Source organism: Cyprinus carpio, chromosome B10, assembly GCF_018340385.1.
Source record: "Cyprinus carpio isolate SPL01 chromosome B10, ASM1834038v1, whole genome shotgun sequence".
NCBI lineage: Eukaryota > Metazoa > Chordata > Actinopteri > Cypriniformes > Cyprinidae > Cyprinus > Cyprinus carpio.
The window spans coordinates 13026336-13087283 of NC_056606.1; the positions used below are offsets into that span (position 1 = coordinate 13026336).

The 60948-nt window shown below is 37.5% G+C and overlaps 10 protein-coding genes across 27 annotated transcripts; 6 read left to right on the forward strand and 4 right to left on the reverse strand.

The window, feature by feature from the left end:
* The first annotated feature begins 2489 nt into the window (after positions 1-2489).
* On the forward strand, positions 2490-27027 carry ehbp1l1b (EH domain binding protein 1-like 1b). Of its 15 annotated transcripts, none has more exons than XM_042732602.1 (29): positions 2490-3030; positions 6909-6966; positions 7279-7374; positions 7534-7587; positions 7799-7980; positions 8684-8823; positions 9267-9341; positions 10312-10578; positions 11839-12000; positions 12241-12396; positions 13256-13579; positions 14031-14090; positions 14216-14387; positions 14905-15588; positions 16006-16377; positions 16605-17030; positions 17560-17940; positions 19972-21228; positions 22055-22295; positions 22410-22582; positions 23092-23140; positions 23239-23796; positions 23883-23952; positions 24064-24113; positions 24831-24951; positions 25050-25149; positions 25228-25301; positions 25724-25838; positions 25921-27027. In XM_042732602.1, exons 1-29 carry the CDS (start codon positions 2927-2929, stop codon positions 26006-26008), a joined length of 6609 nt encoding a protein of 2202 aa, XP_042588536.1. In that variant the 5' UTR covers positions 2490-2926; the 3' UTR covers positions 26009-27027. The 15 variants fall into 15 exon arrangements, with proteins under 15 accessions (XP_042588536.1, XP_042588537.1, XP_042588540.1 ...); XM_042732603.1 differs by having other exon boundaries at positions 24840-24951; XM_042732606.1 differs by lacking the exon at positions 17560-17940 and having other exon boundaries at positions 2491-3030.
* A 422-nt stretch (positions 27028-27449) lies between these two features.
* rab1bb (RAB1B, member RAS oncogene family b) lies at positions 27450-32114 on the forward strand. Its single transcript, XM_019069744.2, has 6 exons — positions 27450-27689; positions 30199-30271; positions 30359-30454; positions 30541-30636; positions 30777-30908; positions 31418-32114. Exons 1-6 carry the CDS (start codon positions 27676-27678, stop codon positions 31610-31612), a joined length of 606 nt encoding a protein of 201 aa, XP_018925289.1. The 5' UTR covers positions 27450-27675; the 3' UTR covers positions 31613-32114.
* Positions 32115-32882: 768 nt separating this feature from the next.
* On the forward strand, positions 32883-42549 carry frmd8 (FERM domain containing 8). The gene is made up of 10 exons (XM_042732620.1): positions 32883-33112; positions 33494-33581; positions 33683-33850; positions 34366-34467; positions 34552-34610; positions 35545-35711; positions 36665-36886; positions 36971-37244; positions 39966-40188; positions 40323-42549. Exons 2-10 carry the CDS (start codon positions 33494-33496, stop codon positions 40433-40435), a joined length of 1416 nt encoding a protein of 471 aa, XP_042588554.1. The 5' UTR covers positions 32883-33112; the 3' UTR covers positions 40436-42549.
* A 155-nt stretch (positions 42550-42704) lies between these two features.
* On the forward strand, positions 42705-48609 carry vps51 (VPS51 subunit of GARP complex). The gene is made up of 11 exons (XM_042732618.1): positions 42705-43028; positions 43229-43358; positions 43488-43634; positions 43822-44041; positions 44545-45436; positions 46256-46471; positions 46550-46633; positions 46735-46869; positions 47014-47135; positions 47564-47651; positions 47865-48609. Exons 1-11 carry the CDS (start codon positions 42852-42854, stop codon positions 48123-48125), a joined length of 2472 nt encoding a protein of 823 aa, XP_042588552.1. The 5' UTR covers positions 42705-42851; the 3' UTR covers positions 48126-48609.
* A 140-nt stretch (positions 48610-48749) lies between these two features.
* On the forward strand, positions 48750-53287 carry tm7sf2 (transmembrane 7 superfamily member 2). Of its 2 annotated transcripts, none has more exons than XM_042732622.1 (11): positions 48750-48887; positions 49138-49203; positions 49388-49584; positions 49666-49720; positions 50506-50700; positions 50822-50925; positions 51248-51367; positions 51469-51637; positions 51712-51792; positions 51976-52098; positions 52929-53287. In XM_042732622.1, exons 2-11 carry the CDS (start codon positions 49143-49145, stop codon positions 53087-53089), a joined length of 1266 nt encoding a protein of 421 aa, XP_042588556.1. In that variant the 5' UTR covers positions 48750-48887; positions 49138-49142; the 3' UTR covers positions 53090-53287. The 2 variants fall into 2 exon arrangements, with proteins under 2 accessions (XP_042588556.1, XP_042588555.1); XM_042732621.1 differs by having other exon boundaries at positions 48816-48908.
* A 74-nt stretch (positions 53288-53361) lies between these two features.
* On the reverse strand, positions 53362-55558 carry znhit2 (zinc finger, HIT-type containing 2). 2 transcript variants are annotated; one of them, XM_042732619.1, is made up of 2 exons: positions 55283-55558; positions 53362-55039 (listed from the first exon to the last, which is right to left on the reverse strand). In XM_042732619.1, the coding sequence occupies exon 2, from the start codon at positions 54989-54991 to the stop codon at positions 53429-53431; it is 1563 nt and encodes a 520-aa protein (XP_042588553.1). In that variant the 5' UTR covers positions 54992-55039; positions 55283-55558; the 3' UTR covers positions 53362-53428. The 2 variants fall into 2 exon arrangements, with proteins under 2 accessions (XP_042588553.1, XP_018966803.2); XM_019111258.2 differs by having other exon boundaries at positions 55183-55557.
* A 476-nt stretch (positions 55559-56034) lies between these two features.
* Positions 56035-57186, reverse strand: mrpl49 (mitochondrial ribosomal protein L49). Its single transcript, XM_019111578.2, has 4 exons — positions 57069-57186; positions 56730-56877; positions 56441-56565; positions 56035-56352 (listed from the first exon to the last, which is right to left on the reverse strand). Exons 1-4 carry the CDS (start codon positions 57168-57170, stop codon positions 56206-56208), a joined length of 522 nt encoding a protein of 173 aa, XP_018967123.1. The 5' UTR covers positions 57171-57186; the 3' UTR covers positions 56035-56205.
* Positions 57187-57345: 159 nt separating this feature from the next.
* faub (FAU ubiquitin like and ribosomal protein S30 fusion b) lies at positions 57346-58637 on the forward strand. Of its 2 annotated transcripts, XM_042732623.1 has the most exons (5): positions 57346-57506; positions 57606-57690; positions 57773-57917; positions 58132-58187; positions 58300-58637. In XM_042732623.1, exons 2-5 carry the CDS (start codon positions 57616-57618, stop codon positions 58423-58425), a joined length of 402 nt encoding a protein of 133 aa, XP_042588557.1. In that variant the 5' UTR covers positions 57346-57506; positions 57606-57615; the 3' UTR covers positions 58426-58637. The 2 variants fall into 2 exon arrangements, with proteins under 2 accessions (XP_042588557.1, XP_042588558.1); XM_042732624.1 differs by having other exon boundaries at positions 57425-57690.
* Positions 58638-58668: 31 nt separating this feature from the next.
* On the reverse strand, positions 58669-59360 carry dmac1 (distal membrane arm assembly component 1). Its single transcript, XM_019111580.2, has 2 exons — positions 58952-59360; positions 58669-58880 (listed from the first exon to the last, which is right to left on the reverse strand). The coding sequence occupies exons 1-2, from the start codon at positions 59163-59165 to the stop codon at positions 58816-58818; spliced, it is 279 nt and encodes a 92-aa protein (XP_018967125.1). The 5' UTR covers positions 59166-59360; the 3' UTR covers positions 58669-58815.
* A 126-nt stretch (positions 59361-59486) lies between these two features.
* On the reverse strand, positions 59487-60698 carry LOC109097631 (ubiquinol-cytochrome-c reductase complex assembly factor 3). The gene is made up of 2 exons (XM_019111257.2): positions 60424-60698; positions 59487-59981 (listed from the first exon to the last, which is right to left on the reverse strand). The coding sequence occupies exons 1-2, from the start codon at positions 60538-60540 to the stop codon at positions 59853-59855; spliced, it is 246 nt and encodes an 81-aa protein (XP_018966802.2). The 5' UTR covers positions 60541-60698; the 3' UTR covers positions 59487-59852.
* Between the last annotated feature and the right edge of the window lie 250 nt (positions 60699-60948).

Genomic DNA, 60948 nt, shown 5'->3' on the forward strand with positions numbered 1-60948 from the left:
CCACAATGTCTAAACTCTGCCATTCGGGGAGGTCAGGATCTCCATGCTCACTGCAGCTGCTGTCAGAGTGTGTCCTCCAAAGAAAAGCAGATGGTTATTAAATGTTTCCGTCTGGTGCTCTTGACTTAATAGTCTTCTGTTTGAGTCTTTGCAGGTAGACACAGGAAACAAAGCTCTGGGCAGCACTGAGCATTTGTCATTATGCCACAAGCACCACTCATGTGTCAAAACCTTGCTCTTGACTCATTGAAACACTCCCGCTGTACTTTGCACATTGCATACTGTTTCTTCAGTGAGACCATTTTTCTTACAGTGTGATAAAGTGGGCATATTTGGTATGATGGAGTGATTAAGTGGTGAAGGATGTGGCGTTCCTCTAGAAAGCTCTCCCATGCCTCTATAAATACAGCACAGATGTACAAGATATTGTTGGATACGTGGTATGTCTATTAAAAGTAAACTCAAACTAAAGGTCATGTATCTTTTCAATAAATGACACAAAAATATGCATTTTCTGCCCTTTGATAAATATTATGGCAGAAATTATCATTTTTATACTCTGTTTTTTAACTAAACATTTTTAAAAGTCATTCCCATCTTTCTAAAGTTAATTTATTAGGGTTTGGAAGACTTTTATTCAAAAGACCCTTTTTTGGATCTGAATTACACTACTTCTCAGATTTTTTTTCTAAAAAAGAAATCTCTTTTGCTCACCAAATCTGCATTCATTTGATTAAAAATACAGTGTAAACAGTAATATTGTCAAATGTTATTACAACTTTAAATAACTTTTGTATTTTACTATATTTAAAAATATTATTTAGTCCTATGATTGCAAAACTGAATTTTCGGCATCATCACTCCACTCTTCAGTGTCACATGATCCTTCAGAAATCATTCTAAAATGCTGATTTGCTGCTCAAGAAACATTTGTTATTACTGATTTTTTCAGCATTCTTTTTTATCAATTCAATGTGTCCTTGCTAAATAAAACTTTTAATTTCTTTCAAATTCCAAGCTTTTTCAAACTTTTGAACAGCAGGCCTATAGTGTATGCTGTTGTAGTTGAACAATATTTCATCATCATGTTTTTCAGTAATAAATGAGGCTCTTGTTTTTTTTATGCCTTGTGTACCCTAAAGTGGTGTGGCACGTCTTCATAAAGATGAGGAATTTCTTGATCCACCTAGTGAGTAAGCATGTATTACGAGTGAGCTCATGTCTTACCCTTATACAAACTCAGCCTGTGATCTCCAGTGAAGGGAGGGGCCTGATTTGGAAACTCATAGTCATAACCACAAATCACTGTTTCCAAGTTAAGTCTGTTTGTAAGTTTTACATGAACTAGCTTATATTTGCACACCTGAAATTAGACTGCAAACTGTATTCAACAAATCTCGAAACAAACAACTGCTAGTTAGTTCCACACGTCAATAAACACCTGTGCCTAGCTTTTCTGAAATGCCCTATAAGGTACAATATATTACATCAAAGAGTTTTTGTATTTCTAAAAAATAATATATATTTAATAGGCCTATATTTGAAGATATGCTATATAATGTTTTTTATAAATACATGATTATAATGGGGTTAGCAGTGAGTGGCAACACCAGACAGGAAGAGGTTAGTGTCCCATAGGAATATGACTAAGAGGGTCACCGATTTGGATTCTAGATCATCAGATGAGCCAAACGTTTGTACTCCCCCATAACCCACACAAGTGGGCACCACACACATCCATCCCTCCAGCTGCTTCTGTCCGTTTACCCCTCGCTCTCAGCCATCTGAAATAGATCCTGTGTAACTTGAAAAATCCCCTTGCCAATGTCCACTAAAAATATCCACTGTGATCAAGGACTGGACGGCCCCGCATTACTGCTCCAGAACATTATGTTGATAAATGCACTGAACACAGGGCCCAAGCTCTGAATGTGCATAATGTTTTAGTTTGAAGCATTTTTCCTATTGCACAAAAGTCTATGGTAGTCCACAGAACCATGTTGAAGGTTACGTTCATCAGATTGTCATTGTAACCTTAATATGAATATAAATATACATATAAGATAAATATGCTCATACCGTGGGATTATTCTAGAGTCACATAGACCAATTTTACTAATAATTTTACTTATTGGGCATTTCACAAATCCACAATTTAGATTTTACGTCCTTTTGCAAACCCAACAAAGGGTGTTTATTTTGTAGTGCCACCTGGTCAACTGTATTGCAAATAATTGCCCATTAATTGAGCTTGTTTTAAGCTGCTTTTCCCAAAATGGAACTTTTTAAACTCTAGCCTATCTGTAATTTTGCAACCAAAATATGATAATTATTTTGATGCATAATTATAAAGTGCATCCTCTTTTGACCCCTAGCTGACTGGATGTAACTCCTGAACTGTCATGTCAACAGTACCTTTAGTACTGTACTGAATACAGTGAGGGAGTTTGCATACTGCTGCATCATAGGCGTGTTTGCATAACCCTTCCCACCTACTCTTGCACTTCTACATCCACTTTCATCAGTTCACTGTCAGACAGCTGCTTTTTAGAAGCATTTCGTATCGCGTGAAGCTCCATAACATAAAAACGATCAAGTCTCTAGATTCTTTACGCACAAATGTTGTTGTTTTGTTTTTTGTTTTTGCACCAAGGCAACTAATTTCAATACACAGAGAGTCTCTCGCGCTGGTGTGTAACGTGATGCAGTAGTTTCCGTAAATGGTCTTTACTCGATGGCGACAGTTCGGTGGCACTGAGCTGCATGAGGTGCAGCTCGTGCTCCTCAGCAGGAACATTTCACTTCACGAGCCACTTGACAGCCATCTATTTGAGGACTTTATACTTTTTGTCCACCGGCGGGACTGTAAAAATACAATTTCCATGCGCCTGATTTCATTCGCGGATACTGCATTTTCTACAGAAGAATGACTTCAGTGTGGAAAAGATTACAAAGAGTTGGCAAAAAGGCCACTAAATTTCAGTTCGTGGCTTCGTATCAAGAACTTGTTCTGGAATGTACAAAGAAATGGTAAGTTATGATTTCTTTTCCGTTATAACGCGTGTGCTTCCTAAATACGCAGTGCTGAAGGGCGGTTCTTCTGACTGAAACAGCACCATGCTCACACACTGTATCTTGTTTTATTGTAGCGCTGTTTTTGTAAATGACTGTGAATAGAACAATTAACACAGCAGTCGATTTTAGGGATGTATTTGAAATATAATGGAGAACGTTGACAGTAACACCCCCCCACTTCCGCCTCCATCACTCGTGCTGTCAACACTGAAGATATTATGAACATCCATCATACTCACCTAAGCAGAATTAAGTGCTGCTGCTATTTACCTGACTCCTATACACTGTTTATTCTGTCGACGGCATATATATATATATATATATATAATATATATATATATATATATATATATATATATATATATATATATATATATATATATTGTTTCCGTGTTTTAAACTGGGTGGTATTGTTTTTCCTTTCTGTTTAGGTGTTGTAATTGTTCGGTTTATGATTTATTCATGTATTATATGTGAGAGCTTCGCTCATTACTTCACCCTTAAATATCCAGGAACATGACATACTTCATAAAATACTTTACTGCTGTTTTTAACACGTTACAAGTCAAATGATGTTTTATGCTATGTATTTCATTTATTTTCATTTTCAATTTCAATTTCATTCTTCCCCCTAAAAGTTCAAACTTTCCATGTAAACACAATGTTAAGATGAGAGGATTCAGTAATTGAATTATTGCTGTCTGACAGAGACTCTCTGTCCTGTGTCTTGATCAAGAGACAGCTGTTGACACTAACAGGGAGTGTTTCTTTCCTCACATTCATTACTGACACGTGCCTTTATCTATCTGTCCTTATCTTTGATCAAAGAAAGCATGATCAGAAGAACTTTAGTCTGAATGATCTGATCTGACAAATCACTTTATCGTTAGTACACACAAGTGCTACAGTGAGTAGAAATCTTGGATACATCGGTCACCAACATTGCAGTAATGTAGTGACAGACTGTATTAGACAATATAAGATACAGAATACCCACTATACACAGTGTACACACAATATATACAATATATTATAGAAATAATATAAATATTTCACAGTGCAGAAGATAAATTTAAACTGGAGGTTTTCATCATTTTGGTGATATTGACTATTGGCACTATTCTCTGAACAAGTCATGGCCTGGTAAATGAAGCAACCCTCCATTATGCAATGGCTTGTAGGAGAAAATGAAATGCTCATAGTAATTTTTGCCTATTAGTGTTAAGCACTATCTGAGATTTATTTCCATCATAGACAGCCTGCATCATTTTACTGTTGATGTAAATTATTTATATTTCAGCAATTCTACATTTTGTATATTATGCATTCTATATTATTTAATACTAATACATATTTAACCTTTCAACATTGTTGTTGGAAAGAAAGGTTAGGTTAATAGTAAACCTGAGCAGTTGTAATTGTTGTTATCACCTAATGAGCTTTTGGCTGATGTGGAAAGTCCTAGATTCTCTTGCAACACTATGAGGAAAGAATGTCCTCTTGTTTCTTTTGCTGACCTAAACATGTGTATTGTAGTATGACTTTTTAAAAGCAATAGAGCAGTTACAGTGTTTCAAAAGGAGAAAGAAACAAAAGAATGTGCATTTCTGTAAACACGTCAGATCTTGTGCGAATCATCTTGTGAGATGATTTACAGTTAAGCTGTGATTTTCATATACTGCTAGTGGGTCAAAGTCTGTTGATGTTACGCCATAGCTGAGAAGGGTGTAAGCTGGAGATATTAGACAGCTGAAAGATGACACAGCGGTTGAGCTTCTGATAGGGTAATATAACTTGAACTGTGTGTGTGAGCATGTGTGTGTTTATCTGTGACATTTGTTTCACGTGTCAAAGTGACATGAAAAAATAAGGACTGCATTTTAGAATGAAAATTAAAGATAAAGGACTCATTTTTCCAGCCAGGCTGGCAGTCTATTTTTACATCCATCCACACTCTACCCACGGCCCTCTCTTCTCCTCCTAATTTATCCTTTTAGACCCTTCTGCCCTGTTGCTATTACTAGCTGTAACCTGAGTAAGAGCTGGGTCTTGCTTCTCTTTGTGCAGGCGTTCATGTTGCTGCTGACACACATATTAAGTTTACCTTTGCAAACATCAGTGTGAACATCACTGAAGGACCCATTCATTAAGAATCATTTTGATGTGTTTAAAGGGATACTATTTATTTACCATAAAAGTATCATAAAAGTGGTTCATGAGACTCATTTGCTCATATTCCAAATGTTCTGAAGCTATGTAGTAGCTCTGTGTGCTGACCAGAGTGAAACATAATTTTGTGTTTCATGTAGAAAATGGTACATCATGAGAGAGTAAATATACCACTGTTTGAGAGTCCGTTATGTGTTAAGTATTATTATTATTATTTCAGTTTATTTTTTGAAAGACATGAATACTTTGGTTAAGGATGCATTAAATTGCTCAAAAGAGGCACTAAAGATGTTTATAATGTTACAAAAGATTTTTCTTTCAAATAAATACTGTTCATTTGAACTCCTGAAATAATTCTCATGGTTTCAACGGAAATATGAAGCTATTTTCAACTGTGAATATAATTTGAACAGAATAAGAGTAATGAAATTTGTGTTTTGAATGATTTATTTAGTTTTGTGTGTTTTTTTGGAGTGTAGTGATGGCTGCTGGGGAAGAAAACAGCTTTTAAAATGTATTAAAATAGAAAACATTTAAACTAAATTGTAATAATATTTAGCAATATTACTGTTTTTACAGTATTTTGATTAAATGCAGCTTTGGTCAGCATAAGAGACTTCTTTCAAAAACATTTTAAAATATATATATACACCCACACTTTAATATAAAATGTAAAAAAAATGTTTTGTTTCCTTCAGTGTTTGTGTAAACTTAATGACAGCTTTTATATCACAAAATAATAAGCTGCCATTATTAAATGTGAACAGCTGTTTGTAAACACAGTGAGCCTTGTGGTCTGGAGATCAGAGACCAACACCCCTTGTGCTGTGAGCCAAACTCAGCGTGGTCATGTGACCCTGCTGAGTTTCCTCCAATTCTTAATGCAGCGAGCAGGACACTGACTGAACAGCTCAGAGGTGTAAAATGGGCTCACTTCAACAATTCACTATTAAATGGCAAGTTTATTTAGGAACCAAATGCATAAATGTAAATTGCAAACCTGGTAAAGGTGATTTCCATTTATTTGTTTGAAGCTGCACATTGATTTGCATTTTTGCTGGGTATATCATCATAGTGTTCTGGATATCAGATATAATGCTTGTCTAGGTCTGTATGGTGCTGTGCCCTCAATAAACAAACAAGAACTCTTTAAAAACTTTGTTTCTGTAATGTTTTTACATAGCACAGGTAGCAATGCAGGGCAGTAAAAGTAATTGATTCCACATGTTCCAGTAGACACCAAATTAAAACTTGGTTATCTTGCAAGACAGAAAGTTTCTCAATCGATTATTTGATCTTGTGTGCTTGTTTGTGAACAAGAGGTTTCTCCAGTTTGTATTTATTTTGTATACAAGGCCTTGCATCATGTTCTCTTGTTTTGTGTGGGGTTTGAAACAGTTGGCAGCATTTATTGATTCCTTTCTGCCTTGGGGTAACACTGGGAGACAAGATCACAAGATCTGTTACACTGCCTGTAGCTTTTTGGAGACACACACACCAGAAATGCCACAGTAGCTCTTTCAAGATCAGTTTGTATAGGCGTTTATTTATATCCAGATATTTTAAGCAAACACAGAAAGAGTCAATGTAGATGTCTTCATCAATAGTAATTAAAGGACCAAGCCTAAGCTCCCACTCAACTCGTTTTTTAAATAATTTTATAGGCAACCAGACAAACTGAGAGTGGTGTGGACACGGAGGAACAGACGCATTTGTTCGAAGGTAATTGTCAAATAAAATATTTTGACTAATATTATTTTAGATTCATTCATGTTTTAATTAATGATTCAAATTTAATCCAGATTTGTTTTTGTTTTTTCAGATAATTTTCAGAAAATTATTTGCAAGTGTTTGAAAGCTAGTGTAATTTAGTTTATGACTATGTCCAGGAAGGTTTCAGTCTGAACAGTGTACTGACATTTTAAATGATCATGTACTGTATAACAATATGTGATTTACAAGTGCTTACAATGATTACAACTGCTGTACAATATGGATTATTATGACTGACATTATCTTTTATTTTCTCATCAGCTTCATTCATGGCAGCCAGGCATCAAAAACCCCTACAGGGGAATGGTGGTGTGGCCTGTACCTGAGAATGTGGACATTACCGTCACACTATACAGGGTAGGACACCTATCACAGATTATTATTAGCTATACAGTATATAGAGTATATTGCATTAATTAAATATATATGCAATACACAGCTTTTTAAGGATACTAACTGATAGATGCTGAACTATAATTTTTGTCAGTACATTTGAATCATGATTTTGTTTGACAGGACCCACATGCGGATGAGTTTGAAGACAAAGAGTGGACATTTTTCATTGAGAATGTGAGTTTATTCAAATCAAGGTGAAATTTCTTTGAATGTTTTTATTAATAATACATATATGGTTTATGTAAAAAAATTCTTTAAATTATTTAAAATTATTTTACTGTAGGAAAATGAAACAAAAAAACACAATGTGTTAAAAGAAAAGAATGAAGTTTGTTTATTCTACTAGTTAAATTAAACTGCATTGACCTTCTCTGATGTTCTACAGGAGACAGCAAAGGGCAGTCGGAAAGTTCTGGCGTCTGTGGACTTGAACATGAAGAAGTTTGCCAGTGCCACACACTCACAGACGGACCTGATGCTCAAAATGAAGCCTCTGTCGGTTAAGGTGGTGGAGGCCACGCTGAAGCTCTCCTTATCCTGTGTGTTCCTCAAGGAGGGGAAAGCTACGTAAGTCATCCACATGGAGCCCTTTTTCAAGAAGTTATAGCACTTTTCATGTGATGTTTGATTATCTAGATTTAATCATTTGTTAATGTGACTACAGCGAGTTTAATTTTGTGACTGCACCTAAACTTGATTTCAGTTACAAATATTTGTAGTGCAATGTGCATTTTGAATCTAAAAAGAGAAGTGGCTGCCTCTCTGGTCAGGGGTTTGCTGTTCAACACTGGGGAGGGTTTCTTCCCTGACATGTGCAGGTCAAGAAGCAGACCAGAATTTTCCAAAACAATACAGCGAACTCTCAAATCACAGCCTGAGCATCTAAAATAATGCCATTTGAGCTTTTGAGCATAATTGTAGAGCATTAGAATAATAGATTTTTGTGTCTAATTTCCATTAGAACATATATCAGTTAACCTGTTCATGAGCCTCTAAAACTAAACATGTATTGATTTAAATAAAGCCAACAGCCCATAATGGTTGATACAATAACACTTATCACCCAGAAATAAACACACAGGCTTAGAATAAAGTAAAATTAGGTGTCTCTTAGGCATGAAAATGGAAAGCATATCACAGTCTGGCAAGCTCTAAATTGGCTGACTGACTGGGAATGAAGACAAATACATTACTCACACAGTAAAGTTTTCAGAGCATTTTCAATGAAGTCGTGTACCTGTACCTCTTGACAAATTATTTTCCTCCATAGGGACGAGGACATGCAAAGTCTTGCCAGTCTGATGAGTGTAAAGCCAACGGATATTGGGAACCTAGATGACTTTAATGAGAGTGATGAAGAAGAGGATAAAAGATCTAGTACCGGTGTTAATCTCAGTACTGCAGTACAAGGTATTTAAAAAAAGACAATCAAAACATGTTGTTCATGAGAAAATCTGGGATTCAATGTCTAATTTATACTTGGAAATAAATTTTTAGGATTCCAAAAATTTATAATTGTTAATGAATTTTTAGTATTTTAGGTTCTGCACTATTTTCCTGCTGATTGTTTGGAATAAAAACTTGAAGCGTTAAACATTGTAAAGCATTATACAAATGCTAAAGAGTACTGTAAATACATATTCACTAGTGGTCTCAGCACACTGTATAGATTACATTATAAAGAATACAGTAAAACACATTACTGTATTCTTTATTTTGCATCCTTATTCCTCTGTCCACTTACACAGGACTTGCATGAATCACTAATAATGCATGGTTCTTTTCTCTAACTATAGTAACCCTTACTTCCTCACATGCTACAACTTCTCCTTCTCTCTTTCTCTCACTGTCAGCACCCCATCTTCCTCTTCGACCAACACACTCCCAAGAAAAGAGATCTGCATCTCTAAAGAGCCCTTCAACAATAGGTAACAGCAACCTTTACCTCAGTTCTTTGCATATTCCTTCTTTTCAGTCTTTTCATTTTAATCACATCACTTATCATTTTCATAGCTTTTTCCTTAGAATTGAACTTCTTATGAATCTACATCCAATTAATTATTTCCTTTACATGACATCTTACTAAAATGTTTCAGGATTATGAATTTTCACTGATGTGGTTTTGTTGCATATGATTATCACCTTCATCCTTTGTCCTGCATCGCTTTGACTTGCATTTCATCATGAATTTCTTTGAACTATTTAATTATAATTTAAAGGGAGGAGCTCACCCCTCCAAAAATCATTATTTCTCATCCTTATGTTATTTTTACAAACCAAATGGAATTTTAAAACGTTTTCATATAACTTTTCCTAACAAAACATAGTGGCCAGTAGGGGTGTGAATAGTTCAGTTCCGACAACAATTCAGTTACGATTCGTTAATTCATGTTAAATCTGAAATTGGGTTTCGATTCAATTTAATTAGATCATTTTATAACAATGCATAATTATTACCAAAAAGTACTGGAAATGTAACTGGAAAGACAATTTGCATTACTTAAATAGTGGCAAAATAATACTTTAGGCTTTACATTCAAATTCTCAAAACTAAAGAAATTAATGAACACTGCCGTGTCGATTTTGTAAAAGAAATTAATAATTTTATTCAGCTAGGGTGCATTCAATTCAATTCTTGAAAAAATTTATCACAAATTCCGCAAAAATATTGGAATTGGAATAACATGAGGGTGAGAAAATAATGATTTTCAAAAGTGAATTTTTTGGGGGGTGAAATAACCCTTTAAATGTCTTTTATGAAGCTGCAACCTCATCTTTCATGATACATTCCTGACCTTTCTCTCTCTTCTGTCTTTCTCTTTTGCTTCATCCCTTTCCCTTTGCTCTTTCTTTCTTTTGCTGTCCTTCTCCCATCATTTTTCTCCATCTTAACCTCAGTCAGTGGTAAGGACAGGCCTGCTGGTGGTGTCCTCTCACGCCCAGTGCCTGGCACTGTTCATAACCCTGACCTGACATCACGTCCACCTTTACCCACCCCACCCAGTCCAACCCCTCGCACTATGCCCTCACCTGCCCGCTCCAGACCACCACGTCCACCACCCATTTCCCAGCCACAGGCTCCACCTGACTCCCACACAGAGCAAAATGCTTCTGGTTTGCTCCCTCCAGCATTGCCCAAAATCTTCCAGCCGTCCCCTGGCTCAGGTATTACAGGTAGACTTAAATTAAACCGCTGGAAGTCAGCAATACCATTTGGTATCTAGTTGGCATTCCTACTTGACTACAGTTATTTGTATAAACTGTTATACTGCTTCTGTGGCAACAGTGTGCACAGCCTTCAAACAGAGGTTTAAGTTCCTCTTTTCGTATAAAATCCCAATCTCAGCTACACTACCATTAAAAAGTTTATGGTCAGAGAGATTGTTTCAAAGAAATTAAATATTTTATTCAGCAAGATGCATTTAATTGATCAAAAGTAATAGTAAAGACTTTTATAAATATTTCTATTTCAAATAAATGCCTTATTTTCTATTCATCAAAGAATTCTGTATCACAGTTTCTTCAAAAATATTAGCAGCACAGCTGTTTTCAGTATTAAAAGAAATGTTTCTTGAGCAGCAAATCAGCAAATTAGAATGCTTCGCCATCACAGAAATAAATGACATTTTATTCAAAATATGCAAATACAAAACAGTTATATTAAATTGTAACAATATTTCTGAATTTTAATTAAATGCAGTATTGGTGAGCATAAACTTGAGACATATTTCAGAAACATTAAAAAAATTCTTCTTGACCCCAAACTTTTGAAAGGTAGTGTTTTTTAATGACTTCAGCATGTTGTTAGTCTTACTTTTCTTTAAAGCCCTACCCAAATGGTAATTGTTTCACTTGAAATGTGATCTCACTTGATGGAAGTGATGTCATTTCCACATTTACCGGTGCTAGTCTGTGATTTTATCTGTATTTTTCTCTTGTTACCCTGTAGCAAGTTCTGGCTAAGTGACCTACTGTTTTTTGACAAACACAAGGGATGTGGTTGTGATTTCATTCCCGTCTGAGTCATCACCTCTGTGTTTACATGGAGGGTTTGGCCAAAATGTTGTTTTGAAAATCTCTTTGATCATATGATGTGCTGTAGGGCTGTTATGTGGGTATGTGGCGTAAAATAAATTATTTCCGAAAATTGAGAACTGAAAATCACTATGGCCACATACACACTGTTGAAAAGTTTCTTAAGAAGACCAAAGAAGAGTGACCGTCATTTTTAGCTGCAGTGTGAATTCATTGCAATCCACATGGATGAGTTTTATCACAGAAGGTCCATGCAAATATTCTTTACAAACCTCACCCAGACAAACAATTACCATTGTTAATGTGCTTATGCATCTGTGTATTTCTCAACAAAGCCTGGACTTCTTGTCTAGTTTCACTGTCTATTTTTCCTACTGTGATTGTGTCCAGCTCCTGTGTCCTTTCAAAGAAGACTGTCAGGCTCCGAGGCCCCTCTGGAGGGTCCCGTGACCCCTGACTATCCTCTGCTCAAACTCCCTCGGGCTTCTCCTTCTTCTCCTTCCGATCCCTTCTTCTCTCACTCTCCCTCTCCTCCCACTGTGCTCCTGAAAGGTACAGACTAATGATTCCTAAACATTTAAAGTCTACATGTAATTCAAAGTATGTTTCTTATAATTCTAATAGGAATGGTATGTTAGCCTGATTTGCATCTTTAAGATTGCTTTGGGAGAAGTGAGATTCATTTCCTCTTAGCCACTGTCTCTCTTGTTCTTACTTTTCCTGCATCTCTGACTAATCTTCTTCTTCCACATGGTCTGCGTCCTTTTTTGTGTCATTGCACTTCTGTCTCAGATTCTTTTGGAGCACCTCGCACCAATGTTTTTAAGCCAAAGATTGTCCCCAGTGCTCGCCCTGTATCCCCCACTCCTGTCCCCCTCCTCGAGCCCAAAACTTCTTCCCTCTCTCTCTCTGACACACTTAAGCGGCCATCTGCTGGCACTGTGCCAGGTATTGAGAAATCCTCCAGATTGCACGTAAACAGTAGAAGCAGCAATACTAAAGTACAGTTAACAAATGCAAGATATTAATCAAATATACTGAACATTTTGTTCAAATTTAAATTTCATATTACTGAAATAAATGTAATATGTTTAATCCTGCTTTCTAAAGACTGTTTAGAAATCATAAAAATAAAAAATGACAGCATTCATTTTTTAACATTAAGAAAAAACTCATCTGCAAAAAATTATTAAAAACTAAAAATAATTAGCTTTAGTGTCGTATAATAGAAAAGCCAATTATTAGATTTTTTAAAACAATCATTTCATTTAGTATTTTTACAGTTTTGTCTGGTTAATATCACATGATATCATAAATTAATATTTTTCTTTAATAGTATAAGGCTGCCTTTATATTTTAGGAAGGGTCCCTCGCAAGGGATCATCATATTTGGTTGTCTTTGAAAATCTTGGAAAGCCCCTGCTCTGATGTTAAAATCAATATTTGCTTAAATTTTTAAAAACTTCACAATAAATATTTTAACACTTGATCAAGTAATGCCTGTTACTTTATCTCAAATTCTAATACTTCCATTGCATGTTTTACTTCTTTTATATACATTAGTTTTGTCAAATGATTAATCGCATCCCAAATAAAAAAATTTGTTTACATAATATATGTGTGTCTACTGTGTATATTTATTTTGTATATATAAATACACATACAGTATATATTTTGAAAATATTTACATGTATTAGCATGTATATATTAATATTCATATAATTTATATTATATGTAAATATATTTCATATGTAAACATATGTTTCTGAAATATATACATGCATGTGTGCATGTCTTTTCCTCACAGTATCTACACAGCTAAATGAACAGACGATGGATGTTTCTACATCTCCCTTCTTCAGTGTCCCTCTAAATGAATCTGTGACCCCTGTTCCTTTGCTGAGCAGACCAGATCTTGAAGCTCTGTGCGAAACATCTTGCACTTCTAGTCAACTCCCCAAGCCACCTCTACCTCCCTCTGTCCCTGTCTCTTACCCCGTTAGCAAACCCCTACCTGCCTCTTTTACCCCAGCAGCTGTCTCTTCCTCTACCCCTGCTCTTGCACTGTCAACCACTGATGCCCACACAGCTGCTCCCTGCTGTTCAACTCAGTCTTCTTCTACTCGCTCAGGTATTAACTGCCTATAGCTTGCATTAAAAGATGCAGTAATAAGAACCAGTGTGATTGGTGATAGGTCTAACAGTTATGATGTATTAGGAGACTTATTTTGCGATTAAATCACATCTATAATTAATAGGTTGTGTCGTAACTAGCGACCACTACAGTTGACTAGATTATGTTAGACTATATACAGTATTAGACTATATTTTGTTATTTGCTTTAATTTACGTCGGTCATGTCGTGCTGGATAGTCCCACCCACAGGGAACTCTCATCGGTCCAAAATCTCTCTCCAGATACTGCTGCTTATTTGCATAAAACTCTATGAAAACCTCGGTCACTCGTGTCATTTCAAATTAAAATTTGTCTTTAAAGATGAATTTAGTAATCAAAACTGAATAAAACCCATTATACATTAATAAAAATGATTTTAAAATGATTGTATATTAACTGTTTTTCAGAGATACCCAGGGAGCTCAACACACTTACAGAGGAGGATCAAACAAACCCGTTTCTACAAGGTGAATAAGTATTCTTCACTTGTGTCATTAATGAAGTAAATGACCTGAAAATAATTGAAAGTAAAATAGATTAAGACTGATTAGCTTTTACTCATTTTAATTCAGTTTGCTGTTATGTTCAACAGATTTACTTGCTGAAGAACTAAAGAACTCAGAGCCCAAAACAGAGCAGCATCGCTCTTCTCGGACTGTCTGCAGCATTAGCATTGCTAATCAACAATCTCCTTCCTCCCTCCATCAACCTGAAACCATCAGCACTGAAAGAAAAGAGCTCCAACCTGCCATGGCTGTAAAAAGGTGAGCACTTAAAAATTATTAGTTGTTCTGGCATCGAGCATAATTTACTAACATCAATTACTAAATCATTAAATTTTAAAAATGTAATATCACCTCTGCGGTCTGATTTGCAGAGGTATATTCAGCATTTAGTACTTTGTGTGTTTCTTTATGAATGTGTTTTAGAATTCATATAGACACAAATCCAAATATAACTCTTTTAATGAGAAAAACTGTTCCTTAATAACAATAGGGAAATGCATGACCTTGTGATAAGCCTATTTTAAACAGACCATGACATTTGCCTGCACCAGCTGTCAGTTTACACTGTGCAAATGTTTAAACTCTTTATTGCTTTCCCTCACCACTTCAATTCTGCATCTATCTGGTTTGTCCTGTTTACTCGCCACTAACATCGCTGTGGCACAAAGTGCTGTCTCTAAGGAAATGCTGCATCTAATCTTGCCAAATACTGCCATGCTTTGGCATATCACCCCATTTTTTGCCACCTTTGACACCAAGTATCTTTGTCCCCCAGTCTTGGGCCTGTTGGCAAGTCATCTGGAGTAGAGCCTGTGGAGGAACTGGACATTGGGAATGTCCCTCCTCCACACCCATTCTCAGCTCCATCAACAACAGCTCCCCCATCAGTAGTTTCCACTCATATGAAGAAAAATCTAGATTTTATTGCAGAGAAACCACCATTGGCTGAGGAAGAGCCAGATTTTAAAGTGGCCGATTTCGATAAAGTGATCATAACCTCTCAAGATGTTACTGTTGGCAAACGCCCTGAGAAAGAACCACTCAAAATTGACATTGAACAACCAATGCAGTCTAGCCTGGTTCAAACCTTTTCAATAACCGATGGCGCCTTACTTAAGCAACCAAAAAACACAAAAATTGAATCAGCAGGGGAAGTTTCTCCAAAAGAGGAACCGAACGTACAGGACACGAAGGGTGCTTTGCTTTGTGCCGACCTCAACAAGTCGGATGAGGACAAGATAATCAAGAAATTTGCCTCAACTGTGGTTAACCCTACAGAACACAGTATCCCCAACATTTTATCCAGCTCATCACCTCTAAAGCAAGAACCTATAGATCTTCCCAGGGAAAAAAGCCAAGTGGGGGTGGAAGAAGTCCTTGAATCTAAATCCAACAGTAGTTTTAGAGAGAAACAGTCCCATAAGGATCATCTCGACAAGAGTTTAACTATCCAGGAAAGGTGAGTGTGCTGCTCGCGTGGTACTATTACACTCCCAAATTGTGGCAAACTGGAACTTTCCTCTTTTGGGTCACTTCCTGTTTCAGTAAACCCTTATCTGTCTTCTAATGGAGTTCATTTGAATACTTAGGCACATAAAACTCACTTTGGCGTTATGAGCAGTTCTAGATAACACATTTTTAGAGATAACACATTTTAAATATACTAACTCACCTCAGTATGAATAGATAGGTTATATCTTCTTCCCCAACCACAAAATTGCACTTCTGTAGAATTACATCATCAACATCATTCTCCAGAAAAACTGTAGATGAGCTTCCTAAAGTTTTTTTTTACTAAATACTAAATTATTTTCATTTCTTTATCTGTAACAATTTTCTTCCTGTCTCATTCTTCTCTTCCCTATCATTCTCTTAGTCAAAATGAAATGGCCTTCACTCCACTTGAAAGGCCTAGTGTTAGCCTCAAAGCGGGTGCCCCTCAAATATCAGATCTCCCCAAAGAGCTTCCTCCCATTCATCCCCAACCCCTGGAGCCCAAAGTCCTTAAATGCATTTCAGAACAAACTCCAGCAGTCAGTCAAACAGCAAAACCAGAGCTGATTCTGAGTGTGGAGATCCATTCACTTGCGCAAGCAGAAGTGCCAATCTGGAGTTCTCTGGAAGAGAAAGTTAAAGATCAGGAGGATGAAGCAAGGGATGAAGAAATAAATAAGCACAAAACACCTGACAAGATGCCAAAAGAAGAAAATAAAGCTGAAATGTCCTCAAAAAAATCTTTAGAAGCAGGGTAAGAGCCAGCTGGTTTCAAATGTTCAGCCATGACCAAGTGCTTGCATGCTTGCACATCTCATACAATTAAGTGTGTTAAAAATGGTCTTTTGGGGATTTTGTACACTCTTATGTGTCAGTAAGAGAGAGAGTTTCAACAAGTCATACTTTGATGATTTGAATAGATGCATGTTTGATCAAAACAAGGTAAGTAAAATGTGAAAAACCTTATTCCTTACCTCACAGCAAAGAAAAAGCTGTTATTCGAGTCAAGGATGCTGAAAATCTCAGTTTAAATGAATCAGATGCCCAACAGCCGATACCCTCCATTGTCCTTAAACCACAACAAGCTGAGACTATCAAGGAGAAGAAAAAAGAAGCTGTTAAAGGCAGTATACCGGTCCGTATGAAGCCTCCACTTCCTGTGATCTCCCCTGCTGTTGCTGTAACGGAAAAGGACAAAAGAACATCAGTGCATCTGGAGGAAATTTACCCTCTGAGGCCCAGCCTGTCTCTGGATACAGAGTCTGATGGAAGTGATTTAAAGATAAAGGTCACATTTGAGGAAGAGAGTGTGTTATGGGCTGCGGTAGAGGAGAAAACAAAAGAAAAAAGTGATGAAGGTGTTAGCATGGGCAAGTTGATACCAGAAAAAGAGGTTCTGGATAGGGGGTAAGTGCAGGAGGTTTGTTAACCTCACTGCATGGACTTTTGTGTGGACTTCAGACTATCTGGGCTTGCATGGTTTTGTCCATATCTACACCACTGTTCAAAACTTTGGGGTCTGTAAGATTTTTTGTCTGATTGTTTGAAAGAAAGAACTACTTTAATTCAGCAAGGAAGCATTAAATTGATCAAAAGAGAGTAAAGACATTTATGATGTTGCAAAAAATATATTTCAAATAAATGCTGTTCTTTTGAACTTTCTATTCATCAACAAATCTTGAAAAAAATCATGAATCTTACCAACCCCAGACATTTGATCAATTATATATATTGATATTTTTAATATTTTAACATTTCAGCATTGAAAATCCTTTTTTTTTTTTTTTTTTTTTTTTACTATGCTTGAGTTTGTAATGCATCTCTATTAGAACTTAAAGTAAACATCTGTTTTAGTTGCTGGGACTTGAGATGTTAGCGAGAGAACATTGATCTTCAAAGAATATTTTTGTCACTTACACTTTTTGGTCCATGGCAGCCAACATGGAAAAGAAACATCAGAAATCAAGTCTAAGGAGCAAGAGGATTCCTTTACCTTGTCCCATTTCCACCAGAAACTAGATAAAAATGCCAACAAAGATTGCAAGAGGGAAGACAGTAAAAAGAAGACCACTAAAGAGGAAGATTCAGATGATAAGATGCTGCAAACTGGCAATGAGACTATTTGGACAACTGAAGCTGGACCTAAAGAAGACCTGAAGACTGTCAGTGTCTATTCAGAAACCGAACTTGGCCTTGAGCTTGATGTAGGAACAGACAGAAACGTGGACTCCTGCATAGAGGAACATGACTCAGTTTCTAACCAGGAAGAAGTATCTGTAGGCTTCATTCGGGGGATTTTCGGTGTTCTGTATAAAGGGTAAGTGTGGGATGATTCTGAGGCTTGCACAGAACTTCTCTTGCCACGGCATCTGCATGGCTATAATTTTGTTTTCCTGAAAAACTGAAAGGTTGTTATTAGGTGTGATTGTGCACTTGCAAGGAAGCTTTTGCATCCACACTTACGGTGTCCTGTAGTGATGAGAAGCTTAGCTTAAGGAGGAGCTTGCCAGTTGGATTGAATACTGGCTGGTGACTCAAAAACAGCCATTTTACGAATGGATGTCATATCAAAAAGAGCCCTTTTGCGAATGGAAAGAATTTGTTTTATCATGATGTAATGTAATCATATTTAAATGTCCTCATTCTTTAGTTATGAGACCATGACATCAATACTACAGCAGCCAAGCACAACAGAAGCAGATGTTCAAGATGACACAGTTTTGGATGATCACAATGAATCTATGGTTGAAATTCTCCCTCCCGAGGCCTTCTCTGACACCAAAATTGAGCATCCAACTGACAATGAGCCTCAGGAATCAATAATCCAGGATTTGTTACCTTCTGGCGAGTTACAGATAGATATTCAGACCTCTGAGCCTGTAGCCATGAGCCTAGTAGAGTGTTTGAAACTGGCAGCCAGAGAAACTCAAAGCGGATCTATGAATTTCAAGACCCAAGATAAAGGAAGCCCTTCTAAACAGAAAGCAGCAAATGAGCAAAACCGAATACTGACACCAATAAGAAATGACAAATGCATGATGGTGGAATTGAAGTCTGAGAGTGTGCTATCAAATGAAGAGAAGAATGCAGAGCCGTGCTTACCTCTGGAGGAAGAAGAAGACATAACTGCAAAGAAAGAGGAGCAAAACCTCAGCTCTGTGGAAACAGATGGTATGGTGACCAATGTAGACTTTGAGGAAATGCACAAAAGCCCAAAAAGAAATGGACATGAAGAACTCCAGCCTGCCAAGATAACAGCTGCAGATTTAAGGACTATGGCGGAGTCGGAGGGTTCACGAGGAGCTGGTTTGAACTGGGTCAGGAAGACTTAGGAACAGTGTGGTCTGCTGAGCTATATATGGATGGAGGGTAAGTGCATGGGACATCACCTCTGCCTGCACTGCCTCTCATTTTTATGACCATCTTTACACGAACGGCACGATTTTGGCAATGTTCCGTCTGGCTGACATTCGAGCATTCTAGCCGATGCATTATGTTATTTGTATGTGTCTGTGACAAGGGCTGGTGGAGTCTGCATTTGACATCAAGCAGTGCATTTAATGTGTCCTGTTTCCTATGGCCGCCCTGTTGAAAAGCAACCAGCATATTTTTTTTTTTTTCAACAGCGTTTTTCAACAGCGCAACTAGACTTCTAAGTGATGGGACACACTACCATTCAAAAGTTTGGGGTCAAGTCAATTAGTACTTATTAGTACTTTTAATCAGCAAGGATACATTAAATTGGACAAAAGAAAGGGTCAAGGTAGTTATGATGTCAGAAACAAAATGTCTCTTGATCGCCAAATCAGCGTATGTGATTGATTTTTTGAAGGGTCATGTGGCACTGAAGACTGGAGTAATGATGCAGAAAATTCAGCTTTCCCATCACAGTAATAAATTGCATCTGCGTATGTTATTTTGAATTCTAATAATTTTTGATCAAATAAATGCAGCTTTGTGACCATAAGTGACTTTCTTCTTTGTTTGTTTTTTTATCTTACCAAACCCAAATATTTGAGAGGTAGTGTGTGTATACTATGAGCATGAAACAAATTGTGTTGGTTCCTGTTGTACTGATTCTGGGCTCTCTGTGGTTTTTCAAAAAGGACTAAACAGCAACTTCAAGCTTTTTTGTCTATTTTGCAACTGCTGCTGCAAGCTTGCAAAAATTGTTAGTAGAAAACACGGTGACTGTGGGCTAATGCTGCTGTTTGTATCCCTGTGCTGGAACTGATTGTCCCATTTTAACTTGATTGCGTTTTTAACAAAAAGCCTTTGCACGCTATAATAACCCAATTGGAAAGGTGCAACATTTTGATCTCATGTTCTGGTGTCCCATTTCCCATAGACAAGAGGAACCCTCAATACCGCCAATATCACCAAGAGATTTCACAGCCATACAAAAACCGGAATCACCTCAGACTGCCTTTCCACCAGAATCTGGATCTATTTTAAAAGACACTACACCAACGGAAACTATTTCCCAACCTGCTAGCAAAGTTCTCCCATCATGTCAAGACAAGAGTATGCAGTCACCACCCCCAGTGCCTTTACAGGAAGTCGGCCCTGATACCATCAATCAAAATAGTAGCTCTGCAGCTGCTAAAAGGCACGTGGTTCCACAATGTGATGAACAAGGAACCGCTCCTTCATGTTTAACTATAGAGACAGCAGCTGTAAAGACTGTTGAGATATGTGAAGATGTTGCAAAAGATACAAGTGAGAATAACTTGTCACCACTAGAGGGAGACAATACCATAACCATGTGTATAAACAACACTTCAAAAGTTGAGATGGAAAAAGAGAGCAGCCCAGTTATCACCAAGGCATCAGAAATTATTATTGTAGCAGCCACAGAAAGACCGAAAGATATAAACGTTGATGAGAATGTTGTTTCCGGGAAGGACATTTCTCCAAGGAGCTCAGTGGTCCCGTGGCCATTTCCTTCTCCTAAACTCGAAAGACACCGTGAGCCCTCAAAAAGTACAGAAAGTTCCAGTCTAAAGGATGATGACCTCTCGGAGGAGAGCGTTCTGTTAGCAAAGATTCGTCAGATGGCTGAAGAAGAGACGACACAGCCGTCAGCTCCTGCTCCACACTCTAAAAAACGTTTGATCCCCTGCGAGACTGATTTTGAACTTCCTCCATCTCCTCCCATGCAACTAAAGTCTAGCATGAAACCACCCGTGGATGAGATGAGGCCAAATTTAGATCAGACTGAGATTACAAAAACACTCAGACCTCCACTGTCAGTGATTTCTCCAGAGCAGATAGATGAGAAGTTTGACATCAGTCAGTCTCAGACTCCCTCTGTGCCACTGGAGAGCTTTAAGATAGATGATAGCCACAGAGAAGCTAATGCTAGAAATTCTGTTTTAGATGATAATGTCCAGTTAAACAAGCAAGAACAAAATATTCAGCTGGAATGTATGGGAGCTGAAACGGAGTGCCAAGATACACCAGCTGTTAAGCCCACAAACCAGACAGAGAACACAGAAACAGAAGCTGAAACTGAGAACAAGGAAGAACCAGAATTAAGTATTGATAGAAGTGAAGAGGCTCAAATAGAGCAGGATAGACCACCATCTCCAGTGCCTGATGAACTGTAAGTCTGAGTGGGGTGTAAAGTCTAAAATTCAATTGTATTTTGCCATATTATATTGTTTGACTTAAAGTCTGGAACGTCATCTACAGCTTTAAAGTGTGATGCCTTAAATTTTACACCTCTGTGCACAATTTACACTACCGTTCAAAAGTTTGGGGTTGGTAAGATTAATTAATGTTTTTGAAAAAAGTCAAATCAGGGCTGAATTTGTTGGATTTTAAAATGTATTTTATTCCTGTGATGGCAAAGCAGAGTTTTTAGCAGCCATTACTCCAATCTTTCTAATATGCTGATTTGGTGCTCGAGAAACATTTCTTATTATTATCAATGCTAAAAACATTTGTGCTGCTGGAAACTGTGGTATGTTTTTTCTTTCAGGATTCTTTGACGTATAGAAAGTTCAAAAGAACAGCATTTTTTTAAAGAATTATTTGTTTATGACTTCTTTTTAATGAATACTGTCATGAGTGTTTACTGTCAATTTTGATCAACTTAATTGCTGAATAAAAGTATTAATTTCTTTAAAATCTTACATATCTATATGTATATGTAACATCTTACAACTTCTGAGCAGTAGTGTAATAACACTGTGTATAATAGTATTTGCATGTCTTTCATTAACCTCAAATCAACCCAAAATGTCCTAAGCATTGCAGAACGGGAAGCCATAGCAGAACTATTTCATTTTCACTTTAACACTGAATTTGACATTTAAATTCAAAACCATGTGAAACAAAATTAATGATGAGAAATTGTGTATTTATAATAACAGGGCAAAATTTGTAAGTCATGTCAGTATTTCTAACAGTTTCTGTCCTTTTTAAAGGTCTGGTCATCCCCAGGAAAAAGAGTCCTCTGATGTAACCCCAGAGGCTAAAGGGAGTGAGACGCCATCTAGGAGCCCAGGCAGCATGCAGGTTAACGGCCAGACCACTGCAGACTCATCCCATGTGACTATGCCTCCAATGCGCAGTAAAAAGAAAATATTTCCACCACCAATGGACCTTTCAATAGTAAAAACAATGGATGAATCCATTAAAGACGGTTCAGCAGTGCCTGGATGGGATGTATGTGGAATTTGTCTTATATGTAAAGTACCTGTAAAAATGTAGACTGTTTATCACTTTTTCTAAATGCTGTCTAACTGTGTTTTGTTTGTCTTTCCATTTGTCACTATACAGTTTGCCAGTCCACTGCCCAGTCCTGGTTTGGTGACCTCCAGTCAGTCCTTGCTGGAGTGGTGTCAAGACATCACTAAAAACTATAAGGGAGTAAAAATCACAAACTTCAGCACCTCTTGGCGTAACGGCCTGGCATTCTGTGCCATCTTACATCACTTCAACCCTGAGATAATGTGAGTTTCTGATTTATGTCCTTCAATCCTAGCTCAAAGCAAACTCATTATTTCTTAGTATGATTCAATTTATATGCACAAGCCTAAAAAAAAATTATTTGCTTCAAGTACAAACAAATTAGTGATACACATTGTGTCAGTGCCATATCATTTAATGAATAATATTTTCATTTTGATCATTTTTTGTTTAATTTACCTTTGCCATCACTCTCCTAAAATCTTTTTTAAATAATATTTTAATTATACTGTTAAATGTAATATTTAGCAAAATTGTAAAAAAAAAAAAAGCGATTGTTCATACTTTACATTATAATGTTGTGGTACCTCAAATAATTGCAAAGAAATAAATAAAATAAAAGTATTTTATTCATATATATTTATTTAGACATCATTTAGAATTTCAGTATTGTACATTTATAGCTTATTGTTGTTCATAATATGATAATAATAATTTGAATTAATCATAAAATAAATCTTTATTGTGTATTGACTTATTTGTTGTTTTTCAGTGACTTTGATGCATTGGAACCTCACAACATAAAGCAAAATAACAAAGCTGTAAGTTTGGTTTAAGCAGATGTTCCACATAAAGACATTTTTTAACTATAAACTCAAACCTTATCATTTGTGCTCCCACTTTTTTGCTTCTCTTTTAGGCTTTTGATGGGTTTGCATCACTGGGAATCTCTCGTCTGCTGGAGCCCTCAGACATGGTGCTTCTCTCTGTGCCAGATCGTTTGATTGTCATGACGTACTTGTGCCAAATCCGTGCACACTTCACTGGGCAGGAGCTGAGTGTGTTACAGATAGAGCAGAACAACAGTCAGTCCAGCTATGCTGTAGCCAGGCCAAACCAAGGGCCAGATGTACAAGCAGCAGCCAAATTCTGTGCAGAGAGAATCCAAGCTGGAGCTCTGTCAGGAGACAGTAACAGCAAGGACTCACTGGGAGAAGAGGGAAGTGACACTGTGGCTAAGCCAAACGGAGCTCTTGTTCCTCCACCTCGGACTAAACGTGCAGGAAAGGTGGAAGAGATGGGCAGTAAGGAGACAGAGGGAGGAGCGCAGACTCCTGTGGCCCCGCCACGATCAAACTCAGTGGCTTCCAGATCAGGATTTGGCCACATACGAGATGCAGATCTGGTGAAGAAAAGGCGGTCGCGACTGAAGAGCGAATCCATGGATGAGACTGATTCAAAGGAGCAGCCAAACGAGGTAAAAGACATCAAATTTGCCCTTTGCGTGCATTTATGTGTGTTAATATTTGATCTAATAGTCTTTTCTCTACTAACCTCCAACAGTCAGATAAAGGTGAGCTGACAGCTGAAGGAACTAATGGCTCAACAGCTGCCAGAGAAAGTACTGAAACTGGTAACCTTCCTCAACAGCTTCCTAATATCTAAAAAAAATAATTGAAATTGGAAAGATTTGGTATTTTACACTGTGATTTAAACTTTTTTTTGCCATTTAATGTGTTTGCAGAACCTCAGGAAGCAAACCAAGATGTTAAATCAGCAGATAATGAGACAGTGGTCAGTATGCCCTCAGTATTTGAGACAACTGGATTGTTTTGTCTTTCATCAAGTTTTTGGATAATCCTCAAAGTAAACAAATTAAAACAAAATTTGCACTTTATGCAAATTTTGCAATATATTTTGAAAATATCTTTCTGAGTTTACAATAATCATCATAATTCTCTAATTCTTGGGCCAGATTTGTGAATCATTCTTAAGAATAAAACTGCTATTTTTTCCCTGTTTTCTAATTTAAGATTAAGGTTATGAATATTTTGTATTCCCAAAAACATATCTTAACATTTCATCAGTGAAACTTTGCCTATACCCATCAAATAACGCCAAAGCCTGTCATTTTCTGCTTAAGAAAAAAAAAGGAATTCAGAATCCAGAATTTCCAGAATTGCAAAAACATTCTTATGAACTACTTCATTCTTTAAAAGAATTTTCAGAATCCAGCCCCTGACTCGCAAGCTCTTACCATTCCATGTTTAATTTCCTTTTTTTATAAATCTTTTAGTTAAATCAAGCCTGTCCTTTCCTCTCCTCTCCATTATCTTTGTACGTCATTATCTGCTTCTGTCTTATCAATGTTGGTCTTTTTATTCTCTGTATCTGGCTCTATCCATCTCTCTTTCGCTTAATCTTCATTCCTTTTCGCTGTCTTTTCCTTTCTTTGTCTGTATTGCTCTTGTCTGGTTTTATGTATGTCTCCCTGTGGTACTTCCTGGCCAGTGTCTGCAGGACACCAATCAGTATGTGCTGAGTGAACTTCAGGCCCTGGAAACCGAACAGAAGCACATAGACAGCAGAGCTGCAGTCATGGAGAAAAGACTCCGAAAGCTCATGGAGACGGGTAAAAAAAACACTCATATGGAGGGAAGGAGAGAATGAAGCTGATTTCAAATTAACTCTTGAAATACAGCATGATATACCACATTATCTCTTTAACAGGAAGTGATAAAGATGAAGAAGAGAAGCTGATTCAGGAATGGTTCACTCTGGTCAACAAGAAGAATGCTCTGATCAGGAGACAAGACCATCTGGAGCTGCTGTATGTGTTGATATGTAAGACACAATCAGTGCACACTGTCAGCCGCATCAATAAATATTTATGATGTTATTCTTGCAGGCAAGAAGAGCAGGATTTAGAAAGAAGATTTGAGCTGCTAACTCGAGAGCTTAGAGCCATGATGGCTACTGAAGGTAAGCCGTGTTATCTGTTAATAAGTATTGTTATTAAAGTAGTGTTTTTAAAGCATAACTCGAGCAGCAAAGGTAATATAAATGTAAAAATAATAAACATAGTAAATTATTCAGTTGTCTAATATCAGCCTGTATGCTACCGATATATTGTGCATCTGTATTCTACACATTCCATATTTTCATTTGTCATGTAAATTCAGATTGTACTCCTAAAACAAACAAAAAAGTGAAAGGTGTGCAGGTTCCAAATTTAATTAATACCAATGTTAATTTGGATTCTGCCAGAGATAAGCTTGGCACTTATATTGGTCTATTAATGCTTTTAACTTTTACCTTGCTGTTTCCTCTATGGCGGAAGCTGTAGTTATCAGTATTTCATCACTGTACAATCATATCACTAATATCCATATTGCATCCATCAGACTGGCAGAAAACTCAGGCCCAACAGCACAGAGAACAGCTACTGCTGCAGGAACTGGTGTCACTGGTCAACAAGCGGGACGAGCTGGTCAGAGACATGGATGCAAAAGAGAGAGGGTGAGTCTAGTCACAGTGTGTTTTGTTGCACTGCAAATTAGACTTTACATACTCATGCACTGAATGTATTTTGTATGTGCAGGGCTTTGGAGGAGGATGAGAGACTGGAGAGAGGTCTGGAGGCAAGACGTAGAAAATACAGCAATAAGGAAAAGTGTGTTCTTCAATAAAGAAACTTGAATTCTTAAAAGAGCTGTGGCTCACTGCACCAGAGACAATCCTAAATGACTTGGACTACACCAGGACATTAGTGTGCCTTGTTTTAACTTTCAAAGACATTTGGCTTAAATGTGAAGCCCTTCCTCAAAACATCTTAAAGATCTCAGCGACATCTCAGTGGGATATAAATCATGTCCAGTCTAGATCAGACAAGTTATTCATTGAAAGTTTGCACAATGTTTTGAAGGTTTTCCCAGGTTTCACTGGTCGAGAGTTTAGTATTTTAAGCAATATTACTTTAAATCTCAAAATCTGAAAGAAGGTCTTTATTGTTTTATTGGACAATAAACAAACAGCCTTCATACACCTGAATGGTTGCAGACAGTTGAACTGAACACAAGAAATAATAAGAAAAGGGAAGAATCCTGCACACTGCTGTAGGTTGCAAGAAATCCAATATTTATTGAGACTTCTCTCCCACAACCTTAGTCAGGATTTTTTTTCCTGAAGCAAATAAAACTGCGCAATAAATAATATATTTCTTACAATCTGAGCAGGCAAGCAGGGTTTTCTCTCTTTTGTAAGGTTTTTTTTTTTTGAAGGTATATTGAGCAGACATAGAGACTTGCGCCAAAGTTTTTCTGTTTTTACATTATTTATTTAAAGGTGTTGTTTCCTGGTATGCCAAAATGTCTCTGTTGGGCTGTTGTGTTGTATTATCAGCAAATTATGTTTCATCAGACAATATATGTCTCCAAATGAATGTATTCATAAAGTTCTTTTGCATTGCAGTGCCTTTAGAGGTTTAATACCTTTTGAAAAGGGGCTTTTTATATAAAATGAAGCCATTCTGTATTTTTCTGTTTTAAACCTTAAAAGCTACTTCAAAATGAAAACTATTTAAGGATTGTTTTATAGATATATAAAAAGTATTTTGTCCATCTGTACTCTTTTTGATATTTAAATGTGTTATTCATTCCTATTTTAAGATTTAGGATGTTTTATTCAATAAAGTTTGATGCTGTTTGAATTTCTGTTTAATGTGGGGGGGTTTTCTGCCTAAAACATGGGAGGGGAGTAAACACACACACACATTTAATTAGCTTATAATGTAAATAAAATTTTTAAAATTTAATATTATATTATAAATAAGCCAAACATAAACCTCTAGCAACCACATATAAACGCCTTGGCGCTTTGTCTTACGGGGCAAACACCACACAGACAGAAGTTTTATCTGTGTATATATCAGCTAATCTGCAATATTAACATATTTTATACTAACAAAGCACAAGCAAACTTTACATTACAGTTTACTTGACATATTTTCTGAATTCTGGCAAGTATGCACAAAATTACATATGCATGGATCCCACCACTAGGCGGCGAAAGCGGATCAGAATAGCGGCGCATCATCATCCGTCACTGCCGCACCTGCGCGGCTTGTAAACTGAGAGCAGAGGAGAGGAGAGAGGAGCCGTGAAGTCAGACTGGCTTGATTTTACAAGGAGGTTTGAAAACGGTCCACAAAGGCTTATCAAAACTCGAGATCCTCTTTTTATTGCTACTATTCCAGGCTAAACACTGGCTTAGAGTTCGCGGTCAGCCGGTGAACAGTAGGCGGCCAGAGCGCTTCTACCAGCTGGACAAACAATAACAATCCCTTTGCTGTCACATCATGAACCCTGAATAGTAAGTCGTGAGAACTATGAACATTTATGACCTCTCATAATTTCCTTTAACCTTTCGTTGGCAGGTCAACCAAATTTCCTATGCAGTTGCTGTTCAATTTATATAATAATTAAATAGCAAACAGTATGAATTGTGTTACTTTTGGCACTGATAGTATTTGTCATGGTTGCAGACTGCACAATAGCTGCTCTGTAAATAAAAGTATGATAGGTATTTTCATATATATATATATATATATATATATATATATATATATATATATATATATATATATATATATATATATTAGGTGCGTTTCCTCCGAGGAGGCAATGACTAAATATGGTATAAAAAGTCTAAAAGTCACTCGTTTTAATAAAGCGATACTGTCCAACAGCGACACACGCAGGTAAAGTTACAGCAGAGGCTTGCCTCCCTTCGGTCCATTGACTTTCTACAGAGACCCCGAAGCCTGCCATGACTTTTCTGGAGGCGCATTGAGATGAATGGGGGAAAGTCACGTGAGAGGAGGCAATGCCTCCGTCGCGCTATAATTGGATAAGATCGGTTAAGGTTGGATGTGATTGGTTCGTGTGATAAATCCCTTGTTTCTGTGAAAGCTCTTGGCTTTAATTAAGAAAATGATGGCATTATTGACTAATTATAAAGTAAGGAAACAACTCTATGACTATTAAAAAGAACAGCTGAACATAAGTCGTGGGCTAGTGGTTAGAGAGTTTAACTCCTAACCTTAAGGTTGTGGGTTCGAGTCTCGGGCCGGCAATATCACGACTGAGGTGCCCTTGAGCAAGGCACTAACATGCCGCAGCATAAATGGCTGCCCACTGCTCCGGGTGTGTGTGTGTTCACTGCTGTGTGTGTGTGCACTTTGGATGGGTTAAATGCAGAGCACGAATTCTGAGTATGGGTCACTATGCTTTGCTGTATGTCACGTCACTTTCACTTTCATTAAATGAGTTAACTAACATGAACAAACAATTAACATTTATTACAGTATTTATTCATCTTTGTTTACATTAGTTAATACAAATACGGTTCACAGTGTTTAAACTAATGTTAACAAGCAAAACTTTTGCTTTTAATAATGCATTAGTAAAATAATGCATTAATAAATGCTGTAGAAGTAGGCTATTGTTTATTCTTAGTTCATGTTAACTAAAGTAGTTCACTAATGTTAACTAATGAAACCTTATTGTAAACTGTTTCCAGAATATTGTTCAAATTGTTACTGTCTTTAGATATTATTTTGAAGTAAATATAAAAATGCATAAAAACACTATGAAATGTATAATTAGTATTAAAAATATTAAATAAAATAATATTAATAAAAAACAAAATAGAATTATATTTGTTCTCTTTTTTATGTAATATTTCTTTTTTATGTTTTTTTTATATATAAATGTATAAAAATTTATTTATATTTTTTTTGGGCGATATAGCTAAGAATTTTTTTATATATTTGTTGTTTCATATTGTTCAGTATCAATAATTATTTACATTTTTTATAACCTTTATTAAAACAAAGCGCAATAGAAAAAACATTTTAAATTTAACCACTGTCTTTAATTTACCCAATTTATTGAGACAACAATTTTTTTTTTTTACTTTTTTTTTAACAGTCAAACACAAAAGAAAATGTAGACTAATATCTCCTTTCTTATGCGTTATGTGCAGATTAAATAAATAGGCTATTATGGAAACTTTTGGCTTGTCTCCCCCGAGGCCACAGGAGGGCGCAATGAGCAAAACAGTGCAGCGTATTAAATTGTCAATGCAATGAAATAATTGTCCATAAAAAAAAAATAAAAAAAAAAAACGTGTATAACGTCTAAATGAACATATATAAATCAAATATAATTTCGTAAATTGCATAAACAATTATGAACAAAACAGCATCGTGTATTTATGCATTGCATAAATAAAAAAAGAGCCGAATCGACGATCACACAGATTGCATTTGAAAACATGAGACGCAGTGAAAAGGAATAAAACTTCACAAATTTGCGACGTGTTATTTAAACTTTTAAATTATTTTAACTATTTTTGGTTTCGTTTTAACCTAATTTTAAAATTCGACTAATATTAATGTTTTAATTCACAATCCCCTCATCACAGGCAGGCACAGCACTCATATTTAATACATAAACATAACATGTTTTTCTTAAATGTATACATGCATGTGTTTGTATTTATATATATATATATATATATATATATATATATATATATATGTATATATATATATGTGTGTGTGTGTGTGTGTAATAAATATACAGAGTATACACACATATTATGTAAACAAACTTTGGATGCGATTAATCATTTGACAGCACTTATAAATAATTTAATTATTATTATATTAACATTATTATTAAATAATTATAAATAGAATTATAGCCTATTATAGTATTTAATATTAGTATTATATGAATAATATATTTTATATATAAAATGAACATCTCAGAACTGTATTTTTTTTTTTTTTTTTTTTTTTTTTATATTTTCACAGTGACTACTTATTCAAGCTTCTTCTGATTGGAGATTCTGGAGTTGGAAAATCTTGCATTCTGTTGCGTTTTGCAGTAAGTGTTTGTTTTTTAACAGCATCTTTGGATAGGAACGATCTCTGACTGTGTGTGCTTGAAATATGATTGATTTTTCTTTTCCAGGACGACACCTACACAGAGAGTTTCATCAGCACGATCGGAGTGGATTTCAAGATCCGAACTATTGAGTTGGATGGAAAAACTATTAAACTGCAGATAGTGAGTTTGTAGACTTTAGAATTCATCTTAAGTGTCCTTCTTTTAATGTGACTCTAAAGTTCAATGAGACATGTAAATGTTTACAGTGGGACACCGCTGGACAGGAGCGATTCCGCACGATTACATCAAGCTACTACAGAGGAGCTCATGGGATCATTGTTGTGTATGATGTCACGGATCAGGTTTGTGAGACTCCTTTCTAAAAAATTCACATCTACACTTGAAACATTTATGGCTGTTGCTTAGTAAAATAAAGGTTTACCTCTCAAATGTAATCAAAACTGCACACATACTTAAAAGTTGAATGCTGGTGTTTTTTCAGGAGTCCTACAACAATGTGAAACAGTGGCTGAAAGAAATCGATCGCTATGCAAGTGAGAATGTCAACAAACTACTTGTAGGAAATAAGTGTGACCTCACTACAAAAAAAGTTGTGGACTACACTACAGCTAAGGTTGGTTGGTAGGGAAATAATGAACTTCCTTTTAGACTAGTTAAAGAAACAGTTCACTCAAAATGAAAATAGCTGAAAATTAACTCGCCTTCAGGCCATCTAAGATGAAGATAAGTTTGATTCTTCATTTGAACAGGTTTGGAGAAGTTTAGCATTATATCACTTGCTCAGCAGTGGATCCTCTGTAGTGAATGGGTGCCGTCAGAATGAGAGTCCAAACATCACAATGATCCACAAGAAATCCATACGACTCCAGGTCATCAATTAATGTCTTCTGACGTGAAAAGCTGTTTGTTGTAAACTTTTAAACCGTTGCTTCTGGCCAAAATACCACTTAATAACCCTTAATAATGCTTCTCCCAGTGAAAAAGTTGTCTCGTCTGGATAACTCAAACTCTTATTCTGACTGCACCCATTCATTTCAACACCAAACACTTTACAGTTCTACATTAACAGAAAACACTATTTTCTACAGAAAGACTATTCTTCTTTCTCCAACACTTTTTCAGGAGTTTGCTGACTCTCTTGGCATCCCTTTCCTTGAGACGAGTGCCAAAAATGCCACGAACGTGGAGCAGGCCTTCATGACCATGGCAGAGGAGATAAAGAAGCGCATGAGGCCGGGGACTTCAGGGGGTTCAGAGAAACCTGATCTTAAAATTGAAAGCACCCCGGTGCAACAGTCAGGCAGCGGGTGCTGTTAGATCACTGTCATATTTTCTCAGGGAGAGTGATGAGCCGGACTGGACACTGAGGCGTATTGTGTTGAGGTGGCCAATGTGGGTATTAACCACAGACTATATCCTACATGGTGCTCAATAAAGTCTGAAATCATTACTGTTGTTTAACAAAAACATTCATGGCTCTTCCCACATTTGTGTTGTCTTTGAAAATAAGACTAAAGCACTGGCACACACTGATGCAGGTACTCGTCTGAAGAATGAAGGTGAAAATGTCCAGATCACTGTGTTAATAGCTGTTAACTTTCACAATTGACCCAATCATATGAAAATTCATAAACAATGAACTGGGATTTGCAACTCGTAAAAGTGGTGCCTTTTCTTGTTCATGCTTTTAAGAAGATCAAGTGGTTGAGTGGTCATTGCTGGCATTGTTCATCCGCATGTTAAAGCAGGGACTCTCCAACATTCTCATTTGGAGTTTTACTGTGGTTCTGTGAGAATAAACAATGTTGTTTTGTGTGTATTTATTTGCTTCTACTTTCATTTTTGTGTGTGCCTGTGACTGCTTTATTATTGATGTCACTTCATGTTGCTCCAAATCTGTATGACTGACTTTCGTCATGCAGAGTGCAAAATATTTTGGAGATGTTTAATCTCAAATCAGTGGTATCCTAAAAAACATAACTAGATCCCATTGTATGGAGAGAAAAAAAAAATTCAAAATATCAGTGAACAGTGCATTTCAGAAGCTGTAATTATTACTGAGTCAGTGGGACTGCTAGATAGTTTTTTATGATTTATTAAGTATACTATGTTAAGAAAGTAATAACCACCAATTATTTTACATTGAAAGAGCATTTTACTGCGATCAGTGTGGCAAAACATTTATGTTTGCAGCACACCTGTGAATCCGTACAAATGACAAGCCATACTTGTGCTCCATTTGTGGACAGAGTTATTCACGCATGGGCCATTTTAAAGAGTGTATTATGAATATTTTAATTCACTAATTAAATGTGTAATGTTAATGTAGGCTATTTTTTTCAAAAACACTAATTCATTTGTCTCCTGTAGGTGTGTATGTAGAGACCAACAGTGAATATTAACAGATACTTTAATCCGTAGTGCAGATCATCTGATATCTTTTAATGTAATGTTTATTTAAATTCACACACAAAAAACAACAAAACTCTCAATTAGTCAGTGTCTATGGACGGGACGGTTATTAATGAAGTTTCGAGCGCCGTGTATCCTCCTCCCCCTACTGGACGCATCAGGAACAACAGGGGCGTAAAACTCAAACTGAGCCGTAGATCTGCGTCTTCCCTGTAGTTGGGCTGATTTCACCGGTGGGCGACTGTATAAAAACAGGGTGGGCGCTGTTTAGAGAACATCATCCAGCTGCGCTGCTGCTGCCGTCATACTCTCAGCTTTTATGTAACTTAATCTCCCCCAAATACTTCTGCTTTTCTGCCTGTTTTCATCAGGAAAGAAGCTTCTGAAACGGAGGACAGTATCTCGGTATGTTGCTGTGTGTTTGGTGTCCTGTCTGTTACTGGAGTAGCTAACTTAGCTAACGTTAGCCGGTAAGAATAGGGACGTCAGCTGTCTTTTCTTTTTTCTTTGATAGTATTACCGTATTTAACCAAATATAGTAAACAAGGTGACGGTATAAACAGCGAAAACAAACTGTAAAACATACAGTGAGTCAGGAACTTATAAGTTGCTGCTTAGCCTTCAGATTTTTTAAAACTTGTTTATGCTTATAACTGATCATTTTGCTATGAAAACTACTATCAAATTAATGATTTTTTTTATTATATTTATGCTTAGTTTGTACGGAATATAGCAATAAAAATGTCTTGTGTTTCCTACTCAGTTTTGTGTTTGTTTCTGGATTAGATGGAGGGAGATGATGACGACTTCCCCCCTGAGCCATCAGAGCCCTCTCATTCCCAGAGAGGAAGTGTGGCTTCTTCAGTCACCAGAGGTTCGTCCTCTCCGCTCTTGATCTGATGTCTCCAGACTGGAGGTCCTGATCTGATCATGCTGGACCTTACATGATCATTTGTCCCTCTTGTGTTTCTCCAGCTCAGGATTTGTTGGTGTACTTGGCGAGCAACAGCGCAGTGCACTTGACTTTGGAGGGTCTCGGCTGTATGAATGCGCAGGAGCTCGGCCGCAATGTCCGAGAAGCCCTCAATATTCCCAACTCTGCCGTAGATGTATTCACTTTCTGGTTCTGCTCTCCTTTGCTTGGTAATGATTGTTCTTTTGTGCTCTGCTCAGATGTCAGACTGAGACAGAATTTATGACCTTTTGGTATTTAGGTTATGAAGAAGGGCAAGCACAATGATGGCATTTACAGTGTCTTTGGCTGATTTGCAAGTGAAGCGTTGGGAGGGGACATCAGGAAGTGCTCAGGGCGTTAAAGTCACCCACTGGCATTTGTGGATTATTTGATGTCTTTTAAAACAAGGGCAGCTTTTTACTTTTTAATGTCTGGAATACACTACATGACTTTTAGAATAGGTACAGATTTGAAAACACTAGGCATTATAGTGTGTCAACTTCATCATTCATTCATCCATACTAAAAATTACGGCAACTTTCTTGGCAAAAGTTGTGTTTTGTTCCAACCTTCAGTTAGACGTATAGTCTTATTATTTAGCAGAAAAAATCTGCCCTAGTGTTTGAGCATCATATTTTTTTTATGAAGTCCTTCTTATTGTTTTCCACCTTTAGTCTAATTTTGTTGTGATATGTTTGCACAGACTTGCAGTTGAAACCGAAACATTTGCCCTACAAGCTGTGTCGTCAGTGGCAGGACCTGCTGTACCGCTTTACCGAGGCCCCCCCAGAAGCCATTTCTCAAGGTATGCTTGTGTGTTTGCTTTTGCACATTTCGCTTCATTTGAAATTTTAGGTGTTTAACAAAAACACATCTTTGTATTTTTCAGATGAGCCATGTCTTCTGTACAAAAGAAATGTTTTTTATCCCAGGTCAAAAGAACTTCAGGTGTGTGTTTTTATTTTTCTTTTTTCAGAGTTTTAAAGGGAATGTTCATGGAAAAATGAAGATTCTCTTATTTACTCACACTCATGTATTTCCAAACTTATGTATGACTTATTTCTTTTTGGAGGTCAGTGGGGCCCAAAACAGTTCTTTCAGTTGCACAACAAAATAAGATAATTTGAAGAATGTTTCAGTGTTTTTTGTCCATATAATGAGTTAATATGGTCCAATGCAGTTTTGGACCCCAGTGAGTTTCATTATATTTATTCATTAATTTAAAAAAAAAATCAGCTTTTTTATTTTACTGAAGAAGGTAAGTCAGGTTTGGAACCACATGAGGCTGAGTATATGATGAAACTTTTGGGTGAAATATCCCTTTAAGCCCAATGCACACTAAGTTTTGTCTTTGTCTACTAAGATGTTTGCTTGTCAGATTATGCAATATGACCCCAGAGAGTTATTGCGCAAAAGCAACATGTACAATGTCAAAGGCCTTGCATGTCAGACTGTGCAATGCCGTACTATACATCTTATCAAAGACTTTGGACGTGATTGATCATTTGTGTCTGGAGTTATTAGGCTGGCCAGTTGAGGTCATGGACCACTTATTCTTAAGAGCTATCTTAACATAAAGCTTCCTAAAGAGATTTATGTTACAAATCAATCATATAGACATGCATAATCTTTTACAATTCCTCATGTTTACCTCAAGACATACAGTGTGCACCAGGCTTTTGACTCAAAGATCCATGTAGCCTATGGTATTTCTAGTACATCTGCTTCAGTTATGGCAAAGCTGATTGTTTTATTTTTTTATTTTTTTATTTATTAACAGAATTTGAAGTATTGATATATTAAATAAGTTCATTTCAGAATTTGTTTTGTGATTCCATGAGGTGAATTTATGTTGTGTAACATCTTTATTTTGTAATATCAGATTGAAGATGAAGGAGTGTTGAGGCTACTTTATGACGAGGCAAAGATGAATATCTTAGAGGGTCGTTATCCCTGTGACCCAGAACACTGGCTGACATTGGGAGCTTTGTCCTGTGCCGTTGAGCTGGGGACTGGACTTGATGACCAGGCTCTAACAGTGGCAATCAGGTGCCCTTCTCTGCTATGACATCAGTGATTAAATGGTTAAAGGGTTAGCTCAACCAAAAATTAAAATTGTGTCATTTATCACTCTTCCTCATGTCATTCCAAACCCGTAAGTCCTTTGTTTATCTTCGGGAACACAAATTAAGATATTTCAATGAAATCTGAGAGCTTTCTGACCCTGCATAGACAGCACTGTAACTGTAATGTTCCCAGGCCCAAAAAGGTAGTAAGGACATCGGTAAAACAATCCATGCGACATCAGTGGTTCAACAGTCATTTTATGAAGCTATGAGAATAGGCTACACTTCTCTTCCGTGTCAGCGTCCACCGCCGTTCACAAGAGTATGTCTATGAAGGGTCAGAAAGCTCTCAGATTTCATCAAAAATATCTTAACTTGTGTTCCGAAGATAAACAAAGGTCTTGCGGGTTTGGAACAACATGAGGGTGAGCAATTAATGACAGAATTTTCATTTTGGGTGAACTGTCCCTTTAATGTAATGTTGAGGTTTCATTTCCCTTTCTGTCCCTTTTTTTATTTTCAATGTTTGGTTTCACTTTATTTTGAGGTTTTGACATGTATATTCAGGGTTTGGTTTATGGTTATTTGCTTAAAATTATGCATAATTTACTGCATTTATGTTTATGTTTTTGTATTTAGCAGATGAAATTGCATTGTAATGCACAATGCCAAATTTATTAGACAACTAGATAAGGAAACAAGTTACTGTAGTTACTGTTGTTACTATACTAAGTACATGTGTAACAGAGACATGTGTAAGTATTGTATTTTTAATTGTTTTTATTTTTAAAATACTCATTTAAATGTAACTTTTAGAATTTAATTAATGTTTTCATAATTCTGTCCTAGAATTATTTAGCTGACTATTACAGTATAATTTGTTATTAACTAATTTGCTGTAATTACTTTCAATTTCTATCTGTAATGTTATTTCAGGGAGAAGAAGCTGTCATCATTCCTACCGGCCCACGCTGCATTAGGAGGAGGAGGTTTTCTGTCCACACTGAGGGGGAGAGGCGGGAGGAATGCTGAGATGGAGCAAAATCTTATAAAGGAGTATCGTTCAGTCTGCTCCTCTGTTGCCACTGGCTCCAGTCTGGAGCCCATTGCTCTGCTGTGCCGGTACCTCAGGAGCTGCCACACCCTGCCTTACTACGGGTATGATCATCGCAAGAGGAAAGCTGTTCAAATATCAAGTGTCTGAGCCTTACATATGTGTATTAACATAGGTGTTTTTTTCAGATGTGCTTTTTTCATGGGTGAGATAGACAAGCCAGCCCAGGGTCTCCTTCACAGAGGTGGGCGTAAGGCTGTGAGTGTGGGCATCAGTCTGGAAGGAGTGTATGTCATGGATGTGAAAGAGAAGCACGTCCTCCTGGGTCTCAAGTTCAGTGAGCTTTCCTGGGATCACAGCTATCCAGAGACAGAGGGAGACTCACATATACTCTGGCTGGAGTTTGATGGGGAGGAGGCTGGCATGCCTGTCAACAAGTTATTAAAGATTTATTCAAAAAAGGTGAGCATATAATAACTAATGTTTTTATTTTTGACAGTGTAAGCAAGTATTGTAGCAATAAAATAAGTAAATACAAAATAAAATTATATTTTTTGCATTTTAATATTATCAGATGAATTATGTTTCATAAATATATTTCTTTATTAAACAAATTAATATTTTAATTCAAGGATACATTAAACTGGTCAAAATAGACCTAAAGACATCTATAATGTCACTATAATGTCTATAATGTCTATAATGTCAAGTTTCAAATAAATGCGGTTCATCTTTTTATTCATCAAGGAATCCTGAAAAAAAAAGTATCAGTTTCCACACAAAAAAAATATTTTTAATAGCATTAAACTGTTTTCAGTAAGATATGTTTCTTGAGAAATGTTTAATAAGAAATGTTTCTTGAGCAGCAAATCAGCATATTAGAATGAATTCTGAAGGATCATGTAACTCTGAAGACTATAGTAATAGAATAAATTACATTTATATTGAAAATAGTTATTTTAAGTTGTAATAATTTTTCACAATATTATTTTTACTATATATTTTGATTACTGACTCAAACTTTAGAAAAGTTTTATTCATGTACATTTTTATGATATACTTATGTATAACATATACAGTGGGGAAAATATTTATTTGATCCCCTGCTGATTTTGTAAGTTTGCCCACTTAAAAAAAAATAACGAAGGGTCTGTAATTTTTATGGTAGGTTTATTTTAACATAAGGCCCTTTCACACTTCACATTCGACCTGGAAAATTGCCGGAACATTGCCGGGTTGCCTTCTGTGTGAACGCAAACACGTTCCGGGATTGAACCCGGGTCGGGGACCTAGTAACATTGCCAGGTTCAGTCCGGGAACGAGCGCTGTGTGAACAAAAGCCAGAACTAATGCCGTGTCGTAGTGATGACGCACGTTATCGTGCAAATTTTTTACCAGGTGTTTTGAAGGCAGATCAGCGTTCACGACGAAACAAATATGTGCAAACTGTAACGAAGCAGAGATCAGTTAGTTCCTCACTTTCGGCGCTGAAGCTGAGATCGTGCGCCAGCTTAAGTGAAAGTTAACGTGCCTAGCGTTTTCGACTCGTACATTACACGTCACTACCTGATATCACCTGTCTTCACGGGACCTTTACGGGTTGTGTGTGAATGCACGCACATATTCCGGGAAATCACTGGCAGTGTGAAAGTGCAAAATCTAGCAACCCGGGAACAATTGCCGGGACGCATTACCCGTGTATTTTCCGGAATCGCGGTGTGAAAGGGGCTATATAGAGACAGAATACCAACCACAAAATCCAGAAAAAAACACATTATATAAAGGTTAGAAATTGATATGCATTTCAATGAGTGATATAAGTATTTGATCCCCAAGCAAAACTTGACTTAGTACTTGGTGCTGAACCCCTTGTTGGCAAGCACAGAGGTAAGATGTTTTTTGTAGTTGGTCACCAGGTTTGCACACATCTCAGAAGGGATTTTGGTCCACTCCTCTTTACAGATCCTCTCTAAATCCTTAAGGTTTCTTGGCTGTCTTTTGGCAACTCAAAGTTTCAGTTCCCTACACAGATTTCTATAGGATTGAGGTCTGGAGACTGGCTAGGTCACTCCATGACCTTAATGTGCTGCTTCTTGAGCCACTCCTTTGTTGACTTGGTGGTATGTTTTGTGTCATTGTCATGCTGGAAGACACATCCATGACCCATCTTCAGTGTTCTGGCTGAGGGAAGATTTCTCTTCCAAGATTTTACAGTACATGACCCCATCCATTTGACCCTCAATGTGGTGAAGTTGTCCTGTACCCTTAGCAGAAAAATGGCCCCAAATCATAATTTTTCCACCTTCGTGCTTATCTTTATGTATGGTGTTCTTGGGGTCATAGTCAGCATTCTCTCCCTCCAAACACGGCAAGTTGAGTTAATGCCAAAGAGCTCAGTTTTGGTCTCATCTGACCACAGCACTTTCTCCCAAGCCTTCTCTGAATCATTTAGATGTTCTTTGGCAAACTTTGAATGGGTCTGTAAATGTGCCTTCTTGAGCAGGGGACCTTGCAGGCGCTGCAGGATTTCAGTCCATTGCGGCGTAGTGTGTTTGCTTGGTGACTGTGGTCCCAACTGCCTTAAGATCATTAACAAGCTCCTCCCGTGTAGTTCTGGGCTGATCCCTAACCTTTCTCATTTCCTCATCCTTACCCCATAAGGCGAGATCTTGCACGGAGCTCCAGACCGAGGCCGATTGATGGTTTCTTCCATTTCCGATTATTCGCACCAACAGTTGTCTCCTTCTCACCAAGCTTCTTGCTGATGGTCTTGTAGCCCATTCCAGCCTTGTGCAGATCTACAATCTTGTCTCTGACATCCTTTGACAGCTCTTTGGTCTTGCCCATGATGGTGGGAGGGGTTGGAATGGAAGATACAGATTGTGTGGACAGGTGTCTTGTACACCTAACGAGCTGACATAAGGAGTAACTTCTTAAAGTGGCAGGACTAATCTGTGTTCCACATGGGCACATAACCAATCTGTGGGAGCCAGAGTTCTTGCTTGTTGGTAGAGGATCAAATACTTATTTCACTCACTGAAATGCAAATCAATCTCTAACCTTTTTTCTGGATTTTTGGTTGGTGTCAACAGGGGATCAAACAAATATTTTCCCCACTGTATATATATACTTGTATTATACTTGCATAATTGTATTACATAAGTACTTTATATTGTCCTCTAGGCTGAACTAATGAGTGGTCTTATTGAGTTTTGTGTGGAGTTGCGCTCTGTTGGCGAGTCAGCAGCCACTGGTACTGACGGTGAGGTCACACCTTCCCAAGAACCTACGGGTCGGGAAACCAATGAGAAAACCCGAGAGCGACGGCAGGGGAAAATGCGCAGGCAGAGCAGCGTAGTCTGTAGCCGAGTTCATTCACTCAACACCATCAGCTACGTTGATGACGGTAAGAGACTAAAATTGCATTGTGCGATGGATGCACCTGGTGTTCATTTATTCTGCCCTTTAAATTGTATCGTCTACAATGAGGAAATAATAAACTGGGACAAAGCTCATTTTAATTTACCTCCATTGTTTCAGGCAAAGAGATTAAACGTCTGAAGCCCAAAAGAGCTGCTTCTTTCTTCACGCGACCGGCTCAGCCTCACACTTACTCAGCGGTTCAGGTGACTGAAAGTTTGGAGCAAGGGTGAGCCCCGGCTACAACACTGCCCTCTTCTGCCCGGTGACCAGAACTACATCTGTCTATTTAGATCCTCAGAGACACAGTGCAAAACCATCTGAATGGACGGATCGGACCAAGATCACAGACTGAAGAGCTAAACCAGTATTTATAGATAATTTGTGTGTTATGTCACAGGTTTAAGTTAAAGCTCTTTGTTGGCTGTTGAAAACTAATGTGAAATTTGCTTCAATAATGCTGTTCTGTTAAACTAACTTAAAGATATCTTGGTGCAAGTGCAAGACTATGACACACAATCTGAAAGCTCTGTTTAGGTCACTGTTCTGAATGTAGATTCTACTATGCAACCATCAAACCAAACTACATCCCAGTGGCAGTAAATCAAGAGTACAGTAGTCCAGCACTTTAATCCATGTCACTAATACTAGACCTGCTGCACCAAAGCAAACAGTCATTGCCTCTAGTATAGGACAACGGCTCTTATATGCAAAACCAGGGCTGCTGTCTGTGGCAAAGCATTGGCAAAGACTGAGATTATGACATTCTACTTTACTTGTCTGTTGAATGTATGTATTGGTTTTGCTGTCTGTTTACTTCAGGGCTTGTTTGCATATGCAGACTTATTTGTAACAAGATTTTTTTTTGTATGTTAAGTGGTGACCAAAGGTAAATCATGACTCAACACATTGAGTGCAGCTGACTGTAGTAGTGGTCCCACTACCTTGTTGCTCTGAAGAATCATATCTTTCTGATGGTGTGCATGTAATGCACTGCTGAAAACAATCCAGGTCATATGTGGGCATAATCTGCATTTGTAAAGCAGAGAGAACTTTATTTAATACATTGAATCACCAGTTGTGTAGGTGCTTGATGATCAATAGATGACGTATGTCTGCTATTTCTATTTAGTGATGCTTTTAAAATGTATGTAACCCTAAGCTTTGTACTGTGTTTCCAGTCTTGAGCTTGAAAGTACCTAACTATATGATTTTTTACAAAAACAATAGTAATAGGGCACGGCATTAACAATTGTCCAGGACAATTAGAAGAAAAATGTCAAAGGAAGTTATTTATTCATAACCTCTGATTCTGAACGTCCAGTTATTCACCCTGTGGTATTGTTACCAAACAATTTAGGAACTTTACCGATGGTCTGAATTCTGAAGAATTACTAAATGAATGAATTTGTTCATTATACCTCCTGTTTTGGAAATTAATTTCAATGCACTGCTTTCTTATTTTTTTATTTTTTACAAATGATGTTCTTAATTGTTCTTAAATGTTGAAGTACCTGTCAAATCTTAATGTCGAGCCCTACAGTAACCTGTCATCAGTTACCAAACACAATACTGTATTTATCAGTGCATGAGATCTGTTGTCTTAAATTGATTTTGTGGTGCGCATGTTTTTTTGTGAATGTTTCTTTACCTGTTTGCACTCGATCACATTTAGAAATGTGGAAAATGAAAACTTTGGCATCACAAGCTGAGCTGTGAAAGGAAAACGGCCAGCTGAACGGAGCAATACGATCAGTACACCCACTTGCATTTCTGTATTTATGTATTTATGCAAAACGCTTGCTGTTGTTAATCCTAAAATGTTTATTCCCAGACTTTCTGTACCGTATTGTATTTTCCACTCTAAAGCTAATCCAATGTTTATATTTCAATCTGAACATCTGTCACACACACACACACACACACACGTACCTACTAACTGTGCTGTAGACAGTCACATCTGTGTTATAGAAATATTGAATCTGTCAATACTAACTTAAAGTGCCTTTTTTACATTTACATTTAATCTTTTGCTAGAGTTTTACTGTCATCCGTCTCTTGAAATTGTATCTCCACTACCTTTCGTTGTTTATGAGGCTTTATACACAAATTTCGCTACCAACTTTTTGTGACTGTAAAATTAACTAAACCATTTGCAGCACTAAACCTTTTTATTCCCGCTTTGTACTAACTTCTGGCATACCTATCAGTAAATCATTTTCTCTATAACGGATTTTTTATTAATGTTTTATTTAAATGAACTATGCCTGTAATAAGGTCTTTGATGTGTAATAGAATTACATCTTGAGGAGAAAAAGAAGGAACGAAATAAATGTAACAAACTAAATATTGTGTATATTTTCATGCATGGAAGCAGTGACAAGCATTCATTATTTTTTAAGCTTTTAACATTTACATGATTTACATTTTCGTTATTATATAAACACTTATATTTTACCATTATGTACGTACAGTATAACTCACGTCCGGACTTTTATTTTGAAATACTGTCTACAGTAACGCCATTTTGGATCAGAGCAGCAGCCTCATCATCAGACTGAGCTGGCAGGTTGATCCACGGCTCTTGCAACAGATGTTTTGTTGACATCTGTCATTTATACGTTAGGCTATAGTTGAACTGTAGTAGAAATGAGTTCAGCTACAACCCCACCGGATTCGGACCCGAGCCAGCGACGGCGGGTTCACAGTATGCTGAAGCACTACTACGGCCTGAATGAGGAAGGAAAAGTCACAGAGCAAGCCGAGTCTCTGGATCCGTGCGATATCAACGGACCGCATTTCGACCCAGAGGTTTATTTAAATAAGGTAGTGTGATGAATAATGATAAAGAGTAGGTGTTTATTGTGTATTGTATAGGGGTGTACACATATGTCACGAGTAAGCTGTCACTCTGTGGTTTTATTCAGCGTTTTATACCACATATAAATTATTCTCCCATAAATACCCGTATGTGACGGCTAAAATGTACTGTGGTTTGTCTTTGAAATGTCTTGTCTGTGATTCAGTTGAGGATGGAGTGTTCTCTGGGTGAGCTGATGGATCATGAGAGCTGCATGGTGAAACAGATCAGGTCTCTGGACAGTGACATGCAAACCCTGGTTTATGAAAACTACAATAAGTTCATCTCAGCTACAGGTTAGTGAACAGATGAAGGTTGTTCAGACTATTGAAGTCCCCATGGCATGAACTCATAATTGACTATTCTTATTCTCGTTGAATTTTGCAGTGTATGGCTTTTATTTAATTTTATTTGTCTCTCCACAGACACGATCAGAAAAATGAAGAATGATTTCAAGAAGATGGAAGATGAGATGGACTGTTTGTCTGCGAACATGGCTGCTATCACAGAGTTTAGTGCCCACATTAGTGGGACATTGCAGGACCAGCATGCACAGATCACTAAACTATCAGGTATGAATATTAATGTGATATAAATGGATCCCAGTAATAATAAAAGATCCACGACCGAGGCTTGTATTGGTAGTATAACAACCATTATGCCTTCAAACCACATTAGGTACTTTCATATACATCTGATTTAAAGGTGAAATTGATTTCTGCCTCCACATAAGCCATGAATCTTTCATCTTCTGTGCAGGTGTTCACACTCTCCTGCGTAAGCTCCAGTTCCTGTTTGAGCTGCCAGCAAGGCTCAATAAGTGTCTGGAGCTGCAGGCATATGCCCAGGCAGTGAGTGCCCACCGGAGGGCACGCTGTGTACTGCAGCAGTATAGTCATATGCCCTCTTTCAGGGGCATCCAAGATGACTGCCATGTCATTATGGAGCAGCTCGCACAACAGCTGCGGCAGAAATTCAGGTCTGTGCTTTCTGGGATATCATGGCACATATCTGTATTAGTTAAATTTTAAAAAAGTACAATAACTGTGTTTCATCTAGTAGAATTTAGTGAGAAGCATCTGGACTTTTGATTTTGTATCTGGTGTAGTTCTCCCAAAAAAAATGAAAATTCTGTCATTAGTTACTCACCCTCGTGTCGTTCCAAACCCGTAAGACCTTCATTCATCTTCGGAACACAAATTAAGATGTTTTTAATGAACCTTTCTGGGCCTTTAACATGGTAGTTGTATTGCTGTGTATGGAGGATCTGAAAGCCCTCAGATTTCATTAAAAACATCTTAATTTGTGTTCCGAAGATGAATGAAGGTCTTACGGGTTTGGAACGACATTAGGGTGAGTAACTAATGACAGAATTTTCATTTTTGGGTGAACTAACCCTTTAAAAAAAATAAATGATTTGAGTCAAAATGCCTTCCATAAAATCTAATCTCATGTAATTTATTAATTCATGTTTGCTTGCAGGGATGGAGGTTCGAGTGCTAAAGACCTTTCTGAATGTGTTGAGCTTCTTCTGCAGTTAGACGAGCCTGCGGAAGAGCTCTGTGACAAATTCCTCAGCCACGCCCAGTCTAGGTTTGAGGCAGATCTCCAGGGACTGGAGGCGGAGCTTAAAGACTCTCCGGTTACTGATACCGGCGGAGGCTTGGTTCAAAAAACAAATCCTGGATCAAATCCTGTATCTCCTTCTAGTTCTTCTACGACCAATCCATTCCTCTCTCCTACTGCCGGAACAGACATTCTTGAGTTCATAGATCGAGGGTGTAATGAGTTTGTCAGCAGTCTCTGTTTAGTCATTGCCTCCTATCAAGAATTGTTTATCAACCGTCCACAGGAAGGCGAATTAGCTTCAAAGAACATCCCAGAGATGGCTAATGGCAAGCTACATGTGTTTGTGGACACTCTGGCTGCTAGATACTTCTCTCTAGTGGAGAGGAGGATACAGGAAGAGAAGGGAGTGAGTGATAACTCTCTGTTAGTGAGAGCCCTGGATCGCTTCCATCGCAGATTACAGGCCATATCCAAACTACTTCCGGGGTCGGCAGTGCCCAGCCAAGGAACGGAGATAGTGGTGCGGGCAGCTAGAGAGAGAATCAAACAGTACCTGTCCGCCTTACAAACATTCTACCATGACAGCCTTACTGATGTAAGACAGGCTTTGGCTGCACCTCGTCAGTCAGCGGGAGGGGCTAGTGTATCAGGAGGCGGGGCTACAAGTAAAGATGCCACACCCAGTCTGCCAGAACTGCTGACATCCTTATCAAACTTTATTCTGAATCAGTTGAAGTCTGTATTAGCATCAGTGCATCTCTTCACAGCAAAAGACATCACATTCTCCAACAAGCCCTATTTCAAGGTAAAGAATAAAGTAAATATATCTAAGTTTTGTATTAAAAAAGTACCATGTATGGGACATTTTAGTATAGAACCCTATACAGTAACCCTCTGGTTTTCCTCACTCGGTGGTTAAAACATTTTCAGTCATTTTTTTAAATATTAAGTATTTTTGTTTAGTTTAGTAGAATTTTTATGATACTAGACAATTTTCACCTATAGACTAAAATAAATCTAATTTATTTAAAACAAATCCAAAATAAGAAGAAAATTAACTCAGTGTTTAAGTTAAAAATAGAGCAAAACTTCCATGAAAGACAATTTGGTGCAATCTGGTGGAAGAAATAAAGAAAATAAGATGTGTATTATGTTATAATCAGTTGATGCCTGTAAACCCTTTTACATATAGAAAATGTGTGTGTGTGTGTGTGTGTGTGTGTGTGTGTGTGTGTGTGTGTGTGTGTATATATACAGAGAGAGAGAGAGAGAATGAGTGTGCAGTGTGTTACCTAGTTGCTTATAAGAGTATTTTCAGTCTTCACTGCGAATACGTTTTGCATTTGGATATATATTTAGACATTATCAAAGACTTGTGGCTGATTTGTAGATTGCTCTGTATTTTCATATTTTCCATATTTCTAATTCATTTACTATGGTAATGTTACTATTTTTAGGACCATTTTTCTAACCATGTCCATGTTTATTGATGTTCACAAAAATCCCCAAGTTTCATACCAATCCAGTAAAAAAAAAAAATCTTAAAATTTATGTGGTTTAAAATAACCAAGTATGTTCCCATGTTTTGGTCACTTTTCTAATATCTCTCATATGTTTCTGTCAGGGTGAGTTTTGCAGTCAGGGTGTGCGTGAGGGCCTGGTGGTGAGCTTTATTAAGTTCATTTGCCAGTCGTCTCGTCAGTACTGTGAGAGCGCAGGTGACAGAGGAGGATCCACACCTCCTGCTCTCCTTCTCTTGCTCTCTCGTCTCTGTCTGGACTATGAGACCTCCACCATCTCCTACATCCTCACACTCACAGATGAACAGTTTCTTGTACAGGTATTCCATATGCATCATATTCTGTTGAAATAAACTCTCTAAATACACTATTCATATTGACCTTTCCTCTCTAAACAGCACCACACTCCAGTCACTCCAGTTACAGCACTGTGTGCAGAGGCCAGAGAAGCTGCTCAGAAATTGCTGAACCACTATGTGAAGGTAACTAAGTAAAAAACTAAGTTCAGCTGTACAGAGTCTTTTATTTCGGGCTAGGATTGCTGTTGGAAAACATTTGTTAAGCAAGTTTTGTTTTGATCCAGGTTCAGGGATTAATCATCAGTCAAATGCTGAGGAAGAGCGTGGAAACGAGAGACTGGGTGAACACCATTGAACCTAGAAATGTCCGGGCTGTAATGAAGAGGGTGGTGGAAGATACCACCTCTATTGATGTGCAGGTGTTGCACCAAACATTTGTTTCATATTTCATATACAAAAAAGAGTCTAGATATGTAACAGACCATTTGAATCCATGAAAAAAGATACATATCAATACTTAACCATTTGTAGTAACCAATTTTGCCTGCATATGTGCTTACTAGGTGGGACTGCTTTATGAGGAAGGAGTAAGGAAAGCCCACAGCAGTGACTCCAGCAAACGCACCTTCTCTGTGTACAGCAGCTCAAGACAGCAGATCCGCTATGCACCAAGCTACACTCCCAGGTGCACAATCACGTCACTAATTTTACTGACTTTAAATCAGATTTTTTTTTTTATGATGAGCATTTGAAAAAGCAACCTGCACCAACCATTTTCCCCATAATGAGAGTAATTTGTAAATCTATTTTAAACAAAAGATAATTTTTAGAGCCTCCCTGCATTTTCAGGCAAAATGTAAGCTATAGTTTTTCATTTGAAAACAAAATAATTACTATAATATTGTACTTTGTTATTATTAAATACTTTAATGCAAATATTATATTTAGATTATTTATTATTAGCATCATAATTACTGTTGTATTATGTTTTCCTTCTTTTTTTTTTTTTTTTTTCTTTAGCTGATTACATGCCTTAGTTCTGTAAAGGTGTAATGGAATATACATAATCACACAGGGGATATTGTTTATAATTGTTTATGTTTTTTGTTCCAGTGCTCCAATGGACACAAACTTGCTCAGTAACATTCACAAGCTATTTTCTGAGAGGATCGATATCTTTAGCCCAGTGGAGTTCAACAAGGTAGAAAACAAAATGATTTGAACTATTGTTTCTGTCATTTAACTAACTGACCAGTGCAAATTTTTATGTTTTATATATATATATATATATATATATATATATATGTGTGTGTGTGTGTGTGTGTGTGTGTGTGTGTGTGTGTGTGTGTGTGTGTGTGTGTGTCTGTTATAATATTTTTTCAGTCTGCATGACCAGTTTTCTATCTTATCCTAGGTCTCTGTGCTGACTGGCATCATTAAGATAAGTCTGAAGACATTCCTCGAATGTGTCCGTCTCCGTACGTTTGGCAGATACGGACTGCAGCAAATCCAGGTGGACTGCCACTATTTGCAGATGTACCTGTGGCGGTTTGTGTCTGATGAGAACCTAGTGCACTTCCTGTTGGATGAGATTGTGGGTAGTGCCGCCCATCGTTGCCTGGACCCGTCTCCAATGGAGCAAAGTGTGATTGAGGTCATCTGTGAGAGGGGGTAGAGTGGGTGTTTTTCCTTAAATAGGCAAACAAGTTTGCACATAACTGAAATTGATATCAACTGTTGGACAATACTAATACTTATATTCACAGTTATTTTATGTAACTGATGGAGTATCAATTTCAGTGAAGGCACTTGTACAATTAATATAAGGTCAGTGACCTCAGATTGAAACCTATTATAGCTGGATTGAGATCATTTGATCAAAGGCTATAAGTGTGTGGACAATGGGTGCTAAAAGTTGAAATATAATATATCTCTTGTCAAAGTCCCAAAATGAACACAACATACAATAAACGTAAACGATAACCCATTTATTTAATAAGTCTAATCACTGTATATTATAGGCAAGATGTTCTGTCTATAAAAACCAAATCGGCATGTTTGAAAATTGTCTTTTTCTGTATTCATAGACTGTGAAAGCTGTTCAATCTGCATTAACTGGATAGTGTATGTTTAATAAACGTAATGTACATAAAGAAAAACTTGCGTCCCACTTTCTTGGGAGTTAAAATCCGTACCCTTACGTCTGTTGTTATTGAATGCACTGTAAAATGAAGCCAGAACACACGCTATCCCCATTGGTCTGGAAAGCATTGGGGGCGGTTTCATCCGCTCGTCTTTGATTCCGATTGGTTCCCTGGTTGTCTCTCCCCACTCTTCTGACAGCAGCGGGACGCGCTGATTGGTCAGGTCGCGTGTTCTGAGTGCAGGCGTCACCTCAGGCATCTACAGTGATGATGAGCGGTTTCCATACATAACAGTAAGTTTTTGGGAAACAGAGGTAAGAGAAAAATACGCTTTATATATTTTATGTATATATTAATAAGTTACTATAGGGTTATTTGGTTGATTCGATGAAGTTTGAAAATAAAATCATGACGTTACAAACGAAACGCGTATAATACACAACTAACAAATGCACTGAAATTTAAATAATACATTATTATTGTATATATTTATATATATTTGTTTTACCAACCATGCTAAGGCCTCATCTTTGTCCCAAACAGGCAAAATGAAACCTAACAAGCACAAAGCAACGCATTCAGCTGAAAGGGAATTTGGAGGTGCTCTTGGTGAGCTAATTTTTATATATATATATATATATATATATATATATATAGATATATATATATCTATATATATATATATATATATATATATATGCATATGTTTGTGTATGTGTAGTGATTTATTTACTGTGTGACTGTATGTGGCTTCTGTGCCATATGAGTTCATTGGTCCACCTCACCTGTCCAGGTGCCACCTGCATCCCTGTGTTCCTGCCTCTGACGGTTCTGTACCTGCTGAGTGTGTGTCGGTCTCCAGCAGCCAGTGTCCTGCAGTGGCCTCCTCCTTTACCCCCCACTGCACATTTATGGGACCCATTGGCCGCAGTTCTGATTGTAGGTTGGATCACCCTGCAGAGTTTTCTCTATCTACTGCCCATAGGGAAGGTGAGATAGTGTATCATATCAAAATTAGGTTATTTTCTGAAGCGAGTATGTCAGATATTTAACTGATTTATTTGTTAACAGGTTTCTGAAGGATTGGTCCTCAGAGATGGATCCAGATTGAAATATCCCATTAATGGTAATCTATGCTGTCTACCTGTTTGTAATGTTATACAAATAATGCTAATAATACATTTTTAATGTCTTTGACACAAATTAAACAGAACAGTTTTTGTTGACATGATAACCTTTGACCTCTTGTAAACTATTATATACATAGTAGAGTACAAATTCCATTTGTCAGTAAACTTTAGTTTCTCCTTTTATCTGGACAGTGCTTAGTTTCTTTGTTCATTTAAGTTTAGCATAGTTTCATAATTCAAGACTGTGCATTTTTACAAAGAAATTTAAAGGTTAAGTAAAAAAACATATAATGATATACTATTAGTACACATGATGATAATAATAATATATTAGTACAGTTCTAAAGAAAAATAACAAGCTTGATTGCTTAATTTAAATATTGATAATCTAAAATTATTAGGATACACTACCATTAAAAAGTTTGGGGCTAGTATTTATTTGATCAAAAATACTGTAAAAACTGTAATACTGTGAAATATTATTACAATTTAAATGAACTGTTTTCTATTTGAATAAATTTTAAAATATAATTTATTCCTCTTATGACAAAGATGAATTTTCATCATCATTACTCCAGTCTTCAGTGTCACATGATCCTTCAGAAATCATTCTAATATGCAGATTTGGTGCTCAAGAAACAATTCTTGTCATCATCAATGTTGAAAACAGTTGTGCTGCTTAATATTAAACTAAAACCTTTCTAAATCTTTTGAGAAGTTGGGTATATTTTTATCTTTGTAGATATGATTGTGACCTGATTTTTATATCTTTATTTCTTAGGTTTCCATGCCCTGAGCATTACTGCTGTCCTGTTGCTAGTATGTCTTTGGCTGGGAATGCCACTCGGGTATCTGTTTGAGCTGATTTTGCCTCTGGCTGTATGTGCCATTGGTGTGTCCTACCTGCTGTCTATGTACCTGTATATCTGCTCTTTCTGGGCACCTCAGCATGCTTTATCACTTGGAGGAAACACAGGTGCGATAAGTAGTCCTGATATTTACAGATCATTTACAGTTATTGTCAGATATTCCAGATATGCTTCTACTTTGAAGTCTCTTCAAAGTATTTGTCAATGCTGTTACATTGTGATTTGTAGGAAATCCTCTCTATGACTTCTTCATGGGCCGAGAACTCAACCCTCGGATTGGAGATTTTGACTTGAAATATTTCTGTGAACTAAGACCTGGATTAATAGGCTGGGTAAGAGTCTCAACAGATTTTTACATGAACATATAAATATGTATGTAAATATATATGCTATTGTTTAAATGTTTGGGGTTGGTAAGTTTAAACAATAATATTGTTAAATATTATTACAATTTAAAAAAAGATGTTTTTTTATTTGACGCATTACATTTTAAAATGTAATTTGTTCCTGTGATGAAAAGCTGAATTTTCAGCATCATTACTCCAGTCTTCAGTGTCACATGATGCTTCAGATACCATTCTAATATGCTAATATCAAATCTGAAACACCAAAGTATTTTACCCACTTTTTCTCTTTTGCATTGTTGTTTTTCAGGTGGTAATAAACCTGGGGATGTTAATGAAAGAAGTAGAGCTGAGAGGCTCTCCATCTCTTGCCATGCTGCTTGTCAACGGCTTTCAGCTCCTCTATGTGACAGATGCTCTGTGGAATGAAGTATGAAAAAAACAGTATATTCGGAAAATATATACATGCATGTATTAATATAGACTGAGTCCCAAATACACACAACATTACCATTTTCCTTGTGCCTGCAGGAGGCTGTGCTTACTACTATGGATATTGTGCATGATGGATTTGGGTTCATGTTGGCGTTTGGCGACCTGGCCTGGGTTCCCTTCACGTATGGTCTTCAGGCCATGTTTCTGGTTGTGCACCCACAGTCACTTAGTACTCTTGAAGCAGCAGGGATTATTCTTCTAAATGGTAATCTACAGCCTGTTTTGCACCAATCTAAATGTTTAACATTTTCTAACTCTCCTATTTTTGATCTTTTGCAGGAATTGGTTATTACATTTTCCGGAAATCCAACTCTCAGAAAAATCAGTTCAGAAGAGACCCCACACATAAAAGTGTATCACGTTAGTAATCACGTGTCTTTTGATATGCTACCAACTTTAAGTTTGTATTAAGTGAACATTGTTTTAGAACACTTCATCGGGATCTAAAATGAAGAAAAGGGTGAATTTCTAACTGGAGACCAAATTATGGCTTCCAGACTTGCATTAATGATGAATTTTCACATCCTTTCTTTTCACTTGTAGACCTGGAAACTATCGCCACTGCAACAGGAAAGCGTCTCTTGGTTTCAGGGTGGTGGGGGTTTGTCAGGCATCCAAACTACCTGGGGGACCTTCTCATGGCTCTGGCGTGGTCCCTGCCTTGTGGTAAGTAATAAGCAAATGATTTGAACTGATGCGTCTCATTTCAGTTGCATAGTTTAAGGGTGTGTTCACACTTGTCATGTTTGGTTCAAAATGAACTCTTGTGCTAGTGTGAACGCTGCCATCCGAACCCTGGTGCGCACAAAACAAGCGGGCCGAGACCGCTGAAAAAGATAGGTCTCGGTCCGCTTCCAAACAAACCATGCTGCAGTTCGAATGAAATATGAACGCAACACAGAACAAACACTTCTAAAGAACCAAAAACAGGAAGTAATGAAGATGTGATGCTATGCAACATTATTTGACGACACGGTGTAACCAAAACAAAATGAGCAGAGGGCAAACATGGAGCAACAATGAGGTAAAGTGCCTTTAATGAGCTCCTTGTGAGATGGCATTTGGTGAAAATAAAATTAAATGTACACGCAAGAATGAGCGCGCTTAGTCCAGCAGACGGCATTAGGTGTGTTCGACTTAAAGCGGGTGTTCGGTAAGTTCCGTCACGATATATACGTCATTCAAGCCGACCAGTCAGGTTGTGAACGTATCACTATGCCTTTAGGTTCAATGTCAAAAATGCCAATGTGAACGCTAAGCTAAGCGGACCAGGACCAAATGTATCATTTTACTTTTTGGTCCGGACCAAATGAACCAAACACCCCACACTCCTGCATGATGATTTTAACGCAGACCAGGGTTGCCAGGTCTGGGTAACAAAAATATCCCAAATATCAAAATATTATATATTACTAAAAAATCAGTTTTTCTAAAAGTCATCCACTCATAATTACAGTATAATTTAATAATTTGTTTATTGCAACTTTTTTTCTTAGGAATGTTGCATATTCTGCCTTACTTCTATGTCATATATTTCACCATTCTGCTCATCCACCGAGAGGCCAGAGATGAGAAACAATGCAGAGCCAAATACGGACTGGCCTGGGACACGTACTGCAGACGAGTGCCCTACAGAATAATCCCGTACATTTATTAATGCAGACTGATGTGTTCAACCACTGGATGTGTCAAAATCAGTGCAGAGAACTGGACATAACAAAATATATGCCATATATTGTTTTTATTTGCGTCATAACATTGCTTTCTATTCATTCAAATGTTTTTAAAAAATGAAAAAATATGTTGTGTTGTATTATATTATTAAAAACATTTTTGTTATCATCAGTGTTCAGTACAATCTTCAAGTGTGGACTGCAGCATTCATGACATTTAAAGGCTCAAGAAATTTTTCAATTCTTCAAACACAAATACCTGTAATACAAATTATTTTATTTTAAATGATTATTTTTTTTATTTAAAAGTACATACAATACAATCACTCAATTTCTTCTATCAAAGCTCCTTTACTTTTTTCCCGTCCCTTTTCCAAACATTTCTTCTCTCCTTCTAGTCCCATCCTCTCCATCTCCCTTCTCTCATAGTCCATCCACACACATCCTGCAAGACTCCTCAAAATTTTGGGATTCTCTTTTAACCAAGCCTGAAAAAAATCGCACTTCTTTCCAGCTTGAAAATACATCTGCCTCATCTGCTTGTCTTCCTTAGGAACAGAAGCCTTTGTCTTGCTCAAAGCTGTGCGCAGCTGGGACAGAGCAGACAGAGAATATCCCACAGCATCCTCTCTGCTCTCTCCAGTCAGAATATGAGCCACCGCTTCCACAGCTCGAAGTGAAGCCAAAGGGTCCTCGCAATCAAAGTATCCTCCTGCAGATACAGCTCTCATTCCAGCATCGAGAGCCTCAGAGACGGAGCTGAAGACCCGTCCATGACCCAAACTCTCTGAGATGTCAAGCACCACCTGACAGAACTCAAGCAACATCTCTGAGATGTCTCCATTATAGAGACACAGCGAGAAGGTGTATCCATAAAGAGCATTGATCAGGTTGTACCGCACTAGAGGAGACGGGTTTGAAGATAGTGTGTGAAGAGGAGGGATTTTGGCACTTATTGGAGGGATTGAGCTTTTTAGCGATTTGTCTGATTTTACTTTATTGCTGACTTTTTTAGCATTCACATTGTGCATTTCTTTATCATTCTCAGACTGAAGCTCCTTGATAAGTGCTTTAGTATCTTTCTCATGTCGTTCCCACCAGGGGCTCCACAGAACAACCACTCCACCAATACCACCGTCTTTCACCAGTCTCTCAAATTTCTCCTTTTCCTGGGCTGACAGCAACGACCAGAGTTCATCCTCTGATAGAGAGTCAATATCCAGGCCTGCTAACTTCTCAGCTAAATCAGTTTTCTCTTCATCACTCCCGTCTTCAATATCTCGGAGTTCTGCTAGTATTTCTTGTGCCTCATGACTTGTTTCATCCCCACTAGATTGAATCTCTGCTAACCTAGAAAGCAGCTCCAAAGCATGTGCGTCTTTTTCGGTCACACTAGTTTCATCTTCTCCCAGGTTTCTTAATAAATTCTCCATTCCTCCCTCGCTCTCAGCGCTCTGTCTGAGCCGTAGCAGGATTTCCTGCATCTTGCTTTTCCCCTCCTCATCTGAGATGCCTTGGGATTTCAGCTCCTGCAGCACAGACTCTTTATAAAACTCGTCTGAGCATGAAGAGTGATTCTGACTCCTGTAACAAGCCAGGCCACAATATGGGACGTTACACCTCGGGCAAGTGTAACAGGAGGGGTTAGATAAGCAAAGCCCACATGGTTTGATTGAAGATGCAGTAGTTCCACCCTCTGTCCCATCGGAAGGTGTCAGGAGAGCTTCAGAGGTCCCTCTTTGGGGGAGCACGATTCCATCTTTGGTGGTAACTGATTCAGAGTGTGTTTCAGGCCAGTCACTGAGGCGCTTCTCACTCTTCGGTGTAATATCAGTGAGTAATGAACGCACGCACGCAGGGATTTTACGTCTAACAACAGGATCCATGAACAGCTAATTTACCGAGGTAGATTGCATCGGTGTTAATGTTCAGATCTGCAATTAAAAGGAAAAAAAAATCATCTTTAATAATTAAGTCTAATGTAGATAAATTCTAAATCTTCACAAAAGCATAACAGATTCAAATCGATTACACATCAACATCTCTCCTAATAAACTTTTTATAATGTTTCTCTTACCTTACAGAATTCTGTGTATGCGCACTTTGTTTCCACACACGTACAAATATATTACAAATGAGTAGATATTTATGCAGCCTGTGTTTTTAAATTTACTTACATGTAAAGCGTCACGTTAGAATAACGTTTCTCGTCGCAACATGATGACGCATTCGTCAAGACTGCGCAATATTTGCGCATGTTGGATGGATGGATATAAAAAGTTGCACCCGCTGCCAATCATGTAACGCCTGGCTAAGTTGACTTGCTTATGAATTTGAATAAATCTTTAAGGAAAATTGGGAACTTTCTTGTTCTTGTGCTTTGGATTGAAACATAACAGATAGTTTGTTTATCGGCAAATCATTATTGACAGAAAAAAACGTGTAAATAAACCGTATTTCCTGTAAGAACTATCACGAAACCAGTTATTTTCATTTTATCAATAAAAAATGAAATGATATTTGGATTGAATGCAGTTTTCTAAATTTTTTTATAAATTTTTTTAGATGATGTTTTTATAGATTTAAAAACTTTTATTTAATATACTTTCATTGTGACCAAAATTCAAAGGTTTCCCATTCATAAATTCAATTTACAAATAAAAAAGCTTTATGGTTTTGTTGACTGAAGTAATGCTGTACATAAAGACTCCTTGACACTTCAATTTATTTTTGTAGTGGTTGTCTTTTTTATGTGTAATTGTCTGATATTTGCATTTGAACTAAGGTGCATGTATAATTTATATAATATTTTTTATATATAATTTGATTTATATTAAGCCTTTTTCAGACAGAAGTGTTACAAATAGGATTTAGTCAATACCTTAGACTTATTTCAATCCTAAACAACAGGGACAACACAGAAACATGCTTGCTGTAATCACAAACTCTTTAATACAACAGCAGAACACAGGTACTGAAAAGGGTACACTGATGATAATTTACAGTTTGTCCACCTGTTTAAGGAGGAGAGAACACTATTATACATTTCCTCTCAGCCTTTGTATTGCAGCTCAGTTCATTAGCTGTGCCCACATCAAATTTAAAATCCCTTCTTCAATAGCCAGTCCTTCAGCTCTTTATCAAACTGCCCTTTAATTCTGATGGTCCCGGTTACTTCATTGACCTGTGTTGGAGGCTCTTTGCCTGTAAGCCCCAGCAGGAATTCCTTAACATCCTTATTCAGGGCCTGGAAATAATTGATAGTCAGTTAATAAAAGAATTGGACTAATATATTACACACTGTCCTTCTAAACAGGTCCGCTCATTACACTCACCCAAATGTCTCCCTCAATCTTTCTGAGCAGAGTGCTGTGCTGGTTCCCATGCTTGATGTCCAAGTACACTGGCACATTGTGCATCCGGGAGCGACGGATCATGTAAGGCACTGAAGGTGGCGTAGCTATATAATTAATAATAATAATAAAAACAGAACTCCATGAACGAGAATCTCAAAATGCTTTCCTGACATCAAAGATTAAACCACATCCATCCCTTAAAGCCTGTGCACCAATATTATGATTACATGCATTTCTCCATGTGAGGTAAAAATACAAGTGTGTTTACCTGATGCTGGGATCCACCCTGAGGGTGCAGGGCCTTCATGTTCAGGTGGAGCTGGGATGCGTGAAGGAGGAACAAGTCTCTCCACGAACCTGAACTCTTCTGTGGATTCAATAAAGCCCCTTGGTCCTTCAGCAGGGTTGCTTTCTGTCTAAAATGAAACCAAACCGTCTTGTTAAATCACTCAATTATGTTTCAGTATCAAGCTAGAACGACTGTTTGTTGCTCGTTACATTTCAAGAACAAATCATCCGATGCAAATCTAAACTGTGACAGCTGATGCACAACTGATTTTCACACTACCTGGATAAATTATAGGGTAAAAATGATTGTAATACTAACTCTCAAACAAGCTCCAGTACTCAGTGAACGCGTGGCTGGATGAAAAGCTCTGTAAGCAGCTCGGCAGACTGTCAAAGACATGCTTCTGACGGAGGCGGACATTTCTCTTCTGAGAGAGAGGAAGGACAGGGAAATATGACGTCATGGGTTTGAGCGAGAAAACTTTATTGACAACACAAGAAAATGCGTAAGGATAATATTTCCAAAGATGACTAAAATCTACATTTTTACAATTTTATATTCACTCTTGTTTTAAAGATCGAAATATAAACGCAATGTTACAGTAAAACTGTGTTCTAGAAGCTGTCCAGAGAACTTTTATGTGGCTTTAATAAAATGCGCATGCGCAGAAAAATACCTTCTAGAATCGCGTAAACATTTCAGAGTTGATGTTGATGTCGTGTTTGGCGTTCATATCTAGTATCAGTAGCGACTTAGGTAACTATTTTTAATATTTAAATAATTTTATTGTTTATATTGTGCTGTTTCCAACGATTCCGTCAAGCGGATTACACGTTTTAACTCTGTTTTATAAAGACTGAACATCATGCAGCTGTTTGTTCGTGGCCAGACTTTGCACTCTATTCATCTGAATGGCTCAGAGACTGTTGCCCAAATCAAGGTACTTTTTCTGATTTTTATACATAGTTATTTTAGACAAACTTGAATACGATTTGGAAATTATTAATTTAATTGTTTTTCAGGCTCAGATTGAAGCTTTGGAGGGCCTGGCGTGTGAGGATCAGATCATTTCTCTCTGCGGGGCTCCTCTGGAGGATGAGACTCTGATGTGTCAGTCTGGGATTGAGGACTTCAGCACTCTTGAGGTCACCTCGAGACTGTTAGGAGGTAAAGATCAACTTTGCTACCCTGTGCCTGTTTATCATGCCGTCAGTGAAAGGCCTGATGGATTACATTATTGTAAACTTCATTTGTGAAGGCAGTCAGCCTAGAAATATTCATTTTTTATTTTATTTTTTGGAGTAATTGATAAATCTGGCTACCTTATGATAGATATCTTGGTTTGGATGTTTTCATAAATATAACCTGTTTCCACCCAAAGGCAAAGTCCATGGCTCCCTGGCTAGAGCAGGCAAAGTCAGAGGACAAACTCCCAAAGTAAGATACATGTCAACAATGTTTATATCCCATAATATATATATATATATATATATATATCATTTTGGGCACGTATTGGTTTATTGACTTTGTTCACTGATGATTATTCCAGGTGGACAAGCAGGAGAAGAAAAAGAAAAAGACAGGCAGAGCGAAGAGAAGAATTCAGTATAACCGACGCTTTGTCAATGTTGTCCCAACGTTTGGCAAAAAGAAAGGGCCAAATGCTAACTCATAATTTGCCTTTAAAAATGACTGTCAGTGTTCACTGCATTCCTGAATAATTCACTTTGGCTGACTAGTAGGACATTCCTGATTGAAAAAAAAAAATGTAAAAGCCAGGTGATTTATAAAAGCGAATTATTTTGGGCACTTTATATACTACAATAATTTGTCATACATATGTCATTGTAATATGTAATAAACTGAATCACTTTGATGGGAAAAAAAGAGTATTGTAAGTACAAGTTACATTGTTTTGTAAGTTGCAAATAAAAACATTTAATGAAATATGATTGAATCGTGTGTCATTACATTCTCATAATTATTTGAATTGAATAACTCTGCCAGTGTTGCTTTGGTGATTCATTTAAAAGTCCATGTCAACACAGGAAGACCAAATGCAAAGCTATGCTATTCTTGTCTTCTTCCCCACTGGATCAAAGATCACCACCATGCCCCAGGCAGCCAAACCTGTGGAGAGAACAGATCAGAGTCAGTTCTGATCTCATGTCTCAGAACAGAGAGGGCATGAGTGAGCTCACCTGCAGCAAACATCATCTGCACCACTGTGCCCATAGACGCGGGTCCGCCTAGACGCACGGCTCTCCGCGCGTGCATGCCCACGTATCCCCCTGAAACCAGCAGCCCACCGCCCGAGAGCACTCGACAGCTCCAGCAGTCCCCAAACAGCGGTTTCTCAGCCGCCTGCGGTGTGACCGGACTCGTCTGCTCCGGTAGCGGCGGTGGATTTGACATGTTCAGGTCTAAGTGTTTAATATCCAAGCTGCTTTGTACAGGTCTCTGGTGTTTCAAACAAGTGATGCTATCAAATGTCCAAATAATTTGGTAACATCATTAACGTCCATACAGAAAACTGTCTACTAACTCCATCGCCATGAGAGAAATATCGGGTCACGATGACCCTATACACCGGAAGCGTTTAGCGTTAGTGCTGTTTTTGCATTCGTGCAAGTCATGGCTGTGCAAACATTGCGCAGACGCGATAACAGAGCGTGCAACGCTCATCATTCAGCTTATTCAAGATTGACGTATACTTTATTAGAAAAGTACACAAAACACGTTCAAAGTTTTATTTGCGATACAATCTCCATAAACATTTATATAAATACACAAACATTGTGGTCCATTTTGGACCAGCCATAAACCAGCTACTAGCAGGTCATAGCAGCTTGTTGTTGTTTTTTTTTGGAAACTGGTTCGCAACACAGCTAATATGTCAAGATTAATTTTCCAGCAAGGAAAACACAATCAAAGCAAATCTTACAGCACGTGCCGTTCATGGCAGTGTCCATCAAGTGATGACATGAAGAATTTGCAGATCTTTTATTTTTTTAACAAGTCACTGGCTTCATATTTAAACTCCAGGCATGTACAGACTGTTGATGGCATGTGAAAGTCTGATATCTGTGCAAACACATTCCTTCATTTCTGGCCACCATATCCACGTGCAATGTTATCATTCGTCTCTGCAGCATCCTTCAAAACCTGAAGCATGAGGGCATTTCTCCTTCTGCTCTCCTCCATCCGGACAGGGTTGGCCTCTGGCAGATTCTGAAAAATTAGATCAAGAGATGGATCAGGACACAACTCTGATCAGTTGTTTACAACTTTACATTATAATATTTGCTGCTATCTAAAAACATCATATTATTTTATAATATTCTACACAGATGTGTGATCCATGGGGATCCAACAACAACTAATGTAGTTCTCTCACTGCTATTGATCAGGAGGCGTAAAAGTGTCCAGATATCACAATCAGAGTGTAATAAAAAACGACCCCGTTTACTTTAATTCGTTAATGTACCCCGCACAGTTAATAACAGATCGTGTAAAACGCTGCAGGACCACGTTCATTATGAAACTGGCTGTTTACAAACAATCGTTGGTAGCGTTACTTGCCAGCAGTCGTGAAAGCGACACCCCACGATTATATTCAAGTTCATCAAATAGGTTTATGTTTCTCATTAATAAAACTGCAATGTTTCAGTACCTTTAATATCTCCTTTTTCCTATCCTCTCCAGGTGCAATTATGGCCCACATGCCGTAACCCACACCAAAAAGCCCAAACACCCCGATCGAGGCCAGGGCGGTCCTCATACCGCTCATGGTGTACGCGAGCTCAACGCGAGCGTCCAACGCAATAATTACACGCTTGGTATAAATGATCAAGCTCCCCCGGGTCGCGAGAAATCCTGGGTCAGTACAACAACACACCGCACACTGTCAGTTGACACCGATGCAGTGCATTGTGGGAGTCCTTTATTATACAACTTTTAACCGCTTACTGGCAGATTCAGGAAGGACTGTGGAAACGGACAGGTGACAGTCCTTTTAACTCTCACATCAGATTTATTATTATGGGATGGTTTGCAGTTATTGATAATATTACGTTTCCCATAAATTAAATATTTCTTTCTTTCTTTCTTTCTTTCTTTCTTTCTTTCTTTCTTTCTTTCTTCATTCATTCGTTCAATTAAACCAATTCAAAAATCTGTGTAAAAATATAAAAAGAAT

Bases quoted from the DNA above. Each gene is read 5' to 3' on its own strand.
- ehbp1l1b (XM_042732602.1), top strand. From the start codon at position 2,927: ATGACTTCAGTGTGGAAAAGATTACAAAGAGTTGGCAAAAAGGCCACT. The intron at 15,589-16,005 runs GTGAGTGTGCTG...TCATTCTCTTAG, and splicing joins AGTTTAACTATCCAGGAAAG to TCAAAATGAAATGGCCTTCA. The intron at 23,141-23,238 runs GTAAGTTTGGTT...CTTCTCTTTTAG, and splicing joins TAAAGCAAAATAACAAAGCT to GCTTTTGATGGGTTTGCATC.
- rab1bb (XM_019069744.2), top strand. The intron at 30,272-30,358 runs GTAAGTGTTTGT...TTTCTTTTCCAG, and splicing joins GCATTCTGTTGCGTTTTGCA to GACGACACCTACACAGAGAG. The intron at 30,637-30,776 runs GTTTGTGAGACT...GTGTTTTTTCAG, and splicing joins TGTATGATGTCACGGATCAG to GAGTCCTACAACAATGTGAA.
- frmd8 (XM_042732620.1), top strand. From the start codon at position 33,494: ATGGAGGGAGATGATGACGACTTCCCCCCTGAGCCATCAGAGCCCTCT. The intron at 33,582-33,682 runs GTTCGTCCTCTC...GTGTTTCTCCAG, and splicing joins GGCTTCTTCAGTCACCAGAG to CTCAGGATTTGTTGGTGTAC. The intron at 36,887-36,970 runs GTATGATCATCG...TGTTTTTTTCAG, and splicing joins CACACCCTGCCTTACTACGG to ATGTGCTTTTTTCATGGGTG.
- vps51 (XM_042732618.1), top strand. From the start codon at position 42,852: ATGAGTTCAGCTACAACCCCACCGGATTCGGACCCGAGCCAGCGACGG. The intron at 47,136-47,563 runs GTGCACAATCAC...TTTTTGTTCCAG, and splicing joins GCACCAAGCTACACTCCCAG to TGCTCCAATGGACACAAACT. The intron at 47,652-47,864 runs GTAGAAAACAAA...ATCTTATCCTAG, and splicing joins GCCCAGTGGAGTTCAACAAG to GTCTCTGTGCTGACTGGCAT.
- tm7sf2 (XM_042732622.1), top strand. From the start codon at position 49,143: ATGAAACCTAACAAGCACAAAGCAACGCATTCAGCTGAAAGGGAATTT. The intron at 51,368-51,468 runs GTATGAAAAAAA...TTGTGCCTGCAG, and splicing joins CAGATGCTCTGTGGAATGAA to GAGGCTGTGCTTACTACTAT. The intron at 51,793-51,975 runs GTTAGTAATCAC...TTTCACTTGTAG, and splicing joins CACACATAAAAGTGTATCAC to ACCTGGAAACTATCGCCACT.
- znhit2 (XM_042732619.1), bottom strand. From the start codon at position 54,991: ATGGATCCTGTTGTTAGACGTAAAATCCCTGCGTGCGTGCGTTCATTA.
- mrpl49 (XM_019111578.2), bottom strand. From the start codon at position 57,170: ATGTCCGCCTCCGTCAGAAGCATGTCTTTGACAGTCTGCCGAGCTGCT. The intron at 56,878-57,068 runs GTTAGTATTACA...GTTTCATTTTAG, and splicing joins GTACTGGAGCTTGTTTGAGA to ACAGAAAGCAACCCTGCTGA. The intron at 56,353-56,440 runs GTGAGTGTAATG...AATTATTTCCAG, and splicing joins AGATTGAGGGAGACATTTGG to GCCCTGAATAAGGATGTTAA.
- faub (XM_042732623.1), top strand. From the start codon at position 57,616: ATGCAGCTGTTTGTTCGTGGCCAGACTTTGCACTCTATTCATCTGAAT. The intron at 57,691-57,772 runs GTACTTTTTCTG...ATTGTTTTTCAG, and splicing joins AGACTGTTGCCCAAATCAAG to GCTCAGATTGAAGCTTTGGA. The intron at 57,918-58,131 runs GTAAAGATCAAC...TTCCACCCAAAG, and splicing joins CACCTCGAGACTGTTAGGAG to GCAAAGTCCATGGCTCCCTG.
- dmac1 (XM_019111580.2), bottom strand. From the start codon at position 59,165: ATGTCAAATCCACCGCCGCTACCGGAGCAGACGAGTCCGGTCACACCG. The intron at 58,881-58,951 runs GTGAGCTCACTC...TTCTCTCCACAG, and splicing joins GCAGATGATGTTTGCTGCAG to GTTTGGCTGCCTGGGGCATG.
- LOC109097631 (XM_019111257.2), bottom strand. From the start codon at position 60,540: ATGAGCGGTATGAGGACCGCCCTGGCCTCGATCGGGGTGTTTGGGCTT. The intron at 59,982-60,423 runs GTACTGAAACAT...CTAATTTTTCAG, and splicing joins GGAAAAAGGAGATATTAAAG to AATCTGCCAGAGGCCAACCC.